We start from the raw sequence: 67075 nt of genomic DNA on the forward strand, positions 1-67075 counted from the left end.
GTGAAGCAGAGTTTCCTAATTGCAGTCTTCTTTCATTGCTAAGCAGATGTTAATGCCTTCCAGAGATGTAGCCTGCTATCAAACTTTCCAGGGACCTCGCCTGGTCTTTCCCATTAAATATTGAACGTGCTGTTCTTTTGATATTTTCCCGAAACATCTGGGTTTTTTAACACCACAGAGTCCGACTAGTTGCTATGGTGCACATTCTGCAGGATGATAGAAACGGACTTATTTAGCATATAGCATAAAGGCACGTGCCTTTTGATCATATTGTTAGTCTATATTAGGAAGCAGAGGCAGTGCTTCCTTTCTAGCCATAGTTTATTTTTCATGTATGTATGTATGTATGTATGTATGTATGTATGTATGTATGTATGATGTAGCCAGAAATTACCTAATGATCAGGCTGTTACAGCATTCCTTGGAAATTGACTTTCTATACTACGGTCTATTGCCTATTTTTCATGTATCTTTAATTTCGTATCCCAGCTATTAGCTTAAGTCTTTGATGACATTCTAAGTGGTCTGACTGTTGCTTGTGTCCTGCAGGTGAGGCGGTGGCAGCTGGCTCTCTGTTAGATCGAGACAGACAAGGCTGTGGTTACACTGGAGTCCAACAATGATTGTCCTGGCCAAAATACTGGTGAGTGAACAGTGTGGGTGCGTGTGGCAGCTCTTCGGGTTTCCCACCTCTATAATTGGCAGAACATCACTGATGAGGTGTGCTTCATGACAACTCTCTCTCTCTCTCTCTTACTGTTTCTCTGCCTCTGTTTAATGTGGAAATATTAATGGTTTTAACAAAGATGGACAGATCAACTGTCTCTCATTAACACTGTCCCACATATTTGTCCCTCCAAACAGTGTGATGAAAGCAGTTTATCGTCTGCTGTCAGATTGATCTGGCAGAGACGGAAAACACCTCCTATTACATCCTAACGAGAGAGAGGATGTTGATGGCAACTCAGTGTGGTACTGTTACGGCTGGAAAACACTCCCTCCTTTCCTCCATCCTTTTCATTATCAGAGCTAAATGATCCAGCAGCCATAATTACTTATTTGTTGCCCTTTCTAATTGGAACCCAGCATTCATCAACTAATTAGGTGACCCTGATTATACACACGCATACACCCATGCCTGTCTTAAAGTTGATGTCATTGTCCCCTCCAGTCAGTCATCCGACTAGTGAGTGTCACATCACTCAGAGCAGTATCCAACTGGCTATTATCAGTGTAATCCAGGCCGCTTAGCACAGCGCAGCATGCCCATATTGTTTTAGCGGTTCAGGTGTTGTCTATGAGTGTACCCTAAATAAAGAGCGGATATGGAGCTGGTCTACTCTACCACATGCATATTGGAATTACTTAGATCTTCCAATAGGATGGACTGGACCAAGTTATCACTAACAGCAGGGGAAGTGATCTCTCTCATGTATGTACTTTCAATTATTATAATAGGTCTCTCCCTCAGCCATGGCTATAAGGGATCCAGCTTTTGTAAATTTAACGTCAGATTTTACATTTCATAGCAGGTTAGGAGAACATAAGGTAGGTTTAAAATATATACATATATGTTTCACCTTTATTTAACCAGGTAGGCCAGTTGAGAACAAGTTCTCATTTACAACTGCGACCTGGCCAAGATAAAGCAAAGCAGTGGGACAAAAACAACAGTTACACATGGGATAAACAAACGTACAGTAAATAACACAATAGAAATGGTCTATGTACAGTGTGTGCAAATGCAGTATGATTAGGGAGGTAAGGCAATAAATAGGCTATAGTGGCGAAATAATTACAATTTAGCATTAACACTGGAGTGATAGATGTGCAGATGACGATGTGCAAGAAGAAATGCAAAAGAGCAACAAAACAGTTTTTAGGAGGTTAGGAGAACTTAAGCAGCAGGTTAGGAGAACTTAAGCAGCAGGTTAGGAGAACTTAAGCAGCAGGTTAGTTGAACTGAAGCAGCAGGTTAGGAGAACTTAAGCAGCAGGTTAGGAGAACTTAAGCAGCAGGTTAGGAGAACTTAAGCAGCAGGTTAGGAGAACTTAAGCAGCGGGTTAGGCGAACTTAAGCAGCAGGTTAGGAAAAGGGTTATCTAAAATTCTCTTGCTCTCGTTGTAGGTCTGTCTTTTTTAGCCCTTGCTCTATTCCTGTATTGCTCATTCTCTCTCACTCTCATTTTGTATTTTTTATTGCTTTCTCTTTCTCTTAAACTCCCCACTCTCTCCCTCCTTCCGATCCATGTCTCAGCTGGGGATGAGGTCATTTCCATGGCAACGGTCTAGGAGTTGGGGGTAGGGGTTTAGGAGGACTGGGAGCTGGCAGAAAAAGAGAGAGGCAGTGAATTATATAAGCCCCCCCAGGCTCAGACAGTATCCAGATCAACACCCCACTCCACTCCTGAAAAACACACCCCTGAACAACACACCCCAGGCCCAACCTGTAGTGGGCGTGTTGGAGAGGAAGCATACCAGTCTCTGTGTGTGTGTGTGTGTGTATGTGTGTGTGTGTGTATGTGTGAGGGATGTGTTTCTTGGCTGTGTGGGGCAGGGACAGTATGGTCTCTGCTCTGTGTAAGTCATATCGGAGATTATCCCACAGTGAGTGTAGTATGATGGTCTCTAAGTATGTACCCACTAGGATTCTAAATTAGCAGCCAGTTTAATGTGCAGCCTGTGGGGATAGGGCAGGGTATGGTCTAGTCAGGTTGCCTGCAGAGCTCCACTGGTGTTATTTATGAGGGTCAGGCCTTGCTTCCTCCTTCAACCTAGCTCCTCTGGCTCCACAGGCTAAACATCTGGTGCCTCATTTATCAATATTGTGTGGAAACTATTCTAAAATATTACTTTCAAACAGAATTTAAGATGTTTGTACGTATAGAAAAAGTGTGATATATAAAACAGTCTTACAGACGTCATATGCACAACGGTAGGAGATAAGCAATCATAAATATAAATGTTCTCAGCATCAGTGCTTGTGCACGACCTTGGCTATTTGAATTTTGTAAACGCTCCTAATTAGCCATATATAGTCAATTATCATTTTAAAGCCCACGGGGAATATACATTGCCATGAAATAAAACTGCACAACCAAGAAAAGTGAAGAAGAAAATATAGTTTTCTGATACTGAAATAGAGGTGCTGGTGTCAGACATTGAGTACAACCAAAATATTTTATTTGGCTCGCTCAGTTGTGGCTTGACCTGTGAAAATAAAAACATAGCTACAAAGAGAACCGTTAGGACAATTCAAGTTGCTTTAGCAATGGCGAATATTATACACTTAAAATGAATAGGCAACACTCACCAATAAGTTATCCATCCTCAACAGCTCCCTCCCATAAGCGTATAGGCCAACATTGCAGTTCTGCAGAATGAATGAGTCATGCGTGCCACCAAATCACCTGCACATGAATTAAGAGTGGAAGTCTTTTCTGTTTACATATTTGAACTTGTTTTGGGATGGTACTTTTATGGCGACGTGGGTTCTGTGCTGTCTATTGATCCGTTTGTACAGTATTTGGGAACCCATTGATGGAAAAGATGTTGATGTCAACCTGTTGTGCGATAGTGTATGAAATTGTATGTTAGTTTGTTTCGCTGATAATTGCATCCAAAACATTGGTTTATAGAGGGCTGTGAGACATGTTCCCAATGGAAATAAAATACAATCCAAAAACGATTTTAATTATTACTCGCACAATTTCACACATTTTCAAAATATATATTCCCCATTCTACACTTGACAAACAGTTCCCTTATTCCATCACTTGTCTTATTCATGGTCATGGCTGTGCATACATTTACACACACTCTGAAGGATATCAATAAATCTAGCACTTTGCCACGCTTGGTTTATGCACAGATTTGTGCCTACGCATGATTGATAAATGAGACCCCAGGAGAGGGGGATGTTACTCACAGAGGAAGTGGGGTACGCACCAACACCGATAACAGAACCACTACCCCACCCTCTACCCTGACCGTATGGCTTCAATATGAAAATCTGATCATGATGTGATCAATCACACCAATACACACACACTGGCAAAAACACAACTAGTATTACTGTGAACCTACAATATGCATGAACACACAAAAGGCTGACATGGCACATGTAGCGACCCCCCACACATTGATTGGTGGGTGGATGAAGGGCAGGTAGGGGGGCCTGGATTGAGATATGGATTGATACTGTGGATAGAATTTATGCCAACGTTTAGCCATCGAGATTACCAGTGGCGAGACAGATAGATGAATTAATGGAGGTAGGGGTACATGGAAGAAGAAAGGCTAGACGAAGATATCTGACATCGTCCACAGTGCTTACATGATAACAACCATCATGCAATGTATCACTCTCTGCTTCCTCCTTCTATCCCTACACAGTTTGTCAGGATGCTGTTATTTTATGATAGATGAATCTTAATTGACTGGACTTCATCCAGGAGGGAGGTTGTTGGCTATGACACCCACATTCATACTACACACACATCACAACTGCTAGTACCAGACTCGTGTTATACTGATCAATTTATACACCCCCCCCCCCCAATACACTGCCTTTAAGTTTATGTTCGTATTCTTATATTTTGTTTTTTTTCTTATTGTTGTTGCATTGTCGAAAAGGAACATGCAAGTCAGCATTTCTTTGAACAATGTATACCATGCATATCCCGTAAATATGACTAATACAACTTGAAACTTGATGTCTCAACTGACAACTTCCTTGTACTGTAACTGGCCAAAGCCTTATGGAGCCCATCATTTGAGACATAGCTATTGTGTTGAGTGATCCCAATGATGGTTTCCATTGGGCTACTTCTTTCCTCTCTTTGATCTGGTGAGAATGTGACCCACAGGGTAAAACAAAAAAGGACCATTTTTACAATATAGCCTACAGCTATTCCCTCCCTGTCAGTGTAAGTCATGTGCACATAAGAATTGGCCTTTAAAACCTCTCTAGGGTAGGGGACAGCATTTGGAATTTTGGATGAAAAGTGTGCCCAAATTAAACTGCCTTCAACTCAGGCCCAGAAGATAGGATATGCATATAAATGGTAGATGTGGATAGAAATCACTCTGAAGTTTCCAAAACTGTTACAATAGTGTCTGTGAGTATAACAGAACTGATCTGGCAGGCGAAAACCTGAGAAAAATCCATTCAGGAAGTAGGATTTTTTTGTTGTTGTAGTTTTCTATTCAATGCCATTACTGTATCCATTGACTTAGGACTCAAATTGCAGTTCCTATGCCTTCCACTAGATGTCAACAGTCTTTAGAAATGGTTTCAGGCTTGTATTCTGAAAAATGAGGGAGTAAGAGCAGTCTGAAAGAGTGGACCCTGCCATATCACAGAGCTTTTTCATGCGCACAAACGAGAGAGTGCCTTTCTAGCTTACCTTTTATATTGTTATTGTCCGGTTGAAATATTATCGATTATTTAGGCTAAAAACAACCCGAGGATTGAATATACACATCGTTTGACATGTTTCTATGAACTTAACGGATGCAAATTAGATTTTTTTGTCTGCCTGTTGTGACTGTGTTTGAGCTTGTGGATTACTGAAGAAAACACCCGAACAAAATGCGTTTTTGGATATAAAGAGAGACTTTATCGAACAAAATGAACATTTATTGAATAAATTAATGTCTTCTGATTGCAACCATATGAAGATCATCAAAGGTACAGTGGGGAGAACAAGTATTTGATACACTGCCGGTTTTGCAGGTTTTCCTACTTACAAAGCATGTAGAGGTCTGTAATTTTTATCATAGGTACACTTCAACTGTGAGAGACGGAATCTAAAACAAAAATCCAGAAAATCACATTGTATGATTTTTAAGTAATTAATTTTCTTTTTATTGCATGACATAAGTATTTGATACATCAGAAAAGCAGAACATATTTGGTACAGAAACCTTTGTTTGCAATTACAAAGATCATACGTCTCCTGTAGTGACCAGGTTTGCACACACTGCAGCAGTGATTTTGGCCCACTCCTCCATACAGACCTTCTCCAGATCCTTCAGGTTTCAGGGCTGTCGCTGGGCAATAAGGACTTTCAGCTCCCTCCAAATATTTTCTATTGGGTTCAGGTCTGGAGACTGGCTAGGCCACTCCAGGACCTTGAGATGCTTCTTACAGAGCCACTCCTTAGTTGCCCTGGCTGTGTGTTTCGGGTCGTTGTAATGCTGGAAGACCCAGCCACGACCCATCTTCAATGCTCTTACTGAGGGAAGGAGGTTGTTGGGCAAGATCTCGCGATACATGGCCCCATCCATCTTCCCCTCAATACGGTGCAGTCATCCTGTCCCCTTTGCAGAAAAGCATCTCCAAAGAATGATGTTTCCACCTCCATGCTTCACGGTTGGGTTGGTGTTCTTGGGGTTGTACTCATCCTTCTTCTTCCTCCAAACACGGCGAGTGGAGTTTAGACCAAAAAGCTCTATTTTTGTCTCATCACACCACATGACCTACTACCATTCCTCCTCTGGATCATCCAGATGGTCATTGGCAAACTTCAGACGGGCCTGGACATGCGCTGATTGAGCAGGTGGACCTTGCGTGCGCTGCAGGATTTTAATCCATGACGGCGTAATGTGTTACTAATGGTTTTCTTTGAGACTGTGGTCCCAGCTCTCTTCAGGTCATTGACCAGGTCCTACCATGTAGTTCTGGGCTGATCCCTCACCTTCCTCATGATCATTGATGCCCCACTAGGTGAGATCTTGCATGGAGCCCCAGCCCGAGGGTGATTGACCGTCATCTTGAACTTCTTCCATTTTCTAATAATTGCGCCTACAGTTGTTGCCTTCTCACCAAGCTGCTTGACTATTGTCCTGTAGCCCATCCCAGCCTTGTGCAGGTCTACAATTTATCCCCGATGTCCTTACACAGCTCTCTGGTCTTGGCCATTGTGGAGAGGTTGGAGTCTGTTTGATTGAGTGTGTGGACAGGTGTCTTTTATACAGGTAACGAGTTCAAACAGGTGCAGTTAATACAGGTAATGAGTGGAGAACAGGAGGGCTTCTTAAAGAAAAACGGTCTGTGAGAGCCGGAATTCTTACTGGTTGGTCGGTGATCAAATACTTATGTTATGCACTAAAATGCAAATTAATTACTTAAAAATCATACAATTTGATTTTCTGGATTTTTGTTTTAGATTCCGTCTCTCACAGTTGAAGTGTAACTATGATACAAATTACAGACCTCTACATAGTTTGTAAGTAGAAAAACCTGCAAAGTCGGCAGTGTATCAAATACTTGTTCTCCCCACTGTATATATATATATATAATACTTATTTTACTTATTTTCCACCATCATTTGCAAATAAATTCATAAAAAATCCTACAATGTGATTTTCTGGATTTATTTTCTAATTTTGTCTGTCATAGTTGAAGTGTACTTATGATGAACATTACAGGCCTCTCTCATCTTTTTAAGTGGGAGAACTTGCACAATTGGTGGCTGACTAAATACTTTTTTGCCCCACTGTACATACATAGACGTAGGTGATCGTACCACTAGGGAGTGATCACATGTATACAATCAGCTATGCCCTTAAGTGGGGTACAGCACTTACTCTGAAACATACAAGCTGTGTTTCCGTTGTAAATTTCTGTCCGCATGCCACGAACGTCGTCAGGGAAATGACCGGACCAAGGTGCAGCGTGGTGAGCGTACATTTATTTTTATTATGAATGTCGCCAACAAAAACAAGAAAACAAAAACAACAGAAAAGAACGTGAAGCTTAGTAGGGCTATACAGGCCACTAACAAAGTCAACTACCCACAACCGAGATGGAAAAACAGGCTGCCTAAGTATGATTCCCTCACTTCCGTTGTGTCCTTCACTTCCTTCATCAGAGTCCCCTTGAGGAGAATTGTGGTTGCTTCTCCATTTTCTTTTGTCAGTGGTATGAGAGGGTAGATCTGTGTATAGTCACCCGGGGGTCCTCTGGGTTGAGTCTCATATGGCGGTGGGGAGTACTCCTGTTTTGCCTCTGTCCTGACTCATTTCTTTCCACCCACACTTTATTGTTCACTCCAGCTTTAGTTTGATCACGGTAGCCTTGTTCATGAAGATCATCATTCCTATCACGGTTTCTGAAACAAGGATACCTTTCTTCTTCCCTTCCTTTTTGTCAATTTTTCTTGTCTGAATTATCTCCTTGACTAAATCCAACCTAGTCTTGTTGAATGAACCATCCAGTGGATATCGTTTTCTCCTGCCATCTCTGTCCAGACATGCCTTTTCTTAAAAGTGAATGTAAATAGAAAATAGATGATTATCGCTGAACCATGTCTCCGAAAACAAAATAACTAGTATTTATTTCAATCATAATCGGACACCCCCGTAGGATAGGGCAGCCTCAGACAGCCTCAGACAGCCTCGTCAAGCCACCTCTACAAAATCATCCTACCTCTCCTCATCCTACCTCTACCTCTCTACATTCATTCATCAATCATTCATTCCATTCATCATATATTGACATCATGCATTTCACCAATAGCCAGTTATGTAATATCTCCTATCTAGAATTCGACTATGTCATATTAAAAGTGTATGTATATATTTGGGTTGAGTGAGGTGTCACTTACTTGTTAGAGGGAAACCACACCAGCGAATGCCAATTAATTACAGATTTCGATTAAAACGATGGGTGACCAGAAGTTTGTGTCCATGTATCACCTGCGGAGTAACGAGATTACTGAGAGGGCTATACAAATGATTAAAGGGGGGCTTGCAAAAGCCTGCCATTCCACAAAAATGAGCTGAGTGCAATTCTTGCCCCTTGTCCTCATGAAAATGCGCAGCAGCCTTAACGAAGGTATTGGGTGTACACTTTACGAGATGTTAACAGGATGACCCATGAACACACCAGGTGTTCGACCTATGACAGATAGACATAACTGAGGTCTCTCCACTCTGCCCACAGGAAAGCAAACAAGGTTCCCCCAAGTAAAGACCCTGACAAGCTTCCCATGAACGAAGACTGGATGAAATTCAGAGTCCACAAACAAAAATTTACAGCCCTGTGAGTGGCGGAGAGGTCCGGCTGGTATCATCTCTCCCACTGCAAGCACCCCCCAAAGTGGGAGCCATGGATGAGCCACTAGAGGGAGAGCAGGGCCCCGAGAACATCTGAAGGAGAAAGAAGGTCCGAGCCAAAGGAAAAAAGCAGAGGGCCCAGACCTAAAGGCCGGTAAGAAAGATTAAGAAAAAGGCTCTAGCCAACGAGCAGAAGAAGGAGTCATCATTTCACACTCACAATCAGATTCTATAACTAGAAAACAGAGTCTACACCGGGTCTGGTGGTTTGTTTTCCCCATCATCCTTTCCATGGGTCTCCTTGTTGGCTCAGCCACGGGACCCCCTGGGAGATCTGAGGAAAACAACAAATGAATGCAAATGGTGTGAAAAATTGGAAATCAGACTAAGAGGCCAAGGAACCCAGGTTTTAGTGTTTAGAAAGCCTACATCAACCACTGAGCTGTTTGGGAGACAGGTTGAGCCTATGAGAAGGACGGAGTTTGAATGTGTTTTTTTATACTTTATGCTGAGAGGTAATGAGAAAAAACCTACTAAGCGAAGGGAGACCACAGGACTGTTCTTTGGGAGAAGAACTGAGCAGTTAGCCGGGGATCATGTGACACATGTACAGTATACACAGGGTCAGCCATTTCCAGTACCATATTTACAATATGCGGGGATACTGGAGTAATAAGAGTTCGATTTGTATAGGGGTAAGGTGACTAGGGATCAGAATATATGATAAACAGACTAGCAGCAGCGTATGATGATTGTATGTGAGTGCGTATGTGTTTGTGTGTAGAGCCCGTATAAATGTCTGTGCATATTGTGTAGGAAGTGAGTGTTTGTGTGTGTGTGTTGGAGTGTCAGTGTGTGTGCATATTAACAGTACAAAAAATAAATATAATCATACATTTATTATTTTCTGAAATCCATGCATAGCCTTCTAAAAATGGTGTCCTCATCCACCTCTTGACATATTGTTCTTCACTGAAATCAAGTTATAATGTGAGTCAGTTGTGTTAAAACGGCATCGTTTACCTGTCTGGTCCATTTTATGTGCTGCTCATGTATTTGACTAAATGACTCTGAGTGACTGAATGGCTCAGTAGCTGTCCTTTAATAGCCAGATGATGGCAGTGTTGAGCCCCACTGGTGGTGTTTGTGTTTCTTCTCTCACTCCCTCTGTCTCTCTCTAGTCTAAATGTGTGCTTATATGCCTTTACTTCATTGATGGAGACATCCACACATGAGATGGTATGCCATAATGTGACGAATACAAAATAAAATGACAGTGGCAAGGGGGGGGTGTTTGTGTGCGTGTCCATGTGCGGGTGTGTGTGTGTGTGAGATTGTGAATTACAGCCCCCAGCAGCAGCTTCTTAGGCAGCTGTATTAAATAAGTCTATAAATACCTGGTTGTCTAATTGATGTTTATGGAGAGCCTATTAGTGGGGAGGGAACATCACTGGGCTTTCTCTCTCCCTCACACCCCAGTCACATGCTTTGTCTACATTTCCTTGTCCACTGCTCATTATGTGTCCCACAAAACATCAAGCTCTAATCTGGAGTAGGAAAAGGATTATAAGCCGGATAAACACAATCACTGCCCCACTGCTCCATCTCTGTCCTTCTTGCTCTCTCTGTCTCTCACTCACTCATACACTGAGTGTCAAAAACCTGGCTGCAGTCCTAACCAAACACTCATTACAGCCTGTCAATGTGTAATCATTAGTGGCATTTCGTTCTCCACTGCTGTCTTTAGTGGTCCTCATGTTTATAAATCTGTTACAAGGAGAATCATAATAACCCTTTGGGGTATACACGGATAAGATGGTGGCGCTTAGGAGGGCACCCGTCTTGCCGGTTCCTGCTCGACTTTGCTTCTTGGACTGAAAACCCACAGGACGGTAGATCTCCAGGAAGAGGGTTGGGCAGCCCTGACCTAAGGTAACACAGATGACAAAGAAGAGTAAGGAGAGAGGGAATCCAAGCTACGCTGAAAAGATGGGCTACACAGCCTCTTCCTAGTATCCTGATGGCTAATGTCTAATCACTGAAAAATTAAGTTTTTGAACGCAGAGCAAGGCTTCAAGTGATGAAACGGGGCTTATGGAGAATACACTCGACTGTGCTTTTCAACCAGACTGCTTCTCCATATTCTGAATGGATTGATCGGAAGCTTGTGGTGTGAGTTGGGGGGTGGAGAGGTATGTTTTCTAACACAATTCCTGGTCAACAAGATATCCCAACATGTATCCTGCCCTACAAGAGGATCCAGTGTGTTTGACCATATATACACAAACATCCATGACCCATACGAGTCCATCCCCCACCCCACTTTGGCCAATCAGATCAAGTCTCTCTTCCTACTCCCCACCTACAAGCAGCAACTCGATGGACCCACCAGCGAAGATTCACCCACCCACCTCCTGAGTTGCGCAGCAGTCTAAGCTGCCACTGCAGCCTCTGGTTCAATCCCAATCCCAGCCAGCCGTGACTGGGAGCCCCATAGGACGGTGGATAATTGGCCCAGCGCCGTGAGGGTTTGGCCGGGGGGATTTCCTTGGCTCATTGTGCTCTAGTGACTCCTTGTGGTGGGCCGGGTGACAGCAAGCTGACTTCGGTTGTCAGTTGAACGGTGTTTCCTCCGACGCAGTGTGTTAAGAAGCAGCGCAGCTTGGCGGGTCATGTTTCCAAGAACACATGACTCGACATTTGCCTATCCCAAGCCCGTTGGGGAGTCGCAGCGATGAGACAAGATCTTACCTACCAAATGGATATCACAAAATTGGGGAGAAAAAGGGGGGGAATGCAAAAATGTAATAATAAAATGATTTATCCATCAACATTGAGGAATACTCATCGTCAATCACAAGCATTAGGAAATGTGTTCATGATGTTGTACCCACAATAAAAATCCAGATATACCCCAACCAAAAATGGAGGATCGGGGAAAACCGTACCATGCTGAGAGCCCGTGCTGCGTAATTCAATGTCAGCAGAACAAACCCTGATGTATTGGTGGCGCACAACGCACAACCGCAAATCCACTTGGGATGTAAAACGATAATACATACTCAAGCATGAATAGACTCGTGTCATATATGGCAAGGACTACAGAATATCGATGCAGTGCCCATCGAAGCCTCCCTCCCAGACAGGCATAACACATTTCATGCTCGCTTCGAGGCAGACAATACCGATCCATCCAGGAAGAATCTCGCTGCTACGGACGACCAGGTGCTTTCACTCTTCGAGGCTGACATGAGGAAAACTTTCGAGTGAATACTCACAAAGCAGCCAGCCAATATGGCGTCCCTGGCCGCGTCCTCGGTGTGTGCTGAACGGCTGGGTGCGTCTTCTCGGACATATTCAACCTGTCCCTGTCTCAGGCTGTAGTCCCCACCTGCTATAAGGAGACCACCATTGTCCCAGTGCCCAAGAAAAAAAAGGTGACATGCCAAAATGACTATCGCCCTCTCGCGCTCACCTCAGTCATCATGAAGTGCTCCAAGAGGCTTGTCAAGGCCCAGATCAAGGCATGCCAGGCACACTGGACCCACTCCAATTTGTCTACCGCTCCAACAGATCCACAAAAGATGCCATTTCTATCGCTATTCACATGGCCGTAACACATCTGGACAAGAGGAACACCGATGTGAGAATGTTGTTCATTGACTACAGTTAAGCATTCAACACTATTATTCCATCGAAGCTTGACACCAAGCTCAGTGCCCTGGATCTGGACACAACCCTCCGCAACTGGATCCTTAACTTTCTGACGGGAAAACCACAGGCTGTGAACATTGGCAACAACACCTCCTCCACATTGACTCTTAACACAGGGCAACCCCAGGGGTGTCTCATCATTACTCTGCCTTACTCCTTGTTCACCCACGAGTTGACCGAGAACCCAGAGCTCTAGTGCTCCTCTGTGGAGATGGGAGAACCTTCCAGAAGGACAACCATCTCTGCAGCACTTCACCTATTTAGGCCTTTTATGGTAGAATGGCCAGACGGAAGCCACTCAGTTAAAGGTACATGACAGCCCGCTTGGAGTTTGCCAAAAAGACTCTCAGACCATGAGAAACAAGATTATCTGGTCTGATGAAACCAAGATTGAACTCTTTGGCCTGAATGCCAAGCGTCACGTCTGTAGGAAACCTGGCATCATCCCTACGGTGAAGCATGGTGGTGGCAGCATCATGCTGTGGGGATGTTTTTTAGCGGCAGGGACAGGGAGACTTGTCAGGATTGAGGGAAAGATGAACGTAGAGAAGTACAGAGAGATCTTTGATGAAAACCTGCTGCAGAGCACTTAGGACCTCAGACTGGGGCTGAAGGTTCACCTTCCAACAGGACCTGATGATCACCAATGGTCACCTTCCAGCAGCTACAGTATATCCCTAGTTTCAGTCTCCTAATATTCCTTACACCTCTGAAGATTCTAGCCACTTCCATGCTAGGCAGAAGAACATAGGTGTTTTATCTCTGAGCAGTGAAAAGATTGTTTTTCAAAAGACAGTTGGATAAGGGGAACCTTATGTGGTGTTACCAACACTTAGTGGAGACTAGAGATCCTGACTGCCAATGTGTCACCCTCAAGAAAAAGCCAAGTGTTGACTATAAACATGTTTTTATTTGAATGAAATATTCTTATTAACTACTATTTTCTTTACATAGATGAATGTGCTGACCACAAAATCACACAAAAATGATCAATGGAAATCAAATGTATCAACCCATAGAGGTCTGGATTTGGAGTCACACTCATAATTAAAGTGGAAAACCATACTACAGGCTGATCCAACTTTGATGTAATGTCCTTAAAACAAGTCAAAATGAGGCTCAGTAGTGTGTGTGGCCTCCACGTGCCTGTATGACCTCCCTACAACACCTGGGCATGCTCCTGATGAGGTGGTGGCTGGTCTGATGAGGGATCTCCTCCCAGACCTGGACTAAAGCATCCGCCAACTCCTGGACAGTCTGTGGTGCAACGTGGCATTGGTGGATGGAGCGAGACATGATGTCCCAGATGTGCTCAATTGGATTCAGCTCTGGGGATCGGGCGGGCCTGTCCATAGCAGCAATGCCTTCCTCTTGCATGAACTGCTGACACACTCCAGCTACATGAGGTCTAGCATTGTCTTGCATTAGGAGGAACCCAGGGCCAACCGCACCAGCATAAGGTCTCACAAGGGGTCTGAGGATCTCATCTCGGTACCTAATGGCAGTCAGGCTACCTCTGGCGAGCACATGGAGGGCTGTGCGGCCCCCCAAAGAAATGCCACCCACCACCATGACTGACCCACCGCCAAACCGGTCATGCTGGAGGATGTTGCAGGCAGCATAACGTTCTCCACAGCGTCTCCAGACTGTCACGTCTGTCACATGTGCTCAGTGTGAACCTGCTTTCATCTGTGAAGAGCACAGGGCGCCAGTGGCGAATTTGCCAATCTTGGTGTTCTCTGGCAAATGCCAAACGTCCTGCACGGTGATGGGCTGTAAGCACAACCCCCACCTGTGGACGTCAGGCCCTCATACCACCCTCATGGAGTTTGGGCAGACACAAGCACATTTGTGGCCTGCTGGAGGTCATTTTGCAGGGTTCTGGCAGTGCTCCTCCTGCTCCCCCTTGCACAAAAGCGAAGGTAGCGGTCCTGCTGCTGGGTTGTTGCCCTCCTACGGCCTCCTCCACGTCTCCTGATGTACTGGCCCGTCTCCTGGTAGCGCCTCCATGCTCTGGACACTACGCTGACAGACACAGCAAACCTTCTTGCCACAGCTCGCATTGATGTGCCATCCTGGATGAGCTGCACTACCTGAGCCACTTGTGTGAGTTGTAGACTCCGTCTCATGCTACCACTAGAGCGAAAGCACCGCAGGCATTCAAAAGTGACCAAAACATCAGCCAGGAAGCATAGGAACTGAGAAGTGGTCTGTGGTCCCCACCTGCAGAACCACTCCTTTATTGGGGGTGTCTTTCTAAATGCCTATAATTTCCAACTGTTGTCTATTCCATTTGCACAACAGCATGTGAAATTTAGTGTTGCTTCCTAAGTGGACAGTTTGATTTCACAGAAGTGTGATTGAATTGGAGTTACATTGTGTTGTTAAAGTGTTCCCTTTATTTTTTTGAGCAGTGTATATTAAAAGACGTGTACAACATAAGACATAAGTAAAATTATTTTAAAAGATTCCCAAGTCCCCTGCCAAAAAATTAGCTAAATATTTACCAAAAAATATATGGGGGATTGGAAATGATACCGACAATAACATTGATGGAAGCTACAATCTATCTGCAATATTAAAGCTGATCTTTAGTATTGTACTGCGTAACGGATGTCGTCTGGAGATAGAGAGGAGGACCAAGGTGCAGCGTGCTAAGTGTTCATGTCTTTTTAATAAACAAACTGAACACTGGAACAAAACAATAAACGATGTGAACAAACGAAACAGTACCATGTGGCCCAAACACTCACATGGAAACAAACACCCACAAACCAAAAGTGAGTACCTAAGTATGATTCTCAATCAGGGACAACAATTGACAGCTGCCTCTGATTGAGAAGCATACTAGGCCGAACTCAAAAACAAACATAGAAAAACAAACATAGACTGCCCACGCCAACTCACGCCCCCCTGACCATACTAAAACAAAGACAAAAACAAGGGAACTAAGGTCAGAACGTGACATACTGAGAAAAACGTCAACCCTTTGGGCACTTTGGAGGAGGTGGGGCTGAACAAGTCACAGCTGTGGGTTTTCCTCCAAAACTTATGTTTCAAAACCAACTGACATTCAGCCAGTTACGAGGGCTTGTGGTGTGATCTAACGCAGAAACCAACTTCCTGATCAAGTTCTGTGTCGCCATGATCAAAAGAGACGGCTCTCCCTTTCGCCAACAGCTGTTGTTGTGCTTTCTGTCTTATTTTTCCTTCCTATCTGGCAAACAGTGCTTCGCCCTTTAGCAGGAATGACAGCTCAATAAGTGGATCCCTTTTGGAAATAGATGGAGTGTCGCGGCCCTGGCCCGTCTATTGTGCTAGCCCTATCATTTAGAACTAATCAATATTGACAGAGGAAAAACACCTAGCTGACTGTGGGGGGGAGGAGACATCCATGCTGTGCCTTTTTGACTCTGTTAGAAAGGGAAATGGATAGCTAGAGAGAGGGAGAGAATCAATGTGCGATGGGAGGGGGGGTTAAGAAACTGTAAGCAATCCATTCCCCCCTCTATTAGTCTTTACCCTTGTTTGTGTTTTGTTGGAATAGAACAACGGCAAGGGGAAATGAAGTAGATTGAATAGGCAGTAGGGATGGACGCACAGCGAATTGAAGGGTCTGCCCATGGTCCCTCTGGAAACAGTATTGAATGTTGTGTCGAAGTGCACATCTTTTGAAAACCCTCTCTCTCCTGGGTTGTTCTCTTTCCATTCTTCCTATCATTTGGCCTCTCTCTCTTTAGTTTCTCACTCATTCTCCCTTTTTTCTTCTCCCTAGTGCTCCTCTTCCTTTCTCATTCTTTTACTTGTTATTTTGTGCACTCTCTTTCTCCCCCTCTCCTCAGTCTTCTTGAGCAGTCTAAGTCAAATCAAATGCTATCTGATGAAATGATTATTATTTTAAGTGTGCCTCTGTCTTCCCATAGATGGAGGAGGGCAGTCGTGCAGTGCATCTGGGGACTCTGATCGCCCTCATGGTGGAGGAAGGGGAGGACTGAAAGATGGTGGAGATCCCTCCCCCTGGGGCAGCCGTGCCCACCCAGGCTCCTCCTCCTGCAGCTGCAGCCCCTCCCCCTCAGTAACAGTGTGTTATACAGTATCATAATGTATGTGGACACCTGCTCGTCGAACATCTCATTTCAACATCATGGGCATTAATATGGAGTTGGTCTCCCCTACTATAACAGCCTCCACTCTCCAGGGAAAGCTTTCCACTAGATGTTTGGAACATTGCTACGGTGTTTTGCTTCCATTCAGCAACAAGCATTATTGAGGTCGGGCACTAATGTTGGGCGATTATGCCTGGTTCGCAGTCCGCGTTGCAATTAATCTCGAAGGTATTCGATAGGGTTGAGATAGGCCTCTGTGCAGGCCAGTCAAGTTCTTCCACACCAATCTCGACAAACCATTTCAGTTAGGACCTCTCTTGTGCATGGGGGCATTGTCATGCTGAAACAGGAAAGGGCCTTCCCCCAATTTTTGCCACAACGTTGGAAGCACAGAATCATCTAGAATGTCATTGAATGCTGTAGCCTTAAGATTTCCCTTCACTGGAACTAAGGGGTCTCTAGCCCGAACCATGAAAAACAGCCCCAGACCATTATTCCTCCTCCACCAAATTTTACAGTTGGTGCTATGGTTTGGGCAGGTGGTGTTCTCCTGGCATCCGCCAAACTCTGATTCATCCGTCGGACTGCCAGATGGTGGGGCGTGATTCATCACTCCAGAGAACAGATTTCCACTGCTCCAGAGAACTATGCGTGAGCTTACACCACTTCAGCTGAGGCTTGGCATTGCGCATGGTGATCCAAGGTTTGTGTGCGGCTGCTCAGCTATGGTAACGTGTTTCATGAAGCTCCTGACGAGTTCTTGTGCTGAAGTTGCTTCCAGAGGCTGTTTGGAACTCGGTAGTGAGTGTTGCATCCGAGGACAGACAAATGTTACGCGATACGTGCTTCAAATCAAATCAAATCAAATTTTATTTGTCACATACACATGGTTAGCAGATGTTAATGCGAGTGTAGCGTAATGCTTGTGCTTCTAGTTCCGACAATGCAGTAATAACCAACAAGTAATCTAACTAACAATTCCAAAACTACTGTCTTATACACAGTGTAAGGGGATAAGGAACATGTACATAAGGGTATATGAATGAGTGATGGTACAGAGCAGCATAGGCAAGATACAGTAGATGGTATCGAGTACAGTATATACATATGAGATGAGTATGTAAACAAAGTGGCATAGTTAAAGTGGCTAGTGATACATGTATTACATAAAGATGCAGTAGATGATATAGAGTATAGTATATACATATACATATGAGATGAATAATGTAGGGTATGTAAACATTATATTAGTGGCTAGTGATATATTTTACATCATTTCCCATCAATTCCCATTATTAAAGTGGCTGGAGTTGAGTCAGTGTGTTGGCAGCAGCCACTCAATGTTAGTGGTGGCTGTTTAACAGTCTGATGGCCTTGAGATAGAAGCTGTTTTTCAGTCTCTCGGTCCCAGCTTTGATGCACCTGTACTGACCTCGCCTTCTGGATGATAGCGGGGTGAACAGGCAGTGGCTCGGGTGGTTGATGTCCTTGATGATCTTTATGGCCTTCCTGTAACATCGGGTGGTGTAGGTGTCCTGGAGGGCAGGTAGTTTGCCCCCGGTGATGCGTTGTGCAGACCTCACTACCCTCTGGAGAGCCTTACGGTTGAGGGCGGAGCAGTTGCCGTACCAGGCGGTGATACAGCCCGCCAGGATGCTCTCGATTGTGCATCTGTAGAAGTTTGTGAGTGCTTTTGGTGACAAGCCTAATTTCTTCAGCCTCCTGAGGTTGAAGAGGCGCTGCTGCGCCTTCTTCACGATGCTGTCTGTGTGAGTGGACCAGTTCAGTTTGTCTGTGATGTGTATGCCGAGGAACTTAAAACTTGCTACCCTCTCCACTACTGTTCCATCGATGTGGATAGGGGGGTGTTCCCTCTGCTGTTTCCTGAAGTCCACAATCATCTCCTTAGTTTTGTTGACGTTGAGTGTGAGGTTATTTTCCTGACACCACACTCCGAGGGCCCTCACTTCCTCCCTGTAGGCCGTCTCGTCCTTGTTGGTCATCAAGCCTACCACTGTTGTGTCGTCCGCAAACTTGATGATTGAGTTGGAGGCGTGCGTGGCCACGCAGTCGTGGGTGAACAGGGAGTACAGGAGAGGGCTCAGAACGCACCCTTGTGGGGCCCCAGTGTTGAGGATCAGCGGGGAGGAGATGTTGTTGCCTACCCTCACCACCTGGGGGCGGCCCGTCAGGAAGTCCAGTACCCAGTTGCACAGGGCGGGGTCGAGACCCAGGGTCTCGAGCTTGATGACGAGCTTGGAGGGTACTATGGTGTTGAATGCCGAGCTGTAGTCGATGAACAGCATTCTCACATAGGTATTCCTCTTGTCCAGATGGGTTAGGGCAGTGTGCAGTATGGTTGAGATTGCATCGTCTGCGGACCTATTTGGGCGGTAAGCAAATTGGAGTGGGTCTAGGGTGTCAGGTAGGGTGGAGGTGATATGGTCCTTGACTAGTCTCTCAAAGCACTTCATGATGACGGAAGTGAGTGCTACGGGGCGGCAGTCGTTTAGCTCAGTTACCTTAGCTTTCTTGGGAACAGGAACAATGGTGGCCCTCTTGAAGCATGTGGGAACAGCAGACTGGTATATGGATCGATTGAATATGTCCGTAAACACACCAAACACCCAGTCTGCGCATGCTCTGAGGGCGCGGCTGGGGATGCCGTCTGGGCCTGCAGCCTTGCGAGGGTTAACACGTTTAAATGTCTTACTCACCTCGGCTGCAGTGAAGGAGAGACCGCATGTTTTCGTTGCAGGCCGTGTCAGTGGCACTGTATTGTCCTCAAAGCGGGCAAAAAAGTTATTTAGTCTGTCTGGGAGCAAGACATCCTGGTCCGTGACTGGGCTGGATTTCTTCTTGTAGTCCGTGATTGACTGTAGACCCTGCCACATGCCTCTTGTGTCTGAGCCGTTGAATTGAGATTCTACTTTGTCTCTGTACTGACGCTTAGCTTGTTTGATAGCCTTGCGGAGGGAATAGCTGCACTGTTTGTATTCGGTCATGTTACCAGACACCTTGCCCTGATTAAAAGCAGTGGTTCGCGCTTTCAGTTTCACGCAGTCTTGGGAGTGTGGAGTCAGCTTGGTGGGACCAGCATTGGACAGACCTCAGCATGGGAGCCTCTTGTTTTAGTTTCTGTCTGTAGGCAGGGATCAACAAAATGGAGTCGTGGTCAGCTTTTCTGAAAGGGGGTGGGGCAGGGCCTTATATGCGTTGCGGAAGTTAGAGTAACAATGATCCAAGGTTTTTCCACCCCTGGTTGCGCAATCGATATGCTGATAAAATTTAGGGAGTCTTGTTTTCAGATTAGCCTTGTTAAAATCCCCAGCTACAATGAATGCAGCCTCCGGCTAAATGGTTTCCAGTTTGCAAAGAGTTGAATTCTAAATCAGGTGAACAGAAGGATTTGAGTTCCTGTATGTTTCTTTCATCACACCATGTCTCGTTCGCCATAAGGCATACGCCCCCGCCCCTCTTCTTACCAGAAAGATGTTTGTTTCTGTCGGCGCGATGCATGGAGAAACCCGTTGGCTGCACCGCCTCGGATAGCGTCTCTCCAGTGAGCCATGTTTCCGTGAAGCAAAGAACGTTACAGTCTCTGATGTCCCTCTGGAATGCTACCCTTGCTCGGATTTCATCAACCTTGTTGTCAAGAGACTGGACATTGGCAAGAAGAATGCTAGGGAGTGGTGCACGGTGTGCCCGTCTCCGGAGTCTGACCAGAAGACCGCCTCGTTTCCCTCTTTTTCGGAGTCGTTTTATTGGGTCGCTGCATGGGATCCATTCCGTTGTCCTGTTTGAAATGCAGAACACAGGATCCGCGTCGCGAAAAACATATTCTTGGTCGTACTGATGGTGAGTTGACGCTGATCTTATATTCAGTAGTTCTTCTCGACTGTATGTAATGAAACCTAAGATGACCTGGGGTACTAATGTAAGAAATAACACGTAAAAAAACAAAAAACTGCATAATTTCCTAGGAACGCGAAGCGAGGCGGCCATCTCTGTCGGCGCCAGAAGTACACACTTGGAGGTCCCGTTCTGTGATCTTACCACTTTGCGGTTGATCCGTCGTTTCTCCTAGAAGTTTCCACTTCACAATAACAGCACTTACAGTCGACCGGGGCAGCTCTAGCAGGGCAGAAAGTTGACGAACTGAGTTGTTAGAAAGGTGGCATCCTATGACGGTGCCACATTGAAAGTAGCTGAGCTCATCAAGAAGGCCATTCTCCTGCCAATGTTTGTCTATGGAGATTACATGACTGTGTGCTCGACTTTATACACCTTTCAGCAACGGGTGTGACTGAAAGAGCAGAATTCACTCATTTGAAGGGGTGTCCACATACTTTTGTATATACAGTGTATGTTAAAATGTATTTGGATTATACATTGAATTTGTATGTTTAAGGACTCTTGGAAGATTATTCCAAATGAGGACTAAAAGAGATCCTAATAGAATAGAATATTCTCTGACCAATCAGAACATTACGGTGAGACTAACTTTGTGTGTGTCCCTCGGTCCCTGTCTTTCTGTGTGTGTTTTGTCTTCTCCCCCCAGGTTGTGGCTGAGCTCGGCAGCACACGGTCTAGACACACACGGTCTAGATCCCCAGCTGGCCACACCCACTGGACACGTGTATCGTCACCAAGGAGTGAGTAGTTCACACAAGCTATGTTCAGGGTGGAGAAATGTTCCAAATGTTAAAGATAGTAATTTAATGAATATGGTGTACATGAGTCCCCTATTCTAATCTAGCTCTAATCTAGCTACGTGGCAGACGATCATATCATTATCGTGTAAGTACAGAGTGTGGGCACTGGGTGGTATGTACTGAGTGTACAAACATTAAGAACGCAAGCGCTTTCCATGACAGACCAGGTGAAAGCTATGATCCCTTATTGATGTCACTTGTTAAATCCACTTCAATCAGTGTAGATGAAGGGGAGGAGACAGGTTAAAAGGATTTTTAAGCCTTCTTGGTGACAGGTGCACCGGTTTGTGTCAAGCACTGCAATGCTGATGGCTTTTTCATGCTCAACAGTTTCTTGTGTGTATTAAGAATGATCCACCACCCAATGGACATGCAGCCTACTTGATCGAACGGTGGGATGCATTGGAGTCATGGGCCAGCATCCCTGCTTTCGACACCTTGTACAGTCCATGCCCTGACATATTGAGGCTGTTCTGAGGGCAAACGGAGGGGAGGAGGGGTGTACCTCAATATCAGGAAGGTTTTCCTAATGTTTGTAATAGTCACTGTATGTGTTATACAACACTGAACAAGGTCAATGCAAGAGTGCAGATATCTCTGAGGAGGAAATAATGAACTGTCCGTTTGAGACAAACATTCATGTCCCAGGATGATAATAATTTTTACTAGGGGTGGTGTTGGGGGATAGAAAGCTGTTCAAAGAACTTCCAGGTAGTATCAATAAGAGGCCAGATTAAAGCTGATGCTCACCTCAGAAATAAGCACACACATTATTGGAAAATGCAGAGCTGACAATTTGTTACTTCAGAAAACCAAGAGTGACAGCGTGACTGAAAGGGAGAGAGAAAGAGCCAGCGAGGTATGAAGTTAGTGAGGGAAGTGACAGAATTTGAAAAAGTAAGGGAGTTGCAAGGTGCTTTAACCCTGTTATGTGGGTGGGCTCACACAAGGGGAAGCTGTGAAACTGCGCACACACAGACACACACGTTTCTAATGGCCACCTGCTGTCACGTGGGTCTGATGGAACGTTCTCATTTCCCACCTCATACCCTGCTGGGGAATCTCATTAAGACACAGCTGTCTCCATGGCAACCCAGTCTCTGGAGCTCACTGGTGGCCATAGAAACACAGACCATATGTTTTGAGAGACGTGTGTGCATGCGTGTCTGTGTGTTTCTGTGTGTCATTTTGTTTGTTAGTCGTGTTTGTACACGTGTGTCATTTTGTTTGTTAGTCGTGTTTGTACACGTGTGTGTGTGTCTGTGAAAGAGAGAGTGTAAGGAGATACTGTATGAGGAACCACACCCGACACAGAAAGTTCACCTAGGGTAAACAATGCAGCAAAGTATTTAGCCTACTTCAGTGAGGGGAGATGACCAGGTGAAGGCAACCTAATCCCTTCAATCAGTGCTTACCTTGACATTTGATAGGCTGTGATGTGTCATGGTTTCATGTGTCCTTTGTTAAAAACATGCTCGGTTACAGTTTATTGGTTATTTTGTCACCCAAATTTCTTTGTTAACCGCTCAACACAAAATAGCCAAATGTGCTCACTTTGGAGAAAATATTATTTCTATTTTATTCAGCTATGTTCAGTTGTGTTCTTCATACTATAAAATAATAAAAAATAATGCCATGGAATTCTAAGCAAATCTTGTCTGCAAAATGAACCAGTGTAGCCCACAGACATATGCAATAGCCATATCAGGGCTTAACATAAGGACTCAAAGTATGCTATTCTGTTCTGAAATAGATGACATTTTCTTCCTATCATGTTTCTTTAGACCTGTCTAAAATTACAATTAAATGTATTTATTGTGATACGCAGGCGTCCCATCTAGACATCTGGAAATGCAAATGCGCTACGCTAAATGCTAATAGTACTAGTTAAAACTCAAACGTTCATTAAAATACACATGCAGGGTATTGAATTAAAGCTACACTCGTTGTGAATCCAGGCAACAAGTCAGATTTTTAAAATGCTTTTCGGCGAAAGCATGAGAAGCTATTATCTGATAGCATGTAACACCCCAAAAGACCCGCAGGGGACGTAAACAAAATAATTAGCATAGTCGGCGCTACACAAACTGCACAAATAAAATATAAAACATTCATTACCTTTGACCATCTTCTTTGTTGGCACTCCTAGATGTCCCATAATCACTATTGGGTCTTTTTTTCGATTAAATCGGTCCATATATAGCCTAGATATCAATCTATGAAGACTGTGTGATAAACGAAAAAAAATAGCGTCTTATAACGTAACGTCATTTTTTTTAATTAAAAAAGTTGACGATAAACTTTCACAAAACACTTCGAAATACTTTTGTAATGCAACTTTAGGTATTAGTAAACGTTAATAAGCGATCAAATTGATCACGAGACGAAGTATATTCTATAGGGGTACGTCTGGAAATAATGTCCGGGTAAATCTCAACCAAAATATCCGGTCCGAGACCTGAAGAAATGGGCTGTCTCCTCTTCGTTTGACCAAGAAACAAAGCCTAGGCAAATGACAAGACTGTTGACATCGTGTGGAAGCTGTAGGAATTGCAATCTCGGCTCCAGGTAATTTGCTTTCGCATAGACAATACATGCAAGTGGCGCATTGATATATTTTCCAATTTTCAGTGATCACATTTTCCTGCACTTTTCGATGAAACGCACGTTCTGTTATAGTCACAGCCGTGATTTAACCAGTTTTATAAACGTCTGAGTGTTTTCTATCCACACATACTAATCATATGCATATACTATATTCCTGGCATGAGTAGCAGGGCGCTGAAATGTTGCGCGATTTTTAACAGAATTTTTTGGACTTTTTAAAATGTAGATGTTCTAGAGGTCTGCATCAATGGCTTGTAGGCTATGCATGGCATCCAGGAGAAGCTGGACGTGTTCATGTTAATTAACAGTCAATTCCCGTGAGACCGGCAGTTATTTGCTTGAGAATCACCGGGTGACTAAATTTCATGACACATCAGCCCTGGGTGCGTACCACGCATAAGACTTTCCCGAAGCAGATCCTTTGTTTGGCTTACCACCCAGGACAATGGATCGGATCCCAGAGACCGAAAACAATGACTCCGTAGAAGGGGCAGACAGAGCGGTCGCGCACCGCTCCCGAGCGTACTACTTGCCAATGTCCAGTCTCTTGACAACAAGGTAGATGAAATTCAAGCAAGGGTAGCATTCCAGAGAGACATCCGAGACTGTAACGTTCCCTTTCACAGAAACATGGCTCACTCGAGACACACTATCTGAGTCGGTACAGCCACCTGGTTTCTTCACTCATCGCGCCGACAGAATTAAGCATCTCTCTGGTAAGAAGAAGGGCGGGGGTGTATGCCTTATGATTAACGAGATCTGGTGTGATCATAACATACAGGAACTCAAGTCCTTTTGTTCACCTGACTTAGAATTCCTCACAATCAAATGCCGACCGCATTATATACCAAGAGAATTCTCTTCGATCATAATCACAGTCGTGTATATTCCCCCCTGAGCAGACACATCGATGGCCATGAAAGAACTTCATTGGACTCTATGTAAACTGGAAACCACATATCCTGAGGCTGCATTTATTGTAGGCAGAAATTTTAACAAGGCTAATCTGAAAACAAGGCTCCCCAAATTCTATCGACATATCGATTGTGCTACCAGGGCTGGCAAAACCCTAGACCACTGTTATTCAAACTTCCGCGATGCATATAAGGCCCTCCCCGCCCTCCCTTCTGAAAAGCTGACCACGACTCCATTTTATTGCTCCCAGCCTAGACAGAACCTAAAACAGGAAGCACCTGTGCTCAGGTCTGTTCAACGGTGGTCCGACCAATCGGATTCCACGCTTCAAGATTGCCTCGATCACGTAGACTGGGATATGTTCCGCATTGCGGCGAACAACAACATTGACGAATACGCTGATTCAGTGTGTTTATTAACAACTGCATCGGTGATGTTGTAACCACAGCTTCTATTAAAACATTCCCCAACCAGAAACTGTGGATTGATGGCAGCATTTGCGCAAAACTGAACTTGCGAACCCCTGTAGGGCAAGGTGACCGGAAACATGACCGAATACAAACAGTGTAGATATTAACTCCGCAAGGCAATCAAACAAGCTAAGCGTCAGTACAGAGACAAAGTGGAGTCGCAATTCAACGGCTCAGACAAGAGAGGCATGTGGCAGGGTCTACAGTCAATCACGGACTACAAAAGAAAAACCAGCCCCGTCGCGGATCACGATGCCTTGCTCCCAGACAGACTAAACAACGTTTTTGCTCACTTTGAGGACAATACAGTGCCACTGACACGGCCCGCTACCAAAACCTGTGGGCTCTCCTTCACTGTAGCCAACGTGAGTAAATCATTTAAACGTGTTAACCCTCGCAGTGCTGCAGGCCCAGACGGCATCGCCGGCCGTGTCGTCAGAGCATGTGCAGACCAGCTGGCTGGTGTCTTTACGGACATATTCAATCAAAACTTATCCCAGTCTGCTGTTCCCACATGCTTCAAGAGGGCCACCACTGTTCCGGTTCCCAAGAAAGCTAAGGTAACTGAGCAAAATGACTACCCGTCCTGTAGCACTCACTTCCGTTATCATGAGGTGCTTTGAGAAATTAATCAAGGACCATATCACCCCCACCCTACCGGACACTCTAGACCAGGGGTGGGCAAACTTTGCTTAACACCCAATGGGTTCTAAAATTTGACAGGTCCAGCATTTGGAGGGACACGGATATACTAAAGCATTAAATGTAGTGTGTGCAAACCTCATAGCACAGTAAGAACACTACAACAATTTATTAACTGTCTTTCAAATGTGAAAAATAGCCCTTATCAGTTAATAAAGAATATGCAAGATATGGCATTTACATACTATTTCGCAGATACTGGGAGGAGAAATGTAAATAGCATTAAAATAACACACCACTAGTGATTTATCAAGAGCTCTGTTTTTAATAAGTTTCAATCGAAGGTGCAAAGTTAAAGAAATCAACATTTATTGAAAAATGGAATCACTTTCAACATTCAAAACATATTATTACCCGAAATACTCAAGCTCAATAATATCTACTTGGTTAAACTCCGCAAAATCACGGATGGATTGTCCTGACCCGCGCTCTACAAACTCGCCACCGGACGTGCCTTCACGCGCAAACAGTACACGTGTATCTCAAGCACACAGACATAGGCTGTATTAAATATCCTACCTGCAGCTGAAAATTTAAATTTAAATTAAGAGCGTGTGCGGCGTGTTAATTAAGCTACAGCGCTGCTGTGCGTAAATGCGCATTGCTCTTAATTAAAAGACGCACTTCCAAACTTGCCACTCCAACAACGGTCAATGTGTTTTGAGTGCGCCATCTATGGGAAACGTGGGCATTGCATGGAAAGGGGAAAAAGGAGGTTTTACTATAATTTGGACAAGTTCGGCGGGCGGATTAAAAGCCTAACTCGGGCCTATGTGGCCCGCGGGCCTAGTGGTTTGCCCATGTCTGCTCTAGACCCACTCCAATTTGCTTAACACCCCAATAGGTCCACAGACGACACAATCGCCATCACACTGCACACTGCCCTAACACATCTGGGCAAGAGGAATACCTATGTAAGAATGATGTTAATCGATTACAGCTCAGCATTTCACACCATAGTACCCTCCAAGCTCGTCATCAAGCTCGAGACCCTGGGTCTTGACCCCGCTCTGTGCAACTGGTTCCTGGACTTCCTGACGGGCCGCCCGCAGGTGGTGAGGGTAGGTAACAACATCTCCACCCCGCTGATCCTCAACACTGCGTACCAACAAGGGTTGCATTCTCAGCCCTCTCCTGTACTCCCTGTTCACCCACGACTGCGTGGCTATGCATGCCTCCAACTCAATCATCAAGTTTGCAGACGACACTACAGTGGTAGGCTTAATTACCAACAACGACGAGACGGCCTACAGGGAGGAGGTGAGGGCCCTTGGAGTTTGGTGTCAGGAAAATAACCTCACACTCAATGTCAACAAAACAAAGGAGATGATTGTGGACTTCAGGAAACAGCAGTGGGAGCAGCTCCCTATCTACATTGACGGGATAGTAGTGGAGAGGGTGGAGAGTTTAAAGTTCCAGACAGCGCGGTGAAGCGGCGCAGCAGTGCCTCTTCAACCTCAGGAGGTTTGTCACCATAAACACTCACAAACTTGTATAGATGCACAATTGAGAGCATCCTGTCGGGCTGTATCACCGCCTGGTACGGCAGTTGCTCCGCCCATAAGCGGAAGGCTCTCCAGAGTGTAGTGAGGTCTGCACAATGCATAACCGGGGGCAAACTATTTGCCCTCCAGGATACCTACACCACCCGATGTCACAGGGAGGCCAAAAAGATCATCAAGGACAACAACCACCCGAGCCACTGCCTGTTCACCTCGCTATTATACAGAAGGCGAGGTCAGTACAGGTGCATCAAAGTGGGGACAGGCAGTGGTGCTTCTATCTCAAGGCCATCAGACTGTTAAACAGCCATCACTAATATTGAGTGGCTGCTGCCAACATACTGACTCAACTCCAGCCACTTTAATAATGGAAAAATTGATGTAATCAATTTATCACTAGCCACTTTACATTATATAATGTTTACATACCCTGCATTACTCATCTCATATGTATATACTGTACTCTGTACCATCTACTGCATCTTGCCATCTTGATGTAATGTATCGCTAACCACTTTAACCTGTTGCGACGAGCAATCCCGTATCCGGGATCCTATTTATAGCCTCAAGCTCATTACCATAACGCAACGTTAACTATTCATGAAAATCGCAAATTAAATGAAATAAATATATTTGCTCTCAAGCTTAGCCTTTTGTTAACAACACTGTCATCTCAGATTTTCAAAATATGCTTTTGAACCATAGCTAAACAAGCATTTGTGTAAGAGTATTGATAGCCTATCATAGCATTAAGCCTAGCATTCAGCATGCAACATTTTCACAAAAACAAGAAAAGCATTCAAATAAAATCATTTACCTTTGAAGAACTTCAGATGTTTTCAATGAGGAGACTCTCAGATAGCAAATGTTCAGTTTTTCCCAAAATATTTTTTGTGTAGGACAAATCATTCCGTTTTATTCATCACGTTTGGGTAAGAAAATTACAACGCAAACTTTTTTCCAAATTAACTCCATAATATCGACAGAAACATGGCAAACGTTGTTTAGAATCAATCCTCAAGGTGTTTTTCACATATCTATCGATGATAAATCATTCGTGGCAGTTTGGTTTCTCCTCTGAAGAAATGGAACGCGCATGGACCTGGAGATTACGCAATAATTTCGACGCAGGACACCGGGCGGACACCTGGTAAATGTAGTCTCTTATGGTCAATCTTCCAATGATATGCCTACAAATACGTCACAATGCTGCAGACACCTTGGGGAAATGACAGAAAGTGCAGGCTCATTCCTGGCGCATTCACAGCCATATAAGGAGACATTGGAACACAGGGCATTCGAAATCTGGACCATTTCCTGTATGAAATTTCATCTTGGTTTCACCTGTAGCATTAGTTCTGGAGCACTCACAGATAATATCTGTGCAGTGATGGAAACGTCAGAGTTTTTTCTTTCCAAAGCTGTCAATTACATGCATAGTCGAGCATCTTTTCGTGACAAAATATCTTGTTTAAAACGGGAACGTTTTTTATCCAAAAATTAAAAGAGCGCCCCCTATTTCGAAGAAGTTTAAACAATGCCGCTTTATGTTTTCATACCCTACATTACTCATCTCATATGTATATACTGTACTCTATACCATCTACTGCATCTTGCCTATGCCGTTCGGCCATCACTCAGTTATATATTTTTATGTACATATTCGTATTCATTCCTTTACACTTGTGTGTATACGGTAGTTGTTGTGAAATTGTTAGGTTATATTACTTGTTAGATATGACTGCATGGTCAGAACTAGAAGCACACGCATTTCTCTACAATTGCATTAACACCTGCTGTCCATGTGTATGTGACAAATAGATTTGACTTGATTTGATTTTTGTGAGTCTTGTCAGCCAGGTTAATTCAGTGATTGACTATACAAATATCCCTCATAGACACCCAATATAGTAGGGAAGTAATTCAAAACAAACATGCGGACACTCCCACTCTGTTAAGTAGCCCTTCAGTGAGTTTTCTAACTAAAATAACAGATGTTATGTGGAGTGGTGATATGACAGCTCTGACACAAACTCAACTGTGAAATCATTAGTCTCTCTGTCTCTCTCTATATATATTTAATTCAATTCAAAGGGTCTTTATTGGCATGGGAAACATATGTTTATATTGCCAAAGCAAGTGAAATGTACAATAAACAAAAATTAAATAAGCTATCAGAAATTAACAGTAAACAGTACTCTCTGTTTCTTTCTCTCTTTCTCTGTCTCTCTCTCGCTCTCTCTCCCTTTATCTGTCTGTCTGTCTGTCTGTCTGTCTGTCTGTCTGTCTGTCTGTCTGTCTGTCTGTCTGTCTGTCTCTCTCTCTCTCTCTCTGTCTCTCTCTCTCTCTCTCTCTCTCTCTCTCTCTGTCTTTCCTCTACTCATCTTCATTTCATGAAGAAGAGGAAGGCCCCGTGTTTCTGGAGAACATTGTTTACCATGAAACTCAAGAGGAGGGAAGTGTGTGGGGTGAAGGTGGGAGAAAAAGATCTTGATAGGCTTTCAAGCTTTCATTCCCCCTGCCATGTTTAACCTTGGAAAACACAAAATATCCAATAACAATCACAGGCATGTGGCTGCTCTCTTTTCTCCCCCCTCTCTAAGACTGACAGGTATGGCATGTTCAGAGAACACACATGCCTGGGTAGCTACAGATTGATAAAGCACCACTACCTATCTCTACCACGCTTCACCTCACCTCAATGGCTTGGAAATGACTATTTATCACTTGCCATATGTTTTCCGACATAATAAATGGTTAATGGGATTGATTTACACAAGTATGATACATGAATATCGTAGCATGGACATTATTTTGTAATATCTGTGGTAATTCCCTTTTCTACTGAGGCTGTAAATTAGACTATTGGGTGTTCACCTGCTAATGTCACATTACGTAATAGGTTATCATGTCAGGGCATGTTCTTGTATAAGCATATAGTGGACTTTGTCTTTAAAAAGTGAACATTTACATTTAGTCTGCCTCAGAGGGACGTGTGTATAAACCAGCCATATTGTCTTCATACAATAAGGGTATTATAGTGGATTATGTCCCCCATTGTTAACATCAATACCAAGTTAAAGGCACATCCACCATTTCAGAGTGCTACTGTATGTTTGCCTGCCGGAGGGTAGAGAAATGCTGTAGAGGTTTTTTAAGGCTGCTGATTTATAGTGTTTTTATGGGAACGTTTGGTTCAGAAATACAAACATTTGTCCAAGGAAGTCTGTGGTCGTAAGTTATTTCAAGGTACGCTGTACATTTATTTTAGGTAGACTTTTGATTTATTCTCCACCTGTCCGCAGCATACATTTTCTAGATGTCTCTAAGCTTTAGTTTTACCAACATCAGCATTACGTTTTATGTCTTTACAGTATACCTCAACACAGAATTCCTTTCATAGAATGATAGACCATGGTAGATCTAGTGCTTGATGATTAGAGACTCAGATATTTGCCTCTCTGTGAGGACACGAGGCTTTTCTTCACTGGAAGGAAGAGGTTTTCATGACCATCACTCTGTCCCAGATGGCAGTGTAGTCTGGGTTTGACTCAGGACAGTTGGGATGGTGTGTGGGGTGGGGAGTTGTGCATGCGCGTGTCTGTGGTGTCTGTCTATCTGTGGTGTTTGTCTGTCTGTCTGTCTGCGTGTGTCTTTAATATTCCAGTCACCATTTGAGGCTCTTTTGCCTTGTCTGTCTATCAGTGGGAGTATAAATGGCCTGTGTGAAAAGCAGATGCCTTATGTGAGGAAGGATGGATCAGCCAGCCAGTGAGCCAGCTAGCAGCACACAGTAGCCTATCAGTGGATGATGTCATTGCCACACACTGGGGACTCTGGGCTCAGGATTTATGAGCTGATCAATTGATGTTCTCATCACATGGAAAAGACACTTCATATTGCTTTGGGATTTATGGAGAACTGTACCTCACTCCATCATACAGAGGAATAGGAGGATATTTGGTAGATGGTACACGTATATTGTGGGGGTTTTCTTCAAGTTATAATGTGAAAATCTCCCTATGCAGCCCTCGTCCCTTTTAAAGAAACTCCACAGGGAGGTAATGACATAGTCAGTGGTGTTAAATCTCATATCTCCTCTTGTTCACTGGCTAGGCTCACCATGTTCTCGTAGCCTGAATAGGAGCTGTCATGCGAATTCAGATGCGCATGTATCAGCAGAATGGGTAGGGAGAGAGGAGTGGCAGGTAGTGATTTGGCCACCCAAGCAAATTGGCTTAGATTTTCAGAGGGCATGTAGCTTCCTGTAGCTTACCTAACCTGAAGGAACCGGGCTCTTCTGCCTGCCTGCTTACTCTGCAGTTATTAGTGAAAGCGTTCGCTCCTGCACATTTGTTTGTGTGTGTCACTCTCTTATGTGTGGTTAGACGATTTCCAACATTCCAACAAGGTCCCCACAAACAATAACCAAGAACAATGTAAGTACGTGCGGGGAGTTGAAGATGTCGTTCCCATAGCAACGATAAAAACATTCCCTAACCAGAAACCGTGGATTGATGGCAGCATTCGCGTGAAACTGAAAGCGCGAACCACTGCTTTTAATCAGGGCAAGGTGTCTGGCAACATGACCGAATACAAACAGTGCAGCTATTCCCTCCGCAAGGCTATTAAACAAGCTAAGCGTCAGTACAGAGACAAAGTAGAATCTCAATTCAAAGGCTCAGACACAAGAGGCATGTGGCAGGGTCTACAGTCAATCACGGACTACAAGAAGAAACCCAGCCCAGTCACGGACCAGGATGTCTTGCTCCCAGGCAGACTAAATAACTTTTTTGCCCGCTTTGAGGACAATACAGTGCCACTGACACGGCCTGCAACGAAAACATGCGGTCTCTCCTTCACTGCAGCCGAGGTGAGTAAAACATTTAAACGTGTTAACCCTCGCAAGGCTGCAGGCCCAGACGGCATCCCCAGCCGCGCCCTCAGAGCATGCGCAGACCAGCTGGCCGGTGTGTTTACGGACATATTCAATCAATCCCTATACCAGTCTGCTGTTCCCACATGCTTCAAGAGGGCCACCATTGTTCCTGTTCCCAAGAAAGCTAAGGTAACTGAGCTAAACGACTACCGCCCGTAGCACTCACTTCCGTCATCATGAAGTGCTTTGAGAGACTAGTCAAGGACCATATCACCTCCACCCTACCTGACACCCTAGACCCACTCCAATTTGCTTACCGCCCAAATAGGTCCACAGACGATGCAATCTCAACCACACTGCACACTGCCCTAACCCACCTGGACAAGAGGAATACCTATGTGAGAATTCTGTTCATCGACTACAGCTCGGCATTCAACACCATAGTACCCTCCAAGCTCGTCATCAAGCTCGAGACCCTGGGTCTCGACCCCGCCCTGTGCAACTGGGTACTGGACTTCCTGACGGGCCGCCCCCAGGTGGTGAGGGTAGGCAACAACATCTCCTCCCCGCTGATCCTCAACACGGGGCCCCACAAGGGTGCGTTCTGAGCCCTCTCCTGTACTCCCTGTTCACCCACGACTGCGTGGCCACGCACGCCTCCAACTCAATCATCAAGTTTGCGGACGACACAACAGTGGTAGGCTTGATTACCAACAACGACGAGACGGCCTACAGGGAGGAGGTGAGGAACCTCGGAGTGTGGTGTCAGGAAAATAACCTCACACTCAACGTCAACAAAACTAAGGAGATTATTGTGGACTTCAGGAAACAGCAGAGGGAACACCCCCCTATCCACATCGATGGAACAGTAGTGGAGAGGGTAGCAAGTTTTAAGTTCCTCGGCATACACATCACAGACAAACTGAATTGGTCCACTCACACTGACAGCGTCGTGAAGAAGGCGCAGCAGCGCCTCTTCAACCTCAGGAGGCTGAAGAAATTCGGCTTGTCACCAAAAGCACTCACAAACTTCTACAGATGCACAATCAAACAACGCATCACCGGGGGCAAACTACCTGCCCTCCAGGACACCTACACCACCCGATGTTACAGGAAGGCCATAAAGATCATCAAGGACATCAACCACCCGAACCACTGCCTGTTCACCCTGCTATCATCCAGAAGGCGAGGTCAGTACAGGTGCATCAAAGCTGGGACCGAGAGACTGAAAAACAGCTTCTATCTCAAGGCCATCAGACTGTTAAACAGCCACCACTAACATTGAGTGGCTGCTGCCAACACACTGTCATTGACACTGACCCAACTCCAGCCACTTTAATAATGGGAATTGATGGGAAATGATGTAAATATATCACTAGCTACTTTAAACAATGCTACCTTATATAATGTTACTTACCCTACATTATTCATCTCATATGCATACGTATATACTGTACTCTACATCATCGACTGCATCCTTATGTAATACATGTATCACTAGCCACTTTAACTATGCCACTTTTTTTACTTTGTCTACATGCTCATCTCATATGTATATACTGTACTCGATACCATCTACTGTATGCTGCTCTGTACCATCACTCATTCATATATCCTTATGTACATATTCTTTATCCCCTTACACTGTGTATAAGAGAGTAGTTTTGGAATTGTTAGTTAGATTACTTGTTGGTTATCACTGCATTGTCGGAACTAGAAGCACAAGCATTTCGCTACACTCGCATTAACATCTGCTAACCATGTGTATGTGACAAATAACATTTGATTTGATTTGATTTGAAGTAGAGAGAGGGAAGGAGAGAGGGAGGGAAGTAGAGAGGGAAGGAGGGAAGGAGATAAGGAAGGAGAGAGGGAGGTAAAGAGAGAGGGACTACATGGAAAGGGAAAATGAGAGCAGGATGTGGGGCCCAGCCTTCTCCCTGCTGTATGAACGAGGGCAGCAGGGGCAGCTGACTCAGACAATGATGTGGGGTAGGAGGGCCTCAGTGCACTGGTGTGAAACTAGAGACCTCTGAGGAATCACACCTGATACCTGCCTCAGCCTCCTTGCCCCACCTCCCGGCCTTGACACCCTCCCTGAAAGCAAAGATTAGGAATACTGGGGCTGAACTTTCCTATTCTATTTACATCTCTTTTTCCTCCTCTTAGTTTCTCTTCCTCCATCTCTCCCCCACCCTTTACTTTCACGTTTCCACACTGCTCTCTTTGTAGGAGTGGCGGTGTCATTGTTTAGAGTCTAACTGGCAATGTTAATGTTTATTTTATTTGATCATTTAAAATAAATCCAAATGTTGCAGCAGATGGGTCGTTTCATGTAAACAGTCCCTTTTGAAGTAGAAATTGTGCTTTTAAAATATTCAATTTTAAAAGCATGTTAAATTAAATGAAGTGCCCTTTAATATAGACCACATGGCGAATTGAAGATTACGTTTTTTATATGACTAAATACTTGCTAAAGTGCAGGTCAACTTTCATTTTAATATGGTGGAACTATTCCTTTTTAATTTTTATCTAAGGAAGTGTTGATATTCTAATAGTCAAATCATCGTGTAAAAGCAGGTGAGCTGGTTGTAGTCTTTTTGGCCATTTTCTGGTGTTTTGTGGGGGGAAACTGAGTGGGTCGATCACAACACATCAAACCCTGTTATCCATACAGTGTCTTCAGAAAGTATTCACACCCCTTTACTTTTTCCACATTTTGTTGTGTTACAGCCTGAATTTAAATTTGACTAAATTGAGATTTGTTTTACTGGCCTACCCACAATTCCCCATAATGTCAAACTGGAATTATGTTTTTAGAAATGTTTAAAAAGTAATAAAAATGTAAAGCTGAAATGTCTTGAATGTCTTGAAAAATGTATTTTTTATGGCAAGTCTAAATAAGTTCAGGAATAAAAATGTGCTTAACAAGTTGCATGATAAGATGTATGGACTCACTCTGTGCTCAATAACAGTGTTGAACATGATTTTTGAATGACTACTTCATCTCTGTACCCCACACATACAATTATCTGAAAGGTCCCTCAGTCGAGCAGTGAATTTCAAGCACAGATTCAACCACAAAGACCAAAGAGGTTTTCCAATGCCTCACTTTTACACCTGCATTGTTTGCTGTTTGGGGTTTTAGGCTGGGTTTCTGTACAGCACTTTGAGATATCAGCTGATGTACGAAGGGCTATATAAATAAATTTGATTTGATTTGATTTAAGAAGGGCGCCTATTGGAAGATGGGTAAAAGAAAATGCAGATATTGAATATCCCTTTGAGAATAATGAAGTTATTAATTACGTTTTGGATGGTGTATCAATACACCCAGTACAAAGATGGCATACTTCCTAACTCAGTTGCCTGAGAGGAAACTCTCAGTTATTTTACCATGAGGCCAATGGTGACTTTAAAACAGTTACAGATTTTAAAGGCTGTGATGCCAGAAAACTGAGGATGTATCAACAACATTGTAGGTAGTCCACAATACTAACCTAATTGACAGAGTGAAAAGAAGGAAGCCTGTACAGAATACAAATATTTGAAATTTGCATCCTGTTTGCAACAAGGCACTAAAGTAATGCAGCAAAAAAATGGCTAAGAAATTAACTTTATGTCCTGAATACAAAGTGTTATGTTTGGGGCAAATCCAACACACACACATCGCTGAGTAAAACTCTTCATATTTTCAAGCATGGTTGTGGCTGCATCATTTTATAGGTATACTTGTCATCGGCAAGGATGTTTTTTTTTAGATGAAAATACACATAATACAGCTAAGCACAGGTTGATCAACAACCAATTTGACAGAGCTTGAAGAATTTTGAAAAGAATGATGGCTCTTAGAGAATACGGTTCTAAGAGACTTGTATTGAGGATGGTGAATACGTATCTAATCAAGATATATTCGTTTTTATTTGTTTACTATTTTTTACAAATGTTTTTTTTTAAATCCACTTTGACCATAAAGATGGCTGCCAACTTTGAACCTCCATGCCAGGTGCTTTTCTGACAAACCACATTAATTATGCTTCAGGAACTCTTGATGAAACTAATGATAATCAGAGTCAGGTTTTGTTTTCACTCAGTGGTTGTGATTGGTCGTTGAATTGATAAAGATAATCATTTGGAGAGCAATGTGTGGGTGTTGTTGACGTCATTCGTTGCTCATATTTGTTCTGTTGTTTTTTTTATTTACCTACATCTCCTAACTTGATCAGCCTGCCCAGTGTGCCCATGTGAAACGCATGCTCTGTTTGTCAGATGAGAGAGTGAATGCATCTGACATCCGATCCTGGCCTCCATTGTGGGGAAGTGTTTGTTTATGATTGGTGAGTGCTTGTCTTCTCACGTCCAATCTCTGTGCTGGTCCTATTCATAACTGAAAGTTACCACTCTTGCTCTCGACTCCGGTTGTGGTTGAGATACATTTAGATATTTGTGTTTTCTCCCCCCAAAGCCAAGCAGGGTCCATATCAATAGGCCCAGTCACTCAGGTAAGGCCAGAGTTTGATGTGTACGCTGGGATAGAAAGTACATCATGTATGCTTTCCTCAGACTTTCAATAACACAACACAGATAAATAGCTGCTTATTGCCTAGCTACCTAGCTACATAATGGTGTTTCTGCATCTACTGTCATTCTGCATACAGGTGTGTGAGAGCAAAGTGAGGGCAGTTTTTATTTCCATTATGAGTGTTTGCGCATATGGATGTTTGGACTGTAAGGGTGTCAGAGGAGTGGCCCAGTGTTCAGTCTTTTCAAAGCCCATGGTCCCAGATCCACCCTCCATGAGTCATACTGTACTCATAGCCTACATTACTTTGGTCTTGTTCAAATTATACTTACTGTAAGGTACTGGGTGTCGTGAGGGTGAAGTCAGGCGCAGGAAAGCAGAGAGTTCAATATAGTGCTCCTTTAATGCACACACAGTGAACCACGGCGACCCCACTTTTGGGTACTCAAACAAAATGTCCCAGACACAGGGAACGAAAACAGTCCAGCACTAATTACACAAACACGTTCATCTGTAGCAAACACCAGGGTTACAATGATCAATCCCAAACAAAGAAACGAGCGGGCCGGCTGACTAATAAAGCCCAACTAATACAACCAACTCAAAACAGGTGTAATCTATAAACACATAAGGAGGGGGAGAAAAGAATCAGTGGCAGCTAGTAGGCCGGCGACGACGACCGCCGAGCGCCACCCGAACGGGAAGGGGAGCCACCTTCGGTTGGAGTCGTGACACTTACTTTGTATTGGTCTGGGTAATAGGTGCAAGTGATGATGAGTGGGTCTTTTCTATTTTGCTTCATTTGTTTCGTCTATTCTCTACCTTGTGCCATTCTTTTCCTCTATAGAGATGACCTGACTCTCCTGAAAAAGTGTCCTGATTCCAAGGCAGCTCCAGTTACGGTAGCCCCAGCAATGGCTGTCCCCAGTCCAATGGCCACCCCAGCACTTGCCCAACACCCCCAGACAGCAGGCCCATGTACCCCCCTCAATCCTTACCTGGCAAGCCTGGAGCACTAGTAAGTACACACACACAGCAAACTGCCCTAGCACTAAACACTCACAATTCTAAATCGAGATCTACACAAAGTGCTCATGGGGCCAGGGATTGATTTGGGATGGGCAATGTCTTCTAAGAAAGTACATGACTGCCGTGCACCTGTACTCAGTGAAAAACATCATGATGTTAGACGAGCGTGTTATGGCCAGGGTTAGAGACGAGTGTTTTTAACTCTTCAAGACTCACTGGTGTGCGAGCAGATAAAGGGAGTCAGGGACCACCTCAAGGTTATTATGACTCACTATGACTCACCTACCCTCCTTACCCTATACACACACTCTACCTTGCCCTCTCTCAGTGCTGCAATTCACTGTAGATAATTGGCATTACCCACAATTTATCAAGATCTATGATTGGTTGAATTGAGGGTACGTTGTCACAGATTCACATAGAAGGTTCACTTTGATTGACTCCTAACTTCACATGACTCACTTGTCTGTAAGTGTTGGAGACTCTTTCTAGCCTTATGTAACATTTGTATAATGTCCTGTGGGGGAATAACAGAATATTGCAGTAAATAAGTCCCTCAATCAGAAAGCCAAGGTTATGCAAATATTTCCCACGTGCCTATCGGTATTTAAATGGTGTGATTTGTGGCTTTCATGTCCTTAATTTCGTCCTGTTCCTGTTGTGGCATCTCTTCCCATGTACTGGTAATAATAAGCATGAGTGAGATTTGTGAGTAGACAGTTATTTTGTATTCCAGCAGGGTTTGGAAGAAATACTAGGGAATTAACCAAACACAAACAACTAGGCTTCAGATATTAACAAACATTGTATTACCATTCTGCTCCAGAGTGTATGAATAATTGGTCATAGAAGACTAGTGTCTTAATAGTTCCTCTGAGTCCCCCTAAGCCATATGTGTTCTGGTAGGTTTTCTATGGAACAGATCCTTATCATTGTTTGCACAAAGGAGAGTTTACTCACAGCCCCTATGATGCCATGCAAGGTGAGCATGAACGCCTATCGCCTTACTCCTCATGCACAACGAGAGACCTAGCCATCCGATAGACTGACAGACAGAGACCTGGGACTTTTGACTGTGCACGGGGTATCCAGACCGAAACATCTGGTCAGTGGAGACAGTGTAGAGAGCTGAAGACATAGACCTCTGACCGGGTCCTGACCAACTCCTCTAACCTCACTGTAATTTGGAATGTGTGCTGTTGACAGCGTTTTCTATGGCCTGGCACCAAGGTCACAGTGTTAACAGGACACCATGTAAAAATGTATTTATTGACTGACTGATTGATTGATAAAGCCCTTTGGTTTGAGACGTGTACGACGTCTGCAAGCCGTGCATAACATTGGTGTTGATAGCCATCCCTCCCTCCCTCTCGGCATAACGAGGGAGTAACCGTATGTCGATGAGAGAACCAGAAACCTCAGACACAGGCGACTGTCTCAACATGTCTGTTAAAAATATAGAGAAACGGATAAAGAGACAATCGGCCTTGGTCTCCTCAGGTTTATCTCGCTCACTCTATGAAAGTGCCCTTGCTTCTAAGTGACTGCTGGGACTCCAAATGAGAAATCAGTATAACTTCGGTTTCCTTTGACAGATGTCGGGTGAGGAGGCAGAAGGGAGGCAGAAAGGCTCCTGGGTCTCTTGATAAGTCACGGTAGTTGTGTCAGGGCGCTGTACATCGCTCAGAGAGAAAAAGCCCACCTCCCGTGTTAAAATAAAACTTTAACCTATTTTTAAGTAGTATGGTGATGGGGGAATTTGATTTCAATAATCTGATGTTGTGAGGGAATAGGATACTGTGGAATGATGACTCACACACACATACAGTGGGGGGAGTATTTAGTCAGCCACCAATTGTGAAAGTTCTGCCACTTAAAAAGATGAGAGAGGCCTGTAATTTTCATCATAGGTACACTTCAACTATGACAGACAAAATGAGAAAAGAAATCCAGAAAATCACATTTGTAGGATTTTTTATGATTTTATTTGCAAATTATGGTGGAAAATAAGTATTTGGTCAATAACAAAAGTTTATCTCAATACTTTGTTAATATACCCTTTGTTGGTATTGACAGAGGTCAAACGTTTTCTGTAAGTCTTCACAAGGTTTTCACACACTGTTGGTATTTTGGCCCATTCCTCCATGCAGATCTCCTCTAGAGCAGTGATGTTTTGGGGCTGTTGCTGGGCAACACGGATTTTCAACTCCCTCCAAATATTTTCTATGGGGTTGAGATCTGGAGACTGGCTATGCCACTCCAGGACCTTGAAATGCTTCTTGCGAAGCCACTCCTTCATTACCCAGGCAGTGTGTTTGGGATCATTGTCATGCTGAAATACCCAGCCACGTTTCATCTTCAATGCCCTTGGTGATGGAAGGAGGTTTTCACTCAAAATCTCACGATACATGGCCCCATTCATTCTTTCCTTTACACGGATCAGTCGTCCTGGTCCCTTTGCAGAAAAACAGCCCCAAAGCATGATGTTTCCACCCCCATGCTTCACAGTAGGTATGGTGTTCTTTGGATGCAACTCAATATTCTTTGTCCTCCAAACACAACGAGTTGAGTTTTTACCAAAAAGTTATATTTTGGTTTCATCTGACCATATGACATTCTCCCAATCTTCTTCTGGATCATCCAAATGCTCTCTAGCAAACTTCAGACCGGCCTGGACATGTATTGGCTTAAGCAGGGGGGCACGTCTGGCACTGCAGGATTTGAGTCCCTGGCGGCGTAGTGTGTTACTGATGGTAGGCTTTGTTACTTTGGTCCCAGCTCTCTGCAGGTCATTCACTAGGTCCCCCCATGTGGTTCTGGGATTTTTGCTCACCGTTCTTGTGATCATTTTGACCCCATGGGGTGAGATCTTGCGTGGAGCCCCAGATCGAGGGAGATTATCAGTGGTCTTGTATGTCTTCCATTTCCTAATAATTGCTCCCACAGTTGATTTCTTCCAACCAAGCTGCTTACCTATTGCAAATTCAGTCTTCTCAGCCTGGTGCAGGTCTACAATTTTGTTTCTGGTGTCCTTTGACAGCTCTTTTGTCTTGGCCATAGTGGAGTTTGGAGTGTGACTGTTTGAGGTTGTGGACAGGTGTTTTTTATACTGATAACAAGTTCAAACAGGTGCCGTTAATACAGGTAATGAGTGGAGGACAGAGGTGCCTCTTCAAGAAGAAGTTACAGATCTGTGAGAGCCAGACATCTTGCTTGTTTGTAGGTGACCAAATACTTGTTTCCCACCATAATTTGCAAATAAATTCATAAAAAATCCTACAATGTGATTTTCTGATTTTTTTTTCTGATTTTGTCCTTCATAGGTGAAGTGTACCTATGATGAAAATTACAGGCCTCTCTCATCTTTTTAAGTGGGAGAACTTGCACAATTGGTGGCTGACTAAATACTTTTTTGCCCCACTGTAGGTTACTCTGGCCTCTCAGTCTATAACTGCCGAACAACGGCACCTTGACTTTTGCTTTAGTTTAGTTATTTAACATACAGTTGAAGTTGGAAGTTTACATACACTTAGGTTCGAGTCATTAAAACTAGTTTTTCAACCACTCCACAAATGTCTTGTTAACAAACTATAGTTTTGGCAAGTCGGTTAGGACATCTACTGTGTGCATGACACAAGTAATTTTTCCAACTATTGTTTACAGACCGATTATTTCACTTATAATTCACTGTATCACCATTCTAGTGGGTCAGAAGTTTACATACACTAAGTTGACTGTGCCTTTAAACAGCTTGGAAAATTCCAGAAAATTATGTAATGGCTTTAGAAGCTTCTGATAGGCTAATTGACATAATTTGAGTCAATTGGAGGTGTACCTGTGGATGTATTTCAAGGCCTACCTTCAAACTCAGTGCCTATTTGCTTGACGTCATGGGAAAATCAAAAGAACTCAGCCAAGGCCTCAGAAAAAAATTGTAGATCTCCACAAGTCTGGTTCATCCTTGGGAGCAATTTTCAAACACCTGAAGGTACCACGTTAATCTGTACAAAAAAATAGTGCGCAAGTTTAAACACCATGGGACCACGGAGCCATCATACCGCTCAGGAAGGAGATGCATTCTGTCTCCTAGAGATGAATGTACTTTGGTGTGAAAAGTGCAAATCAATCCCAGAACAACAGCAAAGGACCTTGTGAAGATGCTGGAGGAAACCGGTACAAAAGTATATATATCCACAGTAAAACGAGTCTTATATCGACATAACCTGAGTGGCCACTCAGCAAAGAAGAAGCCACTGCTCCAAAACATCCACATGCACATGGGGGAAAGATTGTACTTTTTGGAGAAATGTCCTCTGGTCTGATGAAACAAAAATAGAACTGGCCATAATGACCATCGTTATGTTTGGAGGAAAAGGGGAAGAACGAAGATCAAGCCGAAGAACACCAATCAAACTGTGAAGCATGGGGGTGGCAGCATCATGTTGTGGTGGTGCTTGGCTGCAGAAGGGACTGGTGCACTTCACAAAATAGATGGCATCTCAACGCCCTGCCCTCTTACCCAATATAATATTTGTGGGCAGAACTTAAAAAACGTGTTCGAGCAAGGAGGCTTACAAACCTGACACAGTTACACCAGCTCTGTCAGGAGGAATGGGCCAAAATTCACCCAACTTATTGTGGATAGCTTATTGAAGGCTACCCGAAAAGTTTGACCGAAGTTAAACAATTTAAAGGCAATGCTAACAAAAAAGTTTGACATTTACATTTAAGTCATTTAAGCTCTTTAAACAATTTAAAGGCAATGCTAACAAATACTAATTGAGTGTATGTAAACTTCTGACCCACTGGGAATGTGATGAAAGAAAGAAAAACTGAAATAAATCATTCTCTCTACTATTATTCTGACATTTCCCATTCTTAAAATAATGTGTCGATCCTAACTGACCTAAGACAGGGATGTTTTACTAGGATTAAATGTCAGGAATTGTGAAAATGTATTTGGCTAAGGTGTATGTAAACTTCTGACTTCAACTGTATTTGTACTTTTATTTGATAGCTTAGTTTCGTTAAGCCTGATTTGATGCCTTTATTTAGAGTAGTCTAGTGATTATTGGACAATTCTGTATTGTGAAGTTGATAGAAGGCTCCTCCTGTACTCAGACAGAGACCAGACCCTGGCCAAGCTAAGAGCCAGGCCTGTCCAAACACGCCAAGCAGCAGCCTCATAAAGACGACCCAGACTAGTTGGGGTTGGCCATGGTCAGGCACCCAGCCTGCTTTCCATCCCTGCCTCTTTATCACTGTAATGGGGATGGAAAGATCTTGTTTAGTTTCATGACTTTGTTGAGTACTAAATGTTGCATTACTGCAGAAGGGGTTACAGAAGGAAATATTTACACAGGAAATTAGGAAATTACGTCCAGGATTTAGTCATAATGGTTATTTCAGTAATGTTTATAAAAATGGCACATTTCCTCCTCGTCTTGTTTCCCATATTGTATTTCAAAGACCATTACATTGACAAGACACAAATAAATAATCCAATATACCACCTTAGAGTTGGTCCCATTTTTTGTTCAGCGACATCGATCACAATCAATCAATCAATCTATCTTTTGTAACTATTTTTTCAATATCATCGAGAGTACTATAGCTTCAGAGGAAAGTCTAACTTCAGATGTGTCTGTAACCTGTAATGGGAGGAAGGGTTGGGGGGGTTAAATTTCAGGTGAAAGTGATTTTGTCCAGAATGGAGTTATTGATGGAAGCTGAGTCATGAAGTCATCCAGAAACATAAATCTGCACATTGACCGACTGACATTCTTCAATTTTCTCCTCTCCTCTCTTCTCCTAGGGTACCTACACAGAGATCACTGCCTCCAACGTATGGTGTGTCATTGCCCAGAGGCTAACGCAGTCCAAGACCACCATCCCCCATGCCTACGCCACCGTAGACTGTGACCTGGGTGCCATCTTGCAGCTGCGCAAGGAGATGGCCAAAGGTGAGGCCACAGCACAACGTAACATAACATAACACAGCATAACAGGGCACAACACACAAGAACACTACATAACAGAACACATCAGAACACATCATAACAGAACACAACACATCAGAACACAACATATCAGAAGACAATACATCAGAACACATCATAACAGAACACAACACATCAGAACACATCATAACAGAACACAACACATCAGAACACATCAGAACATAACACAACACATCAGAACACATCATAACAGAACACAACACATCAGAACACAACATAGCAGAAGACAATACATCAGAACAAAGCATAACAGAACACAACACATTAGAACACTAAATAATACAACACATCAGAATACAATATAACACATCAGAACACAACACATCAGAACACAGCATAACATAACACTACATAACAGAACACAACAGGGCACAGCACAACAAAAAACTGGTCAAAGATGAAGGCTGGCTGTGTTCAAGTAAACAGTAGCACTACATGATACAACCCAGCTGAACACTCATGAGACCTATGTGAGCACTGTATGAGACCTGGATGGGATTTAGCTCATAGTAGCACAGAATATCACAATGTAGTATATAACACAGTACAGAGCGGTAGAAGGAAGTGGGGAGGGAGATAGAGAAACTGAATAAGATATGGAGAGAGGAGGGGTAGTTTTTACTTTGTTGTGATCGGATGTGAAGTAATTAGGCAGGCCTGTCAGTGTCTAGCCCATTCTGTCCTGCCTGTGCTACTCTCACAGTCTCAACTCTCATCCCATCTCTCCACCAATGAAATTAGCCAAAACATTTTGCACAACATGTGTTCCATGTTACTTCTGCTTAATGGCTATTCTTAGTGAAGGGTGGTACATGCACTCGCCAAGTAAAGAGAGAGAGGGAACATCGTAAGAATGTCATAACAACCACCCAAGGGTGTTTTTGAAACTTGGACCAGGGCCAGTCCAGAATCCCCTGGAGATGTGAAGGGGTGCCGCAAGGTCCTAAGTTGTTCCTTCTTAGTTTACATGGTCAGGTGAAACTCCTGGTTCTGCTCATTATTCCCTTTGAGAGATGAACACAATGCAAAGCCTCCTCATTCCATCTAAACCTGACAGTTAAACGTCACTTTATTTACATTCTCTTCAAGATGACGTTGACAATGCGTTTAATACATTTCCATTTTCTGGGATGATAGGATGAACATATGATTTAGCCTGATTTGATCAACATTCATACAGCTCTTCAGCCCTGTTTCAGCCCTGTGTGTCTGTGATGCAGAAGAAACAGAGAGAGACTGGCCATTCCAGTCCTATTAGCAGCAGGGTGGTGTGTGTGTTAAGGGATTCTCTTTTCGTCCGGTTGTTTTCCCTGGCTCTCTTTGTTCAGAAGCACAGTGATTTCACGGTTAGCTTGTTGGTCATCCCGCTAAGAGCATTCATAACCGTTTGGCACTAATAGGCGCTCTCATACAGCCCAGTGTTAACGCCATGCCAGGCACTGCCGCCACACCATGGGCACTGTATGGAGAGAGCAGAGAGGGAGAGGGAGGAGAGATGGAGGACATAGAATTAGAGGGATGGGAGAGGCAGGGCGTGTTATCTAAAGGAGTGGTCTTAGTTTTGGGGGGTTTTAATTATTCGCACCAAAGAAAAGAAGTGAAAGACAAAACAGTACAAAAAAATAATAATGTGAAAACGGTGTGCAAGTGAGGTTGGAAGCCCAAAAGGGCTTATATGAAACCACACCACAACTATAAGTACCCACAAAAAAAAAGTATGTGTGGGTTTGTTAAACTGGACATTATTGTGAGAGAAAGTATTGAGTTTATATTGCACTGGGTGGGGGAGTGAAGGGTGTTTGTTCATATAGACATTTTTTCAACCACCCAGCTGCCCCTCACCCAGTACCCCCTGCCCTGTATGATGACACTGCCCTTCAACTGGAGGAGAGAAGAATGGAAAATAAACTCCACTAGTAACAACAATAACAGCATAAGGCCTCTCTTGATCCTAACACATAATTAGTATGTCTGATTCTCTTACAATGCACATAATCCTATAGCGTGCACACCAGATGTCATCTGCCATGCTTGTTGGAGAAGTTGGTATGGGATACTTTGCTTTGGCGAATAAGAAAGCATTTTTTAAACATCCTGCTTTGGGCTGGATGTGTCAATGTGTAGTTCGTACATGCATAACCTGTGAGCAGAATAACTGTCTTACCTCAATTAGCCATGAAATCCCTAGTTTGAAAGCAACTGTATTCTTGAAGAGGTGCCATGGGCCAGCTCCCTAGCAATTTGAGTTCTAGCCAATGAACTTCAGCCCTTCACATTTGAGTGATAGCTAGCAAGAGGCCTGCCCAGGGTTATCCAATGAGGTTGCAGTGGACACAGTAAGAGAGAGAGAGAGAGAGAGAGAGAGAGAGAGCAATGACGTAGTGCACATATCTGCACATATGTGACAAGTGCACAATTTTCGGGGACCACTTTTGGCTTGAGTGCTACTTTCAGAACTATGGGCTAAAACATGTGCAAAAGAATCCCTAACACTTACCTGACTAACAGCACTTGAATTACATATCTGTAGTGTTTGACAACTGTTGTCTCCTTTCTTTCCAGCAGAGATCAAAGTGTCCGTCAATGATTTTATCATCAAGGCAGAAGCTGCTACACTCATGGAGTATTAACTACCCTTCCAGTTTCTAACAATGTTCATGTTTCGATATGCAGTGCATTCAGAAAGTATTCAGACCCGTTGACTTTTTCCACATTTTGTTACGTTACAGCCTAATTCTAAAATGGATTGAAATGTTTTTGTTTTTCCTCAATCTGCACACAAGTACCCATAATGACAAAAAAAACTGTTTTTTTAGAAAATGTTGCAAAGTTATAAAAAATAAATATCTATTATTTAATTTACTTAAGTATATCAAATCAAATCAAATGTTATTTGTCACATACACATGGTTAGCAGATGTTAATGCGAGTGTAGCGAAATGCTTGTGCTTCTATTTCCGACAATGCAGTAATAACCAACGAGTAATCTAACTAACAATTCCAAAACTACTACCTTATACACACAAGTGTAAAGGGATAACGAATATGTACATAAAGATATATGAATGAGTGATGGTACAGAGCGGCATAGGCAAGATGCAGTAGATGGTATCGAGTACAGTATATACATATGAGATGAGTATGTAAACAAAGTGGCATAGTTTAAAGTGGCTAGTGATACATGTATTACATAAAGATGCAGTAGATGATATAGAGTACAGTATATACGTATACATATGAGATAAATAATGTAGGGTATGTAAACATTATATTAATTTTGATATTATATTAATTTTGATTAATCTTGATTACTACCCATCCCGGATCCGGGATCGTGACTACGGCTCAAGCTCATTACCATAACGCAAAATGCAAAGAAATATTCTTAGAAATATTTAACCTCCACACATTAACAAGTCCAATAGCTCAAATGAAAGATAAACACCTTGTTCATCTACCCAGCAAGTCAGATTTCTAAAATGTTTTACGGCGAAAACATAGCACATATTTATATTAGATCACCACCGAAACAAAAGACAAGAGGCAGCCATTTTGTCCCAGAAAATATAAAATTTAAAAGTACGATTAAAAAATAAATAATTCACTAACCTTTTGAAAATCTTCATCAGAAGACAGTAATATGACATGTTACACAGTACATTTATGTTTTTTTCAATAATATGCCATTTATATCCATAAATCTCTGTTTACAATGACGACATTTCAAAAAATGCTACTCAAATGTCCGGAGAAATGGACCAATTAAAGTGGCAGTTTGTGTTTAACAGTCTGATGGCCTTGAGTGATGCTGTGAACACGCGGGTGGTTGAGTCCTTGAACTTAAAACTTCACTGGAGAGCTTAGGGTTGTGGGGCGGCGCCCTCTCCACTACTGTTCCATCGATGTGGAAAGGGGGGTGTTCCCTCTGCTGTTTACTGAAGTCCACAATCATCTCCTTAGTTTTGTTGACGTTGGGTGTGAGGTTATTTTCCTGACACCACACTCCGAAGACCCTTTAGGCCGTTTCGTCGTTGTTGGTAATCAAGCCTACCACTGTTGTGTCGTCCGCAAACTTGATGATTGAGTTGGAGGCGTGCGTGGCCACGCAGTCGTGGGTGAACAGGGAGTAAAATGCTGAGCTGTAGTCGATGAACAGTATTCTCACATAGGTATTCCTCTTGCCCAGATGGGTTAGGTCAGTGTGCAGTGTGGTTGAGATTGCATCGTCTGTGGACCTATTTGGGCGGTAAGCAAATTGGAGTGGGTCTAGGGTGTCAGGAAGGGTGGAGGTGATATGGTCCTTGACTAGTCTCTCAAAGCACTTCATGATGACGGAAGTGAGTGCTACGGGGCGGTAGTCGTTTAGCTTAGTTACCTTAGCTTTCTTGGGAACAGGAACAATGGAAGCCCTCTTGAAGCATGTGGGAACAGCAGACTGGGATAGGGATTGATTGAATATGTCCAAAAACACACCAGCCAGCTGGTCTGCGCATGCTCTGAGGGTGCGGCTGGGGATGCCGTCTGGGCCTGCAGCCTTGCGAGGGTTAACACGTTTAAATGTTTTACTCACCTCGGCTGCACTGAAGGAGAGTCTGCATGCTTTAGTTGCGGGCCGTGTCAGTGGCACTGTATTGTTCTCAAAGCGGGCAAACATGTTATTTAGTCTTCCTTGGGAGCAAGACATCCTGGTCCGTGACTGGGCTGGTTTTCTTTTTGTAATCCGTGATTGACTGTAGACCCTGCTACATACCTCTTGTGTCTGAGCCGTTGAATTGCGATTCTACTTTGTCTCTATACTGACGCTTAGCTTGTTTGATTACCTTGCGGAAGGAATAGCTACACTGTTTGTATTCGGTCATGTTTCCGGTCACCTTGCCCTGATTAAAAGCAATGGTTCGCGCTTTCAGTTTCACGCGAATGCTGCCATCAATCCACGGTTTCTGGTTTGGGAATGTTTTAATCGTTGCTATGGGAACGACATCTTCAACGCACGTTCTAATGAACTCGCTCACCGAATCAGCGTATTCGTCAATGTTGTTGTTTGCCGCAATACGAAACATATCCCAGTCCACGTGATGGAAGCAGTCTTGGAGCGTGGAATCAGATTGGTCGGACCAGCGTTGAACAGACCTCAGCACGGGAGCTTCTTGTTTTAGCTTCTGTCTGTAGGCAGGGAGCAACAAAATGGAGTCGTGTTCAGATTTTCCGAAAGGAGAGCGGGGGAGGGCCTTATATGCATCGCGGAAGTTAGAATAGCAATGATCCAAGGTTTTGCCAGCCCTGGTTGCGCAATCGATATGCTGATACAATTTAGCATCAGCATATCAAAGTATTCAGACCATTTACTCAGTACTTTTTTGAAGAACATTTGGCAGGGATTACAGCCTCGAGTCTTCCTCTCCCTCGATCCTGACTAGTCTCCCAGTCCCTGGCACTGAAAAAAATCCCCACAGCAAGATGCTGCCACCACCATGCGTCACCATTGGGATGGTACCAGGTTTCCTCCAGACGTGATGCTTGGCTTTCAGGCCAAAGAGTCCAATCTTGGTTTCAGAGAATCTTGTTTCTCATGGTCTGAAAGTTTTAGGTGCCTTTTGGAAAACTCCAAACGGGCTATCATGTGCCTTTTACTGAGAACTGGCTTCCGTCTGGCCCCTCTACTATAAAGTCCTGATTGGTGGAGTGCAGCAGAGATGGTTGTCCTTCTGGAAGGTTCTCCCATCTCCACAGAGGAACTCTGGAGCTCTGTGAGAATGACCATCGGGTTCTTGGTCCCCTCCCTGACCAAGGCCCTTCTCTCCCGAATGCTCAGTTTGTCCAGCGGGCCTTAGTGACCAAGAGTCTTGGTGGTTCCAAACTTCTTCCATTTAAGAATGATGGTGGGAGGCTACTGGGTTCGTGCAGACCTTCAATGCTGCAGAAATGTTGTTGTACCCTTCCCCAGATCTTGGCCTCGACACAATCCTGTCTCAGAGCTCTACGGACAATTCATTCGACCTCATGGCTTGGTTTTTGCTCTGACATGCACTATCAATTGTGGGACCTTATATTAACAGGTTTGTGCTTTTCCAAATGATGTCCAATCAAGTGAATTTACCACAAGTGGACATCAATCAAGTTGTAGAAACAGGAGGATCAATGAAAACAGGATGCACCTGAGCTAATTTCCGAATCTCATAGCAAAGGGTCTGAATACTTATGTAAATAAGGTATTTCTGTTTTTTTTGTTTAAAAAATTAACTGAAATGTTTTCAAAAAAACGTTTTTTTCTCTTTGTCATTATGTGTGTAGATTGATTATGTGTGTAGATTGATGAGGAAAATGTTTTATTTAATAATTTTAGAATAAGGCTGTAACGTAACAAAATGTGGAAAAAGTACTGAGTACTTTCCAAATGCACTCTATCTACAGTGCCCATAGAAAGTATGCAACCCTTTGCACAAATATCACAGTTTTGCCTAACAGCCTGGAAGGTAAATGTGTTGTTTAGCTTCAGTTTCCTGAGCAACAAAGCCACATCACGTCACCGTTACAGATCCCCTGAAGCCATTCCTCTACAACCATCCCTGGTTCAAACACCCCCATGTATATTTATCAACTGACTTTAACTGGTGGCAGGCTGAGGCACAGAGCCTGCTATTGTCTGGCTGTTGGACAGATCTATAAATAGAAACCAATTCCCAGTAAATTCTATCCTGTCTTTCTGCCATTTGATGGGAATTCTGAGGAAATTGGCTGAGTATTCATCTCTAACCAGACAGGTTTTTTAAATTCATTTTCTAAATTATTTATGGAGAGGATAGACAGAGAAAGAAAAAATGCATCCTTGTCTCGTCTTAGTAGGGAAATGTCTGTAGATCTTCCTTTCTCTGTGTTTTACCTGGGGCTCTCCTTGATAAATTTCAATGCCTTATTCCATCCTTTCCCCTGTAGTTCCTTATGTAGGAAAAATATAACACATGACACTCTCTCCCTCCCCCTCTTTCTCCTTCTCTCCTCTTACCCTCTGTGTGAAGACTGGGAATGTAATCACCAAACAAACTCCCTTGGATTTAGCTGGGTGCCTTGGCTAGGATAAGCTTTGATTTGATTTTCATAATGTGCATTTTGAGTATGAAGGTGGCTCCTTTGTGTGACTGACTGTATCCATGGAAACAGAGACATAGGTGAAAAGAAGATGAGACCATCTCTACCCACTTTGTTAGGCCCTGTGGTCCTGCCTTTGGTCAGACCACTGAATCTACTGTAACACTGGGCCGTTCACCTTTCACCCTGACCCTCCCTTACTTCTGTGGAAACATTATCATATCTAGTCACGGGGATAGGACAGGGTATATCGAAATTCTCTGTCCTGTCTTGTGAAGGCCATGGATGGAGTGTCATTTAGTCCTTTTTCCTCTTCCATCCCTCCACTCTCTCTTCCCCTCAGTCCTCTTCTCCTCCTCCTTGAATCCCATCTAGCAGAATCTGTCCTAACCTCTGACCTTGGCCTTTAGGCTCTGCCGGAGGTCAACGTGACCTGGACGGGGGAGGCCCCCCAGGCGCTGGACTCCATCAGCATCTCCATCGCTGTGGCGACTGAGAAGGGCCTCATTACCCCCATCATCACAAACGCTGCTGACAAGGGAGTGCAGGAGATCTCCGCTAACGACAAGGTAGGGTGGAACTCTACTGATACCTGGGTAGTGTGGAGCTCATAGTTCAGAATCAGGGCCTGTGCTGTTGGAGAAATACATGCATGTTGGAGAAATAAAATCATGAAATGTTACAGTATCTGAAATGGAACTCGCTGTCTCAATTTTTTATTGGCAGTTACAAAGCACTTAAATTAAAGTTATATCAAATGAGTGAAGAACGGTAATATCACCAGCAGCCCCTTACCTTGAGACTGTGGCTGAATCCCAAATCACCCTTGACCCTCCATTTGCTAAATCACGCGTGCCTCTACAATATCCACATGTAACAAAGCTGAGGTTGTGAAAATAATGGAGGGTGTAGGGGCTAATTAGACCCTCCAATAGCCACTTTGACATAGTCAGCTATGCTGCCGCCTTCAGAGTGAAGTGGTATCCCATAATTCACTGCATAATATTTTAGCTTGCACAATTTTACACACAAAACATTTACCACCTGTATTTGTTCGTCAGATTTTGAGAAATGACACAAGTAACATTGGAAATCAAATAAAAAACTATTACTGAGGTTTATATCTTGTAAAACGACAGTGGGAATTTTCCCATTTGAATTTCATGCTAATTTTATAATTTAAATGTGGAACATGAATTTCATCATTCAAGTCACGAGTGTGTCCAGAAGTTGATTGGTTTATTTGATCCCTTCGCCAGTATTGAAGTCACCCTCAGAGTTTTGTCAGCAACATTTGACAACGGAGGTCCCTCCAATCGAGTTGGTCGGGGCGAGGGGCTGGTTTCAGATTCAGTGTGTAACTGCATTCCTCAGGTGCTTTCTTTGGAAAGCTCAGGCTGGGAATGAATCACTCTCTAGGTAAACACATTATCAGGGTTGGTGGTGTTTACATTCCTGGACAGGGACCAGAGATTGTTGTACTGCATGGTTAAACCAGACCATTATCTGCATCATTTTTTGCAGCTCTTAAATCTGCCACCATTGGGCTTCTCATAATGATTTTGGTGATGATGGTGGATTGCTAAAATAACTTAGTCAATTGTTTTGACACAGTAGATAACCATACTAGTGATGGGGGAGGGGAAATCGATACAGTTACATATGGCATATTATTTTTGACAATATCGCAATATTATTTTTACGGCTGCTAGTCAGCTGTACCTACACCAAAGCTCACCTACTTCTTTTTAAATAGTGAGCCAAATTTGTTTTCAGCAATTTAATATCCATGTTTAATCAAAACTTGTTTTCTCATGACTCGCTTATCCCTCTGCGGCAGTCATATGGTGAGCAATATGTTTGGAACATCGAATCGCAATAAATGCTAATTAATTACTTAAAAATCATACAATGTGATTTTCTGGATTTTTGTTTTAGATTCCGTCTCTCACAGTTGAAGTGTACCTATGATAAAATTACAGACCTCTACATGCTTTGTAAGTCGGAAAACCTGCAAAATCAGCAGTGTTTCAAATACTTGTTCTTCCCACTGTATGTCTGTATGATATGACACTATAGACACTGTAGTTCTCTCCATCTCAGCAGCCAGCTATGAAGTGAACGTGCCATGATTATGAATACATAAATGTACAATGCTAGATCATTAAAAGCGATGGAGGGTAAAATAGGGGGCAGGTACATATGCCTCAGCAGCTGGGTACACACACACACACACACACACACACACACACACACACACACACACCCGTGTGCCAGCTTAAGAAATAGAGAATGTGACAATGTAATTCCAATGTATTCCCTGCAAAGGACAACGTGTGCTACCGATCTGTAGCCTGCCACAACACATTTATTAAGCACATACACACTTGCAGTGCCACACACACACACGCACGCACAGTGGTCTCCTGTCCGTGTGTTCCCACCCAGAGTCAGAAGCCTGGTTTGAGTTAGGGCAGAATGTAAACCCCTTATCAGCAGCTAATTGAATACAACATGTGGTCTGGACGGGGCACAGAGCGCTCAGTGGCTACCATGCCTGAACCCACAAAACACATGATTGCTTTTCCTTTCGATGCTGTTATCGCTAATGTTTCCCCATGTATTCTAATGTGTCTCTGGGTCTTTTGACATACTGTTTTTTTTTATAAAAGCAGTGTCTCTGCAATATCTCTAAAGTAAATGTCCATTTGAATGAGCATGACGTGCATGCGTGTTAGATGTAGTATTGCACATCTGCTGCAAATGATTTCCTATATTTGGTCCAGGGTTGTCATGTTGGCCCATAGAAAAGAGAATATTAAGAGAGTATCTTACATAGGGTTGTATGACATGCTTCAATGTGTGTGTACTTGTGTAGCCTCTGTGTCCCAACGGTTATATCCGCAGGGTGGGGCGGATCATTAAATATTGTGTTGGTGGCGGGTTGAATAAACATAAAAAACAGTACCTTCAAAAAATCCATAAATGTGTCTTTGTTGTTCAATTGATATCTATGTGCTACATTGAGGTTTTTATTTCCTTATTTTAGGCTGGTATTAGTGCATACGCTTAATTAAGCTTCAGGGCCTAACTATAAGCGCACAAAATAGCCTACACGCCAATCGCCAAATTCTTTTGGGACTGGGTAGAAAAAGTTAACTTTGATCCATGGAGGCAAAAATTATTCAGCAAGAGTAAAAACTGCAAAATGTAGAGTTGAAAATAATGAAAAGGGAGGGCAAGAAAAGTAATGCAGGTCCTAATCCAGGCACTTGTCATCTCCCGTCTGGATTACTGCAACTCGCTGTTGGCTGGGCTCCCTGCCTGTGCCATTAAACCCCTACAACTCATCCAGAACTTAAATCCGCAGCCCGTCTGGTGTTCAACCTTCCCAAGTTCTCTCACGTCACCCCGCTCCTCCGCTCATTCTCCACTGGCTTCCAGTTGAAGCTCGCATCACAGTTAGACAAGACCATGGTATTGCCTACGGAGCTGTGAGGGGAACGGCACCTCAGTACCTCCAGGCTCTGATCAGGCCCTACACCCAAACAAGGGCACTGCGTTCATCCACCTCTGGCCTGCTTGCCTCCCTACCACTGAGGAGAGTACAGTTCACGCGCAGCCCAGTCAAAACTGTTCGCTGCTCTGGCCCCCCAATGGTGGAACAAACTCCCTTACGACGCCAGGACAGCGGAGTCAATCACCACCTTCCGGAGACACCTGTCAAAACCCCACCTCTTTCAGGAATATCTAGGATAGGATAAAGTAATCCTTCTCATCCCCTTAAAAGATTTAGATGCACTATTGTAAAGTGCCTGTTCCACTGGATGTCTTAAGGTGAACGCACCAATTTGTAAGTCGCTCTGGATAAGAGCGTCTGCTAAATGACTTAAATGTAAATGTAAATGTAATGTTTGGGAAAGATTTGGTGAAGTGCTATAAGGGGATGACAGCAGTGTATGTGTGATGATTGTGAAGCGCAATACAATTTGACACAAGGTCAGGACTTCAAATAGGCCTGTGGCACATAAAGGAACTGTAGAGTCGCCAATACTGCTCAGATGGGTAAATAGAAACTTAAATCTGGACACTGACTGTAGGTCTATAATCTCTCACATAGCCTTCACATAGCCTTAATATTAACTCATGCAGAATTAAGCATTTCTTGCAGTAAAAGGACACACCAAATGTAGGCTACATTTTGACAGGAGAAATATGATTTCTTTCTTTCAGCATTTTGAGAGAATGCGAATGCACAGTTAGATTCATAAACACAGAGTATTTCAACCACATAAAATATGGATCCAAGCCGATTTCAAATCTGATCAGATACATGTTGGGACATTTTCACAGCTTTCTATTTCCTTACAACCGGTCAAACTGATGTCATTAGAAATTTTGCACAGAGAATCTTTCCAGTTTTTTTCTCCCTGGTTCGTAAACGTCTTTGCTCTGCAAAAGAAGCTGATATGGCAGAGAACTTTACCGGTCAACTAGATGGAAGCATTTTTTCTATTGATTTATGACATTCTGGTGAGACAGGGTTTATTTAGTCTTTTAGGGCAACATATAATAACAGGAGGGAAGCTACATGTACAATATCTAATTATAGACAAGTTGACTAACAAATAACCAAAATGTTGGAAAGTATAAACAGAAACATATCTAAATCGGCACATAAATTCCTGCCACCTCCTGTCAAAACATGTTTCTGCCGTCTCTGACTGTAGTGTACAGAGCATATATCTATATTAGCGAGTTAGGGCCAGGTACAGGCCTCAGATTTTCACTTTATCTCCTATAGTCGGGCGGTTGCGAATGCATTATTAGCAATTAAAGGCGGGTGTGAGTGAACAAACACCTGAACCGCGCACTAGTAATGTGTGAATGTGAGGAACATATGGATGGTTTTCCACCTCACATGCACTGGGATGAGACTCAATAATCCAGAAAATACACACACACACACCTATATAAAGTGCAACAGTGCAGCCTCCAAGCTCTTTATGTAGCGTATTGATTTGTGCTCTAGTAGCATATTGATTCATGTTGACTTTTGAGTGATGGAAGACAGGGGGTGTTTAATTGTTTCTTAAGCACCATTACATTAGAGAACTCGTCTTCTCTCTGCTCACTGAGTCATGTCAACTCCCTTACTCCAGCTTGCCAAGCCACAGACGGAGAAAGCCCACTCAGAACAATACAGAGAGTACACACAAGATCAATTTGGCGAAGCAGCAACTTGGACTGACACACCACTGTATGCAGGAGAGGAAAATATATATCCTACAGTGGTGGAATAGGGTAGGGCCTGATGTAGAAGACCCTGGAATTGGAATCAGCGGGGTTAAACATTGATGATGCAGTAGGTCTACATGCATTCAGACAAAGTGGTCAATTTTGTATAAAAATGGGTCATTATTCTAGTGCAGTCCCATTCCACCCCATATGGCCTGCTTGGAACCCTCCTAAAGACTAACTTTCAATGATTTTTCTTTAAAAGCAATTGCCTGCACTGTTTCTTCCTGCTCAGCCAATTTGGTTTTCATTGTGTAAATGTAAAAGTGTTGCCTTCGATGGGGTTTGATGAGTGCTGATTAAACTTGGAATATTGTTAATTATCAACTGACCTATTGAAATATTGAGTGCTATAGTCTAGGGTCTACACCAGAAGTTAATGGTTATCTGTAGGAGGAATGTATATGGTGGAGGCAATTAAGTTTGGAGTGTATTGAGTAAAGAAAGGGCAATCACATGTGGTAGGCACGGATAAGGGTGGAGAGATGTGGTGTAGAGAGGAAGGGGGTCGAGGTTAGGTCAGGTTAGGAACAGTTTATTGCTCGTATCACTTAACTTCCTTCCTAGCAATAAAGATGCAATGTTTAGAGAGAAGGAGGAGACTCCACCCAAATTGGAGTATTTACACTACCACTGGTGGAAATATGTTTTTTTCTTATGCAACTGTATGACCCAGTGGGTGAATAAACTCAGTTTGAGCTTGATTAAGCATCTGTGAGTTTTTTACTTTATTTATTTAGAACCTAACAGGTTCAACACAGTGGGATTGAACTGCACTCTGCTCTAGCTCTGTGTGTGTTGATGCCTGGATTTAATGCCTGGAAGTAATGCTAACAGAAGCTCTTGTGTGAAGCATTTGGAGTATGCAGTCTGAACTCTGAGTGAGGGCTGCCTTGGAGTGTTGACTATGACAAGCTGAAGGGAGGTTATCAGCATGACATTATTTCAACATTATCGTTGAACCATGAGGTCCATACTGTATCACTGAGACGGCTAGAAGCGTGATTGATGGATCTGATTGAACCCTCACCACCTCTAGACAGTAGATCATTGATTAGCCTATGGCTCACAGTGGATCCCTGCCTCTGACTACAGTAGATGACTGACTGCTGATCTGTTTTCTTTAGGCACTGGCCCAAAATGCTTGGGATGGGAAGCTGCTTCCTCATGAGTACCAGTGAGGCTCATACAGGTAAACACAACACACCTTATTATCTGAGAGCCAGATAATACTAACCCTCAGTCCTTTACACACGGAATATTATTTAGATAGATATGCTTTGAACAAATGCAGTGTAGACTTGGCTGTGGGATTTCTCTCTTGGCTTGTTAGACGGTGAACTGGTGGTGTTTGACCTAGGTTCTTACTTAGCACTTCAACATAGTCAAACGTTTGAATATGCAGACATACAGGTCTACGTTGTGGGAGAAAGGTGTTCAATAACTGTATCTGGATCACCGCTGACAATCTGCAGCGTTTGTACCAGGCGCTAAGCTAATCGTTTCTTGAATAGGTCAGTAGGCTACTGGTAGGGAAGCAATCAGTAATGTCCTGCTATTAGAGTTACAACCATCACAGTTAGTCCATATAATACACAGATTCTACATTATCACATGCAGGCATGAAGATAATATGTGGCCAGACGACAAGAGCCATCAATTATGTAGCCATCCATTCCAGGGGAGGGCGGGCTGTTTTAACTCATTTGAATTAATTGGGTAATTTAGACATAAATGGGGTTTCTGTGTCAGAGAGGAGGATAATTCATTTCTATAAAGGATGCAAGCTCTTTCTATCTCTTCTTGAAGATGTATGCATGCTTCTTCCCTCCCTTTATCCATCCCTCCATCCCCCAGGCCTGGTTATGTTATTAACCCTCACAGGAAATTGCCTGTGGATGTTATTGCTCACTAAACACAGAGATAGGATGGTCTCTCTCTCTCTGTGAGTTCACCTCAGGCTGTTGGAAGTGGCACAATGTCTTTATGTGTCTATTGAGGAAATGTCTCCTGGTATCCTCTTTTGTATTCTCCTTAATTCACCTCACACACAGCCTCTTTGTGTTTTGAGTGCATGCTGTCTTCACTGAATTAGTAACAGGGAATAGGTAGCAATAAGGCCCCATTATGTCTGGCTGTAATCTCCCCTTGGTTAATTGTCTGCATGTTTTCCCTGGCTGAGCCAGACTAATGATGCAATGCCCAATTTCTCCTCTCTCTCTCATTCCCCTCCCTTCGTCTCTCACCACCCTCCTTCGTCTTTTTTTCTCTCTTCCTCCTTCATTCTCTCTCTCTCTCCTCCCCCTACTAATTCCTCCCAATTCCCCTCACAAATTAAAATGAGCTTTATCGGTACAAATGTAAAAATCTTTATCCTTCCCTTCCTGTCTCTCCCTGACAGTATTTCTAACCTGGGCATGTTTGGCATCAGTGGGTTCAGTGGGGTGATCAACCCTCCGCAGGTGTGTATCCTGTCCCTGGGCACCTCCAAGGCTGTGCACCGTCTGACCGAGGAGACCAGTGCCCTGAGCACCGTCACCCTGTCTAGTGACGGGTGCCTAGTGGACGACAAGCTGGCATCACGCTTCCTGGACAGGTTTTGTGTCAATCTGGAGAGGCCGCAGTGCATGTCACTAGCCTGAGATGGAGGGATGGAGAATGGGAAGGAAGGAGAGAGGGAACACTTCCACCGTGATACTTATAGTGTGTTCTGCAAAGGAGCAGCTGTCTTATTTGAACTAAATTAACATTGCCATGGCTAGTTGTGCATATATGTTTTATTTTACCTTTATTTAATTAACAAGGCAAGTCAGTTAAGAACAAATTCTTATTTTCAATGACAGCCTAGGAACAGTGAGTTAACTGCCTGTTCAGGGGCAGAATGACAGATTTGTACCTTGTCAGCTCGGGGACTTGATCTTGCAAACTTTCGGTTACTAGTCCAACGCTTTAACCACCAGGCTACCTGCCGCCCCGTAGATACAGCAGATATGACTTTTTATGACCTCTGCTATGTCATGATCATCAATGATAAGGCTTTTTGATGGAGGTGCCAATGCTACGGCCCATGTCTCAATGAGTTCTTATCCATTCACCTGGACAATGCAAACCGATGCTGATGTATAGACTGTTATGTTTTTCTACTCCCATGTATTTATTATCGGCCATGGACTGCACTGCGTTTCTCCTGTGTGAATACATTTTTCCTGACAGAGTGAGTGGCATTTAGAAATTTCCCTCAACATTCTGACTAAAGACTTTGTTGGGATTGTAGGTTCTGTTAGGTCTCCTGAAGGGTTACGAGGAGCAACATAATCCACTGAAAACTCACAAGATTGTCTATATGATATATTCTAATTTACTGTATTTAAAATACTGTATTATAACCACCCCAAGAAAACAGATGTCAAAAATACACATGGACAAAGCAGTAGAATGGCCTTACTAAACAGCTCATTGACATTCCATGTGACACCATCATATGACGCCACCTTTCCAACAAGTCAGTTTGTCAGGTGTCTGCCCTGCTAGAGTTGCCACAGTCAACTGAAAGTGCTGTTATTGTGAAGTAGAAACGTCTAGGAGCAACCACGGCTCAGCCGAGAAGTTGTAGGCCACACAAATGCACAGAATGGGACCGCGAGTTCTGAAGCATGTAGCACGTCTGTCCTTGGTTGCAACACTCACCACCGAGTTCCAAACTGCGACTGGAAGCAAAGTCAGCACAAGAACTGTTCGTCGGGAGCTTCATGAAATGTGTTTCCATGGCCGAGCAGCCGCACACAATCCTAAGATCTCCATGCGCAATGCCAAGCGTCGGCTGGAGTGGTGTAAAGCTCGCCGCCATTGGACTCTGGAGCAATGGAAACGCGTTCTCTGGAGTGATGAATCATGCTTCACCATCTGGCAGTCCGACGGTTTGGTGGAGGAGGAATAATGGTCTGGAGCTGTTTTTCATGGTTCGGGCTAGGCCCCTTAGTTCCAGTGAAGGGAAACCTTAATGTTACAGCATACAATGAATGACATTCTAAACTATTCTGGGCTTCCAACTTTGTGGCAACAGTTTGGGAAAGGTCCTGTTTCAGTTTGACAATGTCCCTGTGTACAAAGCGAGGTCCATACAGAAGTGGTTTGTCGAGATCGGTGTGGAAGAACTTGACTGGCCTGCAGAGAGCCCTGACCTCAACCCCATCGAACACCTTTGGGATGAATTGGAAAGCCTACTGCGAGCCATGCCAAATCTCCCAACATCAGTGCCTGACCTCACTAATGCTCTTGTGGCTGAATGGAAGCAAGTCCCATCAGCAACGTTCCGACATTTGTTGGAAAGTCTTCCCAGAAGAGTGGAGGCTGTTATAACAGCAAAGGGGGGACCAACTCCATATTAATGCCCATGATTTTGGTCATGTAGTGTATGTTTAGAAAAGCTATTTATGTGTGTCAGTACTGGTGGGGCACTGTAATCCTACAAAGAATACATGTTCTTCTGTAGGTATGTAGTGTGTTGTGGGATAGGTAGCATGTAAAGAAATGTTGGAGAGTAGGGCCTCTAAGGAAATGAGGGTTCTCATTGGACAAGTCCACCTATGACCTCCTATTTCAATGCATTTGTTACGTTCTGTGCACTGAACAGGTCCCAGTGCTATCCCCCAGGGCATGTAATGTCTCACGTGGGCCTGAGACGAATCAGGGAATGCCTATGATCTCCAATCAGAATTACATAGAGCACCTCTGATGTAACAAAGGTGAGCTCTGTTAGGGTCACAAAGAGCTCTATTAGGGTTCAGAAAATGTGTTGGATATTGATAGTGTCATTGGACACACTAGAAGTGTCTATTTCCATGCACACCCAGCCACTGTCTCCTAGTTACAACGGCGATGGCAGGTGTGAAAAGAGAGAGAGTGACAAACACCCCTGTTATAACCGACTAGCTACAATAGGAGGAAAATACACATTGTGTTTGTTGTTACGGAATGCCACCAATTCTGTTCCCACTGTCCCCAACTCACACACAACCCTGAAAAGCCATCTGAATATTCAGTGGGGTTCGCTATTATTTCTCATATTGCCATACCATAGGATCTTTTATGTATACAGCATATGTGTAAGTCATTTTATGTGATATAGCTTTGCTTTATACACAGGAAGCCATATGTTAACCCTACATCCTCCTACTGTATATCTGCACCAGACAAGATAATCTCCTTCCTCATCTCTGCCAATCTCGTTTTATTAAAAATGTAATCCAGTCCATTGTAATGGTCTCATTTTCCCTTCATTGTACTGCCTAGTATATAGTGTGTATATATGGATACAGGGGAGATAGCAGCTGCTGCAGGCAGATACGGTAGGTTTGATTCCCCTCTGAGAACTATCGGCCCATAGATTAGATCTGGCCAAAGGCCTGACTCAACAGAACCACAGGAGAAAGGGAGCGGATGTGGAGAGGTCCATCAAAGACAGGCTCTCACATGCTAGGGGGATTCATGGGGAGGGAGGAGAGGGATGAAAGGAGGGAGAAAGGGGGTGGTCTTTGCTCCGGAGAGAGGTGTACACATCCTTTCACGACTCTAGTTGGGATGCCAGACAGAGAAGGCTAAGACCACAAAACCTTGGCACTAGACAGGTGGAAGCATTGCTATCGTGGATACACTCACACAGCCAATAGCAACTCATGTAGCAATGGTACACAAATCACAGCCTTGCTGGTCTATTGACAAACAGCGGGACTGTCTTTTATCTGGGAGTCAGAAAGTGTTCCAGAATGCCAATAGGAATTTCATCCCCGTAAACCCCCCTGGCAAGACAGATTCTGACATTTTGCGGCATCCCACCACGGAGTGACATTTCCTTCCTTGAGTGGAGGCTGCAAGTCTCTGTCATTCAGCCCAATCTAATTACCCAGAACGTCTGGAGCCGGGGACCGCTCGCTGCAGAGGAACACATCCAATTGGCTGTTTTAGAAGGACATGGTTTTGATGAAATGAGGGTGGCCAGCATGTTATAGTTACTGGGGTGTATGGCTAGAGGGCACACTCACGGACACACAGCAGGGTGAATCACGTGACATCAGTAGTACCATGGGCAGTTGCCATGGAGACAGAAGAGGGCAAATCCTCTCATGGTGTGATGGCTTGTCAATTAATATAGTGTCCAGATGTCCTTCTGATCCAACTTGAGGGCGTGTGTGTTAGGTATGCGTAACTGGCTGTAAGGGCAACCCAGCGCAAACCAGTCTATCGTGCACAAACTTGAAAAAACAAACAATTCCACACACAGACATGGGGGGAAACAGAGGGTTGTATACATGTCTAATACTGAGGGAATTGAAACCAGGTGTGTAGGAAAACAAGACAAGATAAATGGAAAAATTAAAGGTGGATCAGCAATGGCTAGAAAGCCGGTGACGTCGATCGCCGAACGTCGCCCGAACAAGGAGAGGAACCGACTTCGGCGGAAGTCGTGACAGTACCCCCCTTGACACGCAGCTCCAGCAGCGCACCGTCACTAGCCTCCGGGACGACCCGGAGGGCGAGGTGCAGGGCGGTCCGGATGGAGAAGGTGGAACTCCCGCAGCATTGAAGGGTCCAACACTCCACTGGAACCCAGCATCTCTCCTCCATACCCCTCCCACTCCACGAGGTACTGAAGGCGAACGGCGTACGCTGGGCGGAGGAACCTCCCGCACCTCAGACTCCTGGAGCGGACCAGCCACAACCGGCCTGAGGAGAGACACATGGAACGAGGGGCTAATACGTTAATCGGGGGGAGCTGTAACCTGTAACACACCTCGTTCAGTCTCCTCAGGACTTTAAACGGCCCCACAAACCGCAGACCCAGTTTCCTGCAGGGCAGGCGGAGGGGCAGGTTTCGGGTCGAGAGCCAGACCCGGTCCGGGGCCTCACTGCGGTGACGGTCTGCGCTGGCTTTCTGGCGCAGCATGGCGCGCTGAAGGTGAACATGGGCGGTGTCCCATGTCTCTTCCGTGCGCCGGAACCAGTCATCCACCGCAGGAGCTTCGGTCTGACTCTGATGCCAAGGAGCCAGACCAGGCTGGTACACCAGTATGCACTGGAAGGGGGAGAGGTTAGTGGAGGAGTGGCGAAGCGAGTTCTGAGCCATCTATAACCAAGGGCACGAAAGCCGCCCACTCCCCTGGCCAGTCCTGGCAATAAGACCGCAGACACCTACCCACATCCTGGTTAACTCTCTCCACCTGCCCGTTACTCTCAGGGTGAAAACCCGAGGTAAGGCTGATCGAGACCCCCAGACGTTCCATGAATGCCATCCAGACCCTCGAAGTGAACTGGGGACCCCGACACTATATCCTCAGACACTATATCCTCAGGCACCCGGTAGTGCCGGAAGACGTGCGTAAACAAGGCTTACGCAGTCTGTAGGGCCGTAGGGAGACCGGGCAGAGGAAGGAGATGGCAGGACTTAGAGAAACGAACCACAACAACCAGGATTGTGGTGTTTCCCTGTGATGGGGGGATATCGGTAAGGAAATCAATCGACAGGTGCGACCATCGCCTTGGTGGAACGGGTAAGGGTGTAATTTACCTCGGGGCAGGTGCCTAGGAGCCTTGCACTGTGCGCACACCGAGCAAGAGGAAAAATAAACCCTCACGTCCTTAGCGAAAGTGGCCACCAAAACTTCCCACTCAGACAGCTCACCGTCTGACCAATGCCTGGATGACCAGAGGAAGGTGACATGTGGGTCCAATAGATCAGCCAGTCACGGACAGCAGGTGGAACGTACAGACACTCAGTGGGACACTGGAGGGGAGCGGGCTCTGCACGTTACGCCTGCTCAATGTCCGTGTCCAGTTCCCACACTACCGGTGCCACCAGGCAGGAGGCCGGGAGTATGGCGGTGGGAGCCATGGGCCGCTCCTCTGTGTCATACAGCCGGGACAGTGCGTTTGCCATCACGTTCTGGGAACCTGGTCTGTACGAAAGGGTGAAAACAAAACGGGTGAAAATCATGGCCCACCTTACCTGGCGAGGGTTCAGTCTCCTCGCTGCCCGGATGTACTGCAGAATGTGATGGTCAGTCCAGATGAGAAAAGGGTGTTTAGCCCCCTCAAGCCAATGTCTCCACACCTTCAGAGCCTTGAGAACAGCCAACAGCTCCCGGTCCCCCACGTCATAGTTTCACTCCGCCTGGTTGAGCTTCCTCGAGAAGAAGGCACAGGGGCGGAGTTTCAGTGGCGAACCCGAGCACTGATGGTGGCACAGGGGCGGAGCTTCTGTGGCGTACCCGGGTGCTGGCTAAAGCTAAAACTGGCGAGTGTAGAGAGTATAGAGATATTGTTATCCACGTCGGCACCAATGATGTTAGGATGAAACAGTCAGAGGTCACCAAGCGCAACATAGCTTCAGCATGTAAATCAGCTAGAAAGATGTGTCGGCATCGAGTAATTGTCTCTGGCCCCCTCCCAGTTAGGGGGAGTGATGAGCTCCACAGCAGAGTCTCATAACTCAATCGCTGGTTGAAAACTGTTTTCTGCCTATCCCAAAATATAGAATTTGCCTGCTGAGGAGTGACGGACTCCATCCTAGCTGGAGGGGTGCTCTCATCTTATCTACCAACATAGACAGGGCTCTAACTCCTCTAGTTCCACAATGAAATAGGGTGCAGTCCAGGCTGCCAGCTTAGTGGAGTCTGCCACTAGCACAGTCAGTGTAGTCAGCTCAGCTATCCCCATTGTCTGTGCCTCGACCTAGGTTGGGCAAAACTAAACATGGCGGTGTTCGCCTTAGCAATCTCACTAGGATAACGACCTCCTCCATTCCTGCCATTATAGAAAGGGATCGTAATACCTCACATCTCAAAATAGGGCTACTTAATGTTAGATCCCTTACTTCAAAGTCAGTTATAGTCAATGAACTAATCACTGATCATAATCTTGATGTGATTGGCCTGACTGAAACATGGCTTAAGCCTGATGAATATACTATGTTAAATGAGGCCTTACCTCCTGGTTAAACTAGTGACCATATCCCCCGTGCATCCCGCAAAGGCAGAGGTGTTGCTAACATTTACGATAGCAAATTTCAATTTACAAAAAAGAAAATGACGTTTTCGTCTTTTGAGCTTCTAGTCATGAAATCTATGCAGCCTACTCAATCACTTTTTATAGCTACTGTTTACAGGCATCCTGGGCCACAAACAGCGTTCCTCATTGAGTTCCCTGAATTCGTATCGGAATTCATAGCAGATAATGTTCTAATTTTTGGTGACTTCAATATTCACATGGAAAAGTCCACAGACTCACTCCAAAAGACTTTCACCTGGCCGTGCTGCTACTCCAGTTTCAACTGTTCTGCCTGCGGCTATGGAATCCTGACCTGTTCACCGGACGTGCTACCTGTCCCAAACCTGCTGTTTTCAACTCTCTAGAGACAGCAGGAGTGGTAGAGATACTCTTAATGATCGGCTATGAAAAGCCACCTGACATTTACTCCTGAGGTGCTGACTTGCTGCACCCTCGACATGTACTGTGATTATTATTATTTGACCATGCTGGTCATTTATGAACATTTGAACATCTTGGCCATGTTCTGTTATAATCTCCACCCGGCACAGCCAGAAGAGGACTGGCCACCCCTCATAGCCTGGTTCCTCTCTAGGTTTCTTCCTTGGTTTTGGCCTTTCTAGGGAGTTTTTCCTAGCCACCATGCTTCTACACCTGCATTGCTTGCTGTTTGGGGTTTTAGGCTGGGTTTCTGTACAGCACTTTGAGATATCAGCTGATGTACGAAGGGCTATATAAATACATTTGATTCGAGAGAGACGGCTCCTATCCCAGCCTCGGAAGAGTCCACCTCCACTATGAACAGCAAGGAGGGATCCGGATGGGCCAGCACGGGAGCCGAGGTAAACAGAGCCCTCAGGTGACCAAAAGCCCTGTCCGCCTCAGCCGACCACTGCAAACGTACCGGTCCCGCCTTCAGCAGTGAGGTAATGGAAGCCGCTACCTGACCAAAACCTTGTATTAATTGGAAAACCCTAGAAACCGCTGCACCTGCTTTACCGTGGTGGGAGTCGGCCAATTACGCACAGCTGAAATGAGGTCACTCTCCAACTCCACCCCGAGGTGGAAATACGATACCCTAGGAAGGAGACGGACTGCTGGAAGAAGACATTTCTGAGCTTTGACGTACAGGTCATGCTCCAACTGTCGACCAAGCACCCTGTGCACCAGGGACACATGCTCGGCTCGTGTAGCCGAGAAATATCAGAATGTCATCAATATACACCACTACACCACTACTTGGAAAACTGATGGAGCATTCTCGAGGTCGGAATGGCTGATTAATTATGGCCGGTTTCAAGTGTTCATAACAATCGGAAATCTGTATTTTTGGACACCGATTTGGCCGATTTATTTATTTATAAAAAAATAAAAAAATGTACACCTTTCTTTAATCGTTATTTAAC

The 67075-nt window shown here is 44.2% G+C and overlaps 1 pseudogene; it reads left to right on the forward strand.

The window, feature by feature from the left end:
• The first annotated feature begins 16774 nt into the window (after nt 1-16774).
• LOC115134858 (pyruvate dehydrogenase protein X component, mitochondrial-like) lies at nt 16775-59310 on the forward strand (annotated as a pseudogene).
• The last annotated feature ends 7765 nt before the right edge of the window (nt 59311-67075 follow it).

Source organism: Oncorhynchus nerka, linkage group LG9a (genome assembly GCF_034236695.1).
Source record: "Oncorhynchus nerka isolate Pitt River linkage group LG9a, Oner_Uvic_2.0, whole genome shotgun sequence".
Taxonomy (NCBI): Eukaryota; Metazoa; Chordata; class Actinopteri; order Salmoniformes; family Salmonidae; genus Oncorhynchus; species Oncorhynchus nerka.